Here is a 59,629-nt window from a genome sequence, read left to right as displayed (position 1 = left end):
GATGATCTAACGTTTTCGTAGACACAATAATGTTACTCGGTCTTCTTTCCTCCAACTCTCTAACTCTCTCTTCCAAAATTTTTAATTGCAAATCCAAACTGTGAACTTCTGCTGATACAACATTTCTAAAAAACTTGTGAGGAGCATGCATTTTACATATTAAAAATTAAATTTTAGATCATTTTTGCAAACTTAACAATTCTTTATTGTCCACCCATGAATTAAACGAGTCTGGATATCCCAACCATTTGACTAACGACTTGCTCTTGGTTTTGCGAATGATTTTTTCAATTCTGAATACGTCTTGTTGCGTCTTTTGCATCTCCTGCTCGTAAAAAGTGCCTTGAATTTCTTCACCGTTAGCGTCAGAGATTTTATACGTAGGCGGATTCGTATACTGAACTTTTGACACGTTAAAAACCTCTTCAGTCCATCTCGGCGTATACCCTTTTTCAAAATGAGACTTCTTTTTTGCAATCCGCACTTGATCACCCATTAAGAATTTCGGTTTTGCTGGTAATGTTTGATCCTTTCCATATAGATTCCACCATACCCTACCTTTATTCTTTTCATCGCTGGCCTCCAATGGAGTCATTTTGATGGAAGAGTGCTTTGTGTTGTTGTAATTTTCACCATCTCATCTAATACGTCAATATATTTATTGGTATTGTTGGCTGAAAAATATTTAAACATTCTCTCTTTCATCGTTCTGTTCCATCGCTCGACAACAGAACTTTTTTCCTCGTTTTCAGTGGAGTATAATTGCACACCCAACGCTCTCACGTGCTTGTTGTAAAACTCTTTTCCTTTATCTACCCACAATTTGACGCATTTTCTTTCACCAAAAATCTTTTTCAACGATTCTGCCACTTCAAGACCCGTTTTGCTTTTTAACGGAACGATCCATCCATACTTTGAAAACACGTCAATCACCATTAGCAAATATTTTACGCCCTTGTTGAATTTTGAAAACGATTGCATGTCCACCAAATCTGCGGCCCATATTTCATCAATGTCGTTTACAATCACCCTTCTTCTTTTAAAATGATGAATCACCGGTTTATGAAGCTCCTCTGCAAGCTGATCCGTCCATTTCAAATCACTCACACCTAATCCAAATTTAGCTTTGGCTTTGATGATGGGAGCGATAAGTTTTCTTTCGTTCATTTCTTTTTGAGTGGGATTGGGAATCGAATTCATTTCTTCAAGCATCATTCGATCTGCTAAATTTCTGTTTTGTCGGTCGTTAAAATATTTATAAGCTAAATCGTGGTGATATGCAGCATTGTCTACTCTATCCACCGGTTTGCTCCAATCTTGATACATGTCCGTGGAAGTGAGTCTTTTGTCTAAATTGGTTCCAGGTCCTGCAAAATTCATCCCTGGAACGTGCATTTCTCCTGGAAACTTTGCCCATGGAAGTTTTATTTTTTTTGAAAAATTGTTGATCGATTCCACCAAGTCTCCTCCATTGACCGCATGCGAAGATGATCCTTTGGGCGTATGAGAAGAAACAAACTTGCATTTTGTTATCCCACAAGAGTTACAAGTCCCTTTCAACATAGGTCTGTTGTTTTTTGTGATCTCGTTTTTCAAAAGAATGGTTTCAGTCTCTCTTCTACACTTAACGCAGTACATTTTAACATATATAAAAACTTTTTAAATATAAAAAATGGAAGTGATGAAATTGTCGTGTAAAATTGGGAAAACCAAAAGAAACAACAGCAAGCTTTTACCGAGAAGCATTCGAGGAATCATCGTTGGAAAGTCTGGATATGGAAAAACAACGTTGCTGCTCAATCTACTTCTCAGACCGGGATGGCTAGATTACAACCGATTGTATGTCTTTGGAAAATCCCTTTTTCAACCTGAATACAAAATACTCAAAAGATCCTTCGAAAATAAACTTCCTAAAAAGGATATTGTTGATTTGTTAACGGATGATGTACAAGACGAAATGGAAAAATTGAATTTAAACCCTGAAGATGTTATTAACAACCTTTCAAAAAAATATTCCAACAATGATGATATGGAGTGTCAATTTTTTGAAACAGCGGACGATGTGCCTGAACCTGAATCCTTAGACTCAACCAAAAACAATTTAATGATCTTTGACGATTTGCAATTAACCAATCAAAACAAGTGCGAAAAATATTACATCCGAGGAAGACATTCTAACGTCGACTGCTTTTACCTCGCTCAAAACTATTTTGAGATTCCAAGACATACCATCCGAGAAAACGCCAATTTTATCTGTCTGTTTCCACAAGACCAAAAAAGCGTTAATCACATTTATCAAGACCACGTTTCGTGCGATATGAAAATAGAAGATTTTAAAGCCTTTTGCAATCATTGCTGGAATGAACCTCACGGATTTGCCGTTATTGATCTCTCTTCTAAAAAGAACGAGGGAAAGTACCGAAGCGGGTTTGACAATTTTTTATTTTTCTAAAACAATTTAAAAAATAATTCTTATTTAAAAAAATGACAGGTATAATAATCGATGTAGATGGAAAATCAAGTGTTATCACCACTGATTTTTTGGATAAAATCGTTTTTGACGAAGGAAAAAGTTATGAAATGGCTTTTCTCGGTCTTGAGACTTACAACAGCATTCCAAATGTAAACAGTAAAAACAATTCTTTCAAATACAGCATGAACAATGGAGCTCATTGGGAAAACATTATCATTCCATCAGGAAGCTATGACATTAAAGACATCAATGAGTATTTGCAAAGGTCTATTTTAAGCACAATAAAATCAGCTCAACGTGGAAGTTATATTATTGCAAATAAAATTAATTACTCTCCAAACAACCTTCAAATTGGAATCAATCTTAATACTTTAAAATCAACCATTAAACTTGGCTTGTATTATTTGATTGACTTTAATGTGGAGAATAGCATCTCTTCAGTTTTAGGATTTACTAAAAGAAAATTAAATTCCAATTCCGAATACGAGTCGGATCATATCGTTAGAATTTCAAGCATTAACACCATCAGAATCGTTAACAACGTTATTGGATCATCCTATATTAATGGAACCCAACTCAATTGCATTTACTCGTTTTATCCAAATGTTAGTCCTGGCTATAAAATCATCGAGAGACCAATGCATTTGATTTATCTTCCTGTTAAACTGTTTGAAATTTCAACAATGGTTACTCGCATCATTGATCAGAATGGAGATTTGGTTGATTTTCGTGGAGAGGATATTACAATACGATATCATATTCGAGAAGTGAAATAAATAATTTTTAATACATAAAAAATGAGCAGTTATCAAAATATCAAAATTAATATCTCGCAGAGCCAATCTGATAAAATTAAAAAAGCCATTCAAGACAAAACCGATACTAGCATTAAGCTTTCTCATCAAGACTTGAACGGTAAACATGTTCTCGCTATCACTAATGCGCAATTGAACAAAATTAAAAAAGCGTATGAAGCTGGTAAAGGAGTCACTCTTAAATTGAGCAGAAAACAATTATCATACAACTCAACCATTGAAGGCGAATTCATCGGAGCTCTTTTACCGTTGTTAGGTATGATAGGTAGCACACTTGCAACAAGAGTAGTTCCTGCTCTAGCCACAGGATTGTTAGCAGGTGTAGGATCTTCTGCTGGCTCTGCTATGGTTGATAAAATTGCTGGAAGAGGTCTTTTTTACATGAGCAAAAATGGGAAAGGAATGAAGATAAAAACTTTAGGTGGAGAAGGATTGTTTATCACCCCATGGACTAAAAATGTTTACGGTGATGGACTCTTCATTAAAACTGGAAAAGGCTATCAATCTGCTGGAGCTGGATTATTACTCGGTCCAAACTCACCCTTCTCAAGCATTCCTTTTTTAGGTGCTATTCTATGAAAATCGCTTGTTAAAAAATTCGGATAAACTTTTTAAGAAATTTAAAAAAAATGATCAACTTTCAATGGATTGACGTAGAAGGAATTGTTTTACCTAATAAAGCTTTGACTAATTTTCAGTTGATAAAGGCTGCTAAACAGTTAAAATTAAAAAACTTTCAAGGCGTGTTTGTCAGGGATGAGTTACCAAAAAAGCCAAGAAAAAAAGAATGTGGTATTGTGAATACAGGAGATTCAAGCACTGGTGGGTTTCATTGGGTGTGCTGGTATAAAGACGCTGACAAAAAATACAGCTTTGACTCTTATGCTCAGCCTCCTCTTGTTGAACTGGTTGACTACTTGAAAAGTCCAGTCTTTTACAACAGTGAAAGAGTGCAATTTGGTAATACTTCTTATTGTGGTCACTTGTGTCTTTACGTCTTGAAAAAATTACAGGAAGGGGATGACTTTCAAGAAGTTATCAACACCTTGTGGTGACTGCTTAATGAACAAGACAGAAAAACTCACCACCATGAACGTCTTCCGATCACGTCATCACGATGTCTACACCGAAGAAATCAACAAAGTAGCACTCAGCGCTAACGACGACAAAAGGCACATCTTGGAAGATGGAATTCACACCTTGGCTATCGGACATTACAAAACAAGGCAATAAAGAAGAACAGGCATCTTGAAGAACTGGTATAGAAATAACATGATTATTTTTATACTTCTTCTTGATTTTTAAAGACGACTCTTAAGTATTGGTTTTGTCCAAGAACATGATATGAAGTGTTCACCATTTTTTATGCATCCTTAAGTATGGGAAGGGGTCGATGTCCTGGAACCGCCTTTTGACTATATTATATATATATATATATATATATATATATAGTCACACGTATATATTGCATTAATGAGAATGCTGTGTATACTTTGTATAGACTGCATATATCCTTTTTTATAAAATAGAGATTTAAAAACCAGCTTGGTCAAAAAATATAATTCCGAAAGTGTTTTCATAATTAGGGTTCGCTAAACGTCCTATTTTAAGGAGGGTAACGCAATACAAGAATTAATTTTAATCGAGATTCTTGATTAAATTTAATTCTGACTTCCTTTGCCTGGTCTCGGTTTTTCGATTTTGTTAAATTCGATTAAGAAATATTTTAGGCAGAAATTGTCCTAAGAACCAACTTTAATGACCTTACCAATAGAATCAACTCTGCTAGTGAGTAATTTTTGTAAACAGAAAAATACAAACCTGCAAAAGGTCAGCCAACGAGTAAGTCATCTCACTACCATCGAATTTATTAGGTGCAATCATTTGCACACTATGAAAAGTGTAACCTCATAAGTGTAGCTCCAATCTCTTGCTGAGTGCTTCGAATGTCAATACTTGGGCCACTGCGTTTTTAAAATTGTATTAATGAGCTCCAGATGGCGTCAAAAACTCTTTCAAGTTTTATGTTTGCAATTTATTCAAGTATGGCAAAGGTATAATACTAACTATACAACGAAAACTCACAATTAGAAAAATTTTCAATCTAGTTCCAAGAAACTCTCTATTGATGCAAACAGTTTTCACTGTGTGACCTACCTAATAAAAGATGGCAAATTTATGCTATTCTTCTAAAAAAAATGATTGAAAATACTGAAAATTGTAATGGTAAAGTCATTTAAACTGTCGTAAGATATTTAATCCCTTTGCACTCTTGGTTATGATATACCTGTAGCTCCAGCGTACTTGCTGCAATTTCAAGTAAAAATGGAAGATTTTAAATTTATTTAAAAATAAATAAAAAAATATCTCGCAAACGGATACTGAAATGATAAGATGTATGTATGAATTTATTTATTTATGCAAGATAACAACAATCTAGCAATTTATCATTAAGTTGTACTTTAGACGAAGTAGATGATTCCACTACTTCAAAAGCTTTTTCCACTACTTCAAAGACTTTTTAAAGAAACAGATTGTGGGTTAATATTAGTCTGCACGGTTCACTCCCCACATATATTTTGTGTAGCTTAATACCACGGGTGGTTTCTCTGTTACCAATTGGACGCCACCTTACTTTTTCCTACTCGGGAAACAATAGACGTCAAAGCATCAGCGGAATTACTGAGCATCGTTATTACCCATTTATTCTTCCAGGTTAAAAGAATCATTCCTCTTTTTCTTACAGCAAAAACTTAATTATTGGAAATTTTCGGTTTTTTGATGATAATTGGATTTTCTTTCTGGTTTGTTAGAATAGTCCCAGTTAGATGGTATTTCATTTTTAGGAGTTCCCCTACAAGCAGTAACCTTGTATACTACCTGTCCGCAGGCACTTAATATCCTTGAGCGTTTTTTCAAAAAAAATTTTATATCAATGGAGTTCTAGTACTCACAGATAAATCTGATCTTACTAGGCTCTTGGTAGTGTGAGGAGAGAGAACTAAATTAAAAACAACGATCGAAAAAAAAAACGTACATAAGATGACTCATCAACTCTTCACACAAATAAGTGATAAAGCGTAATAAGAGAAGTTAAATACAACTGGGAAAAGATGTAAACACGAAGACTCATAAACCTGCTACATAAATAAAAGATTAATAGGTATCGCAACCAAAAAATAACCAAAAACTATAAAAGCTCAAAAAAATAAAGTTAGACGTCTTTTTAGAAGGAAAGAAGAAGAAAAGAAGACGGAGTTTTAAAGAGAAAGTTTTAAGAAAGTTTTCAGAAGAATTTTAATAAGAGAGAGAATTTTGTGATTAAAAGAAAAATACTTTGAAGAACAAGCAGTTTTAAAAGCAGTTTAACAAGCAAGTTGAATAAAAGAGGAAAAGAAGAAGAAATATTGATTAAAGAAGAATAACCAGAAGTTTCAAATAAAGAAGAGATTTTTGTATATAAAAAAAAAAAGAAGAACAAAAAAAAAGAGGAGTAATTGATATAAACAGTATTGAACAAGACACTGCAAGAAGTGTAAGAGAATATTATTTGTATTACATAAGCATAATGAATCAAAGAGTGCTAACCATTACCCACAAATAGAACATTTATTGAGTTTTATAGTACATCAGAATTTACTGACGACGGCAAACACATCCTTAACTTTAATTAATGATTAAACCTTTCCCATTCCTAACCAAATTATCGCTCTTTCCTAACAAAGTACTTCCCAGACCCTCAACCTCGATCCCAATCTTCCATATATCCTTTCACATAAATCTAGAAACCAAACCATCCCTATATCCCTAAATCCTAAACCTTACTACATAGTATTAACAAACATAAATATTTTATAAGAAAAAAAAAAAAAAAAAACACCGTCGCCGTCTTCACAGTAGTAATACTGCCGAAATAGGGAAGAATGTTATACATATATGATGTCTCAGAGTCATTCGTATTCCATATTTGATTGGTTTGTTGAGATTATATATATATTACTATACAATCTCAACAAACCAGCGAAATATTGAATTAATATATTACATATATTCTCTTGAATTTTAATACAGATTCATTGACACTTAGGGTAGATTAAGGTAATTTGAGCACCTTGGTAATATGAGCATACCTAAAGATTTCGTAGATATAAGCATTGAAGTTAAAGTTGCTTTGTATTTTTTGAATCAACTTTATGTGGTGATAACAGGAATCAGTGCAATTAGCGTAAATTTATAAGCAGTAATTAGCGGGTATTATCTAATTAAAACGCTGTTAAATTTTTTTGCATTTTTAAAATAATATCGTCACTCATGAATGTATCTGTGGCGCAAAATTTTGGTGCAAAAATAATGAAATTAATTTTTTTATAAAGAAAAATATATTAGCTAAAAATCGGTTCGCTTTTGTTTGAAAAATAATTCATAGACACATTTAGTTTTGACTTTAATTAAAGATACTATTTTTGTGTAATATGAGCATGCTCAAATTACCCCATGTTTTTAATTGAAATTACCAAGTTTAAAGTCCTAAAATAGCAGTGGTTTTAATTACTATTTGAATAAAAACAAAAAATTGCAAAATATTTTATTATTTTAACAATACTAAATATTCTTCTGTAATTTAAATTCAAAAAGTTTTTATCGTTCAAATGTATGTTTTTTAAATGAGTTGATAAAATTGAAAAAATAATGAAATTTTTTTTTTTTTTTTTTGGGGGAAAACATAGTCGTATTGTTTTAATCCTTTATGGGCCCTTGTTGCCATATGGCAACAAAAGAAAAATGAAAGTGTACCTCAAAACCTGGTCGTTAATAATTCCTCATTTAAGACCAAAGCTGCCAAATGACAACAATTATTTTTAAGAAGTAATTGTTTTTAGGAAAAAAAAAAGTTTGAACTTTTTTTCTTAGACCCTTAAGTTTTCTGAAAATATTAACAAACTTTTTTTAAAAAGTATATCTTTTAATTTGGCCAATAAAAGGGTTAACAAAAAGTGGCTTAAATTTGATCTTTTAATGATAAGTTTTGTTGATAACGAATCATTATATTCCAAAAGTTAGTTCTAATTGTCAAGTTGATATTTTTTTACTTAATGTTATTTTTTTTGAGCTAAATTAAAGTGCTCATATTACCGAGTGGTATTGGTGATATGAGCACTTTTATGACTTTTTTAAAACCTTTGTGCTTTTTAAAAAAAAAAATTCGGGTGCCCAAATATCTAGGTAAGCTATGAGTAGGGATTCCTAAAAGTTGTTAACTCGCAAAAAGTTTGGATCCAGCATTACCATTTTTGAAAATATTCCAATTTTCGCTTAAGGTGCTCATATTACCCTGATCTACCCTATATTTTTGATTTTGTATGAAATACTGATCAATTTATCATTGATTTGATGCTAAAAATTACTGGTATTTTGTATACGTGTCTTTAAATTAGTGGGACCAGGATCCTGAGTTTTCAAACGTAACATCCAAAATATTTGATTAAATCAGGATTTTGAGAAAATATATTATATATATATATATATATATATATATATATATATATATATATATATATATATATATATATATATATATATATATATATATATATATATATATATATATATATATATATATATATAAACAGAACTCTGGAGCTGTGTTTAGTAGACCAATATTCTTGCATATTAGCAAGTGGAATTATTCCCTCTTAATTGTTCCCATATTCAAGATCACTCTTATAAAAGTCCAAACTCATCCTTTTGCACATCATGCCAAATGTTCCATATGGAGTTTTGAGACAATAAATTCGATTGAAGATTGATTCTGACGTGATTTTGAAAATGTCTTGAATGTTTTAAGATGAATCAATGGGAAAAAACCTGTTTGCTCTTGGATAAAATAACAAGGCAAAGTGTTGTAATTTTTTTTTGTTAAAAAAAGCATTTCTAGATTTTTTATTTTAAGACATTGATGGTTAGTATGAATAAAAGCATTTCAGAAATTTTTGTTGTTCTAAAGGCATAAACAGTTCCATTTTAAAAAACTTCAAATAATTCGATTTATTTTAAAAAACTGTACTTTATTTATTTTAAAAAATTTACTTTACTTATTATTTTTTATTAATAGAAAAACCAAACGCCTATCCTTAATATAGATTTTATAACTATATATTTAATTATAATATATATTGAAAATAAAATCATTTTCACTTAGTTTAAAATTTTTGAAATAAATTTTAAAAATTTGTTTCGCAGTTTTATATACATTTATTTTCATATAATTTCATAAATGCTTCCAAATCGTGGTAATGACCATGTTCGTGACAAATGAATTTATCACATCGACATAGTCGCACGCGAAGTGCAAAGTGTTAAAGTCTTGGCTTATTTATAGATAAGTAATAAACCGGTATAAGTATCGCCTAATTAGGTAAAAAGATATAAAAAATCATAGGTATGCGATAAAAGTCACGAAATGTTTAAAGTTAACCACAAATAAAACAAATCAATTATTGTTTTATCCAAAGTTAGTTGGCTATGGATTATGGTTTGGAGCAATACAAATAAAAGTAAATCAAAAATGATCGCAAACAGTAACGTATTGTGAAGCTTATGAATTAATAAAACAAAACAAAAAAAAAAGAGCATGCAAAACATTTTTTTAGAAGAATTTTGAGACCTTTTTTTGAAATCAGAGTATACGTTTAGTTTTTATGAGCTGAGTGTATATATTATCCTTTAACTGTACATAAAACTCATCAGTAACATTCTTATTTCCATGGTCTCAATAACCACTAATGTTATTGTAAAAGCATTATTCGCACAAATGGCTCCTTAATTGAACCGTAATCTGAAACTAAACTCGAACAATTTAAAATAACTTATTGAGGAATTCATATCTGAAATAATTGAAGCTAATAATAGAATTGTAACTTTTACCTGTTTCAGAAAGAACATTTTATCAAAAAGAAAATTTTAGTGCATTAAAATCAAATCACTGATTTCCTTTGAATTTTATCTTTATCATTTATTATCTTACTTTTACTTTTTCTGTTATATTTAAATAATAATAGATCTTGCTTAGCTCAAAGTGTTAGCTTAATTAGAACTTATCAATAGTATTAGCTTAATTAGAACTTATCAATAATATAAATATGTCTATAATATATTGAGATTGTTGATGATTGGACACCACTTTCTTCTGCAGGCTCCCTGTTTTCTTACATTACCATTTTTCTATTATCACTAAAACTTTCTATTGAGATGTATAAATTGTGAGTTTTTAAATTTATATAAAAATTGTCATTTGAATGTAAACGATTGATTACATCGTGAAATCATAAGATTGTGTTACTAAAAGGACAAAAAATAAAATAAATACAACTAAAATGTGCAGCGAACCTTTATCATTTCGCACTTATTCGCACATTAGCAATTATCTCTAACATTCGCAAATTACTCCCTAAACTTGCAATTGTTAGAGATTTTAAATTAGTCGAGATTTATTTTTGCTCTTTTTTATCATATTTACTGATTCGCAATTATTCCCAACATTATTGTGTCTTTTTGTTTAAATGTTGAGTGACCTGGGCTAAAAGCAAACACTAACGGTTTTGCTTCAAATTTATTTTTTTACAGAAAAGAAATATACATAGTTTTTTTAAATTCATCTCATAAACTAGTTAAATTTTGGTAATAAAGATGTTAAGAAAATCAAGTTAAATTTTAATTAAAAATAAAATGAAAACCAAACTTGTAAGAAATTAAACATGCAAAAAAAAAAAAAAAAAAAAACTATTTAATTAATCAATTAAATCTGAGTTGTTTCGTGGTCAGAAGAAGGTCCGCAGCAAATTTTCATAAAAATAATTTTTTACCATTTTTTTTTGGTAAACAAGATAAACCCTTTTTTGTGTGTATCAACATGGTAGCGCTGTAATACATTTTTAAATCTTGTCTTCGAGTCTTTCGGTGAAGTGTTGCAAATGCTTGTCAGTGTAAGTTGTTGGCGTTTTAGGAATGTAAGTACGAGTCGTTTTTGGTTTTAAAAATCATTTGATAGGCGGCAAAGGTTATCATATTTATTTATATTTTAATCATTAATTAACTTAGCCGCACTCATCTTAATACATAAGTGTGAACAATTAGTATGTTTACTCTTCTCCCGATAAACATTTTCTCGGTTTTTCGCTCAAAACTTTTTTCAGAACGCTGATCCTCTCAAAACTTTCTACAAAACTACCACTATTGTTTAGTAAAGTTTATTTTACTCGACAGTTTGAAATCGATTTTTTTGAAAAAGACTTTTTTACTAGAGTGGAAGTTTTAAAGATTACTAAAGTAAAAATAAAATTTTTAAAATATTTTTTCACAGCTTTAGATAAAGCAAAAAAACTCTCTAATAAATAGTAAATAAATACAAAAAGAAATTAAATTGTTAGGCTGTCACTTTTTTTTTTCGTTTACTGTGTAAAATGGGAATGTTCATCGTGAGTTCTATGAATCTAGAAATCGAATTTCTACTGATTTTTTGATTTTAAATATTTAAAACTGACCGTGATCAATTTATAAAAATGATATTTTCCTCTTAAGGTACGTATGATTGCCTCGATGGTTCTAATTGATCATATATGAAATATGAAAGTTTGTTGGTCGGTCACTAAGGTAAAATGGTGTCCGGTCAAATAATGATGCCCCAGTGTTGCCATCAGCCATTAACAAAAGCAGGGATTAAAAGTTAAAATGGATTTCAATATTGAAAATCAAAACCTATATTTGTTTATACTTCTTATATATATTTCTTACAGCAATCTTATCTATTTAAATAGTAACAAATATTTGTCTCGATTAGAAAATGACTGAATTCTCATTGGAGAGCTTTTAATTGGCTTTAATTAGTTAAGTGTGATTTGCAGAATTCAAAAGTTGCTTCATCGCAATGAGCCAGAGGATAAAAAATATTACATCGATAGGAAATAAAATCATTTTCGAATGTTTTTTTATCTGCAAATCCTAAAAGCATATGATTCAAAGACAAGAAATCTGAGCGCTTTAAATTGGTGATAGCGGGATAATTTAACTCGTTTTTTATGTAACAAGTTTGAGAAGAAAACCTGCGAGTGAAATCACAAGTTGTAGTTTCAGTTTTGAAATTATTTAAAGGAAATTCTAAAATTAAACTTGTACCAGTGAAAAATCTGTAAGTTGTGCATGCATTTATGCGTAGGGGAGAACCTTAATGAATGAGACGATTATTGAATGGGACAAACTCAGATTCTTATACAAGCATCGATGTAAGGATATTCAAACTCCTATAACAAAGAGTGATAGAAACAAGAACTCAACTGACTGACTCATCCATCCTATTGCTCTATGACCGTAATGGCAATGGATGTTATTGTGTTTTCGAATGTAAAAAGTAATTTTTAAAAATGATTTTGTTTTCCTGATTTTGCAGCAATTTTTGAAGTTATGGAAGATAAAATTCCATGCTTAAATAGATAGCAGTCTCTAGTACTACAGTGAGTAAAACATTCAAGCTTAATTAATGGTGTTTTTGGTGTTCCTGATCATTTTTGGATAAAGTGATGCGCATATTGAATGGGACAAAGTACTACCTATTGAATGAATTTAATAAACTATTATTTACAGCTCAGCAGAGGGATGCTGCAGTCCCTTACTTTTATCCCCATGGGTAATGGGTATTATTTACACACTTTTATACAGCAATATTTTACTTAAATAAGAATAACTAAATATAATATTCTAAAATGAGAAAGTTCTGCTTTGATTGAAATTTAATTAGAGTTAAAATGTTTAAAGTTAAAAATATTTTTTGTGTGGTCTTTATGTTTGTATCTATATATTTAACTACATTTACAATTAATAAACTCATTTGAAAAATGATTGAATTAAATACGTTTATTTTTAATTCTTTTATGTTTGTCTTATTCAATGAGACATACTTAATGAATGGGACAAATGTCATGCTCCAATAAAACTCTCTTTTTACCAATAGCCAAATGCAAATCCAAATTTTTTTGTTTTACTATATCATTGAGCAAGAGTCGGTGGTTATAAAACATATTTAAATATATATATATATATTAAATAATTTTATCTACGTTTAAAAAGCATTTTGCAAAAACTGTCCCATTCACTAAGGTTTTTCCCTACGCGTCGCACGGATATTTTACTTGCATAAATGTAAAAGTTGTCTCCAAATCTTTCTGTTAAAAATAAAGTCTCTTTTTTTTTAACTGTTGGTACATTCTGTTTTTGAGTTGCGAAGCAAAAGTATTTAAATTGATAAAGTATAATTTAATAATTCGAAGCCTTTCACTTGTGCTAACTTAAAATCGATAAGACTGCTATTCCTTGAGATTATAAAATGGATGACAAAATGGGTTGATTTTTATTTGTATTGATATAACATAGTTTTCTGAAAATTTTTTTCTTAATGTTGTCAGTAAATAATAACTAGTTTCAAGGGAATATAACTTAAATAATTAAGTTTTATGTGAGAGTTTGTGAAAATATTTCTGACCAGATGTCGCTTAAACCTTTTTTAGTCCATTAATTTTGTCGAATGAAAAATTAAAACAGAGCGCTTTATGGATTAGGCGGGCTAACTTGCTTAAGTTTGGCTCAAATCCCAACTCAGCCCGCTTCACCGCAGATCCGATTGCGGACCACTGAAGTACTCAGCCGATTACGGGCTATTAAAGTTTTCATCTGATTGCAGGTCTCAAACTTTCGTTAAAGCCTCAATCGCACTCTCTTACTTTTAACCGTTGTTAAAAGAATTTTAAATGCTTGTACAGTTCAGTGATTCCGTATTAAGAGTGGTTTAAGCTATTCACTCTCCTTCACAAGTTCATATCTGGCTCAATTGAGAAATTTTATGTTTAAATTCCTTACAATAAGCATTTGTGTTTAGTAAAGAATTATATCGAGAATAAAGGAAAAAAAAACCTTCTATATCAGTTATTTGAAATAAATCAAACATAAAGTAATTTATATATTTAGTCACACAAGATTCTTGAAAAAAAATCGCGATACCTCACAGAACTTATATAGTTTTGTTTCAACTGTTAAAGACGTTGCATAAAATTGATATTCATTTTAATTCATTAAAGTTGTTTTTTAAAAAATAACAATATAAATGTAAATATAAATTGGTCAGACCAAAAACGTCTGGTGTTTTACACGCATAAAAACTGTTTATAGAAGATCATACTTTATTCGTTATTATTCGTTATTAAACGGAAAAACCAAACGCTTTATTTAGTTTATTACAGTTTATTTACGAAGGAGTGTAATTATAAATGTAAAACCAAACATGAAGGCTTTTGTTTTTTGGTGACGTTTTTTGTTTAAATTTGTAAAGCAACAACAAAATAACACGTGATGGATTATTTATAGAATCGTATAAAGACTTTAGCGATCGTGAAACATTTGCGCAGAGAAAGACTTCTTGAAAGCAAGCTGTTCAGGTAAATCTTTCGCATATCAGACATTTTTAAATTTCGATTATTTATAATTTACTCTTTAATTTTTAGTTTGATGCAATGTATTTTTTATACTCAGTCCCATAAAATACTCAATCCTAAAAATCCTTTTTAACAGTTGTTGACGAAATTTAATTGTGCAAAAGTGTAAAAGAAATAGAAAAAGTGTTAAAAGAATGTTACCTGAAAACATAAGGCGCTACTCGACTTTCTCCCCCCCCCCTAATTTTATGATTGATTCTGATAGAGAATTTTATGCTGATTAAGAATCGTATAAAAACATGGGTCTCAAAATCAATGGAAAGTGCTCTAATTCGAAGTCAAAGTTGTAAAAAATCCCACTAAAAACCCTAATATTCGCCATTTTGAAAATACTAAGTTAATGATCTTTTAGCTGACAAAAGCAAAACATTAATAGCATGGTTTTTACGTTAAAAAATTCGTTAAAGTATGTTTATCTTGCGCAATTTTTTGTGGCTATGAAAATAGCCGTTTTTTGATTTATTAGAGAATAAACTATATTGCAAGTAATGTACTTTTGTAATAAATTTAAAAAAAAAATTCAACAGTTTTGTTTCCTAAAAGAAGAACTTATGAAACTTAGTACATAGTTGTTCTATCACATGTAAAATTTAGAAAATGTAACCTTCAAACCGTTTTTTTAATAAAAAAAACCAGCGTAGGATACAATAATAATTATTCATCAATTTTTCTACATTCTCACATTCTACGTTCAACCTTTATTTGAAATCTTCCATTAATTTCATTTCGTTATAACACTTTCGTTACAATACTTTAAAATAATAATGCTAAGGCTTATGGAAACCAGGTCTGTTTATTGCGCAATGTAACGGTAATTAATTTTCGTTAAAAATGAAAGCGTTTTGAAAAAAAATGGCGAATATTAGGGTTTTTAGTGGGATTTTTTACAACTTTGACTTCGAATTAGAGCACTTTCCATTGATTTTGAGACCCATGTTTTTATACGATTCTTAATCAGCATAAAATTCTCTATCAGAATCAATCATAAAATTAGGGGGGGGGGGGAGAAAGTCGAGTAGCGCCAAACATAACATCTTTAATGATAATAGTAATGTAGTTGCAGTTTTTAAGTTTATGTTTGGCTTTTTATTGTCAGGCAAAATAAAGATTGGAACAAAGTTAGAAAACGCCTCTTTTCTGTAGTAAAGAGTTCTTTTGTAATAGTTGTTTGTTTTTTTGTTGTTGTTGTTATTTTTCTATTTACTGATTACGAAACTTTAAAACGAAATATATTCTAGGCACACAAAAAATAAAAATTTTTTACGCATATTACAGTTTAGATGTTTTAAGTTTTCTATTTATTAATTGATCTAAAGATAAAGCAGACATCCTGAAACCATAGGACGGAGTTTCCTTTGTTTTAGGAATGCTCGGAAGACGATTGGATAAAATTTGAATTGCTAAAAACACGGAAAAAAAAAAAAGAAAAAAAAAAAAAAAAAAGAAAAAAAAAAATTCTTCATATCTATTAATGAAACCTGGATTCTTATTATGCGGAAAACTTTAATCTCGGGCCAAACATGGGAAAAATCTCTAAAATAGCAAACTTCTCAAATGTCCAGGAGAAAAAATGTTTTAGGACTAATCCAAACTGTTGCCTTATTGGTTGTCAATGATTATCTTAACCATATGATGCCACACACTTTAAAAAGTGTATCTCAGATTATTACTCAAATGTAGTTTCGATATTTATCAATGGCCTTGTTTGAGTGTGCAAAATTAGTGGTAAGACTGTTAGTGTGATAAATAATACCCTAAAATTTGATAAGATGGCTTCTTGCTAACTTATGGGATTATGAACAATCTCTTGCAAAGAATCTACATACTTTTTTTTTTTACCAAATTTATGCAGGTGTTATTTAATCACAGCCTGATAAAGTTTAGAAGTGTCATTATCATAGAGACAGAGAGGGTACTAAATATCTGCAATGCTATTTATCCTCTATATTAGAAAATTTATTTCTTTGTTGCTGGAATGTTACTTACAAAATAAAATTCTAAATTACCACTGCTAAAACTGTATTCATATTAATTCTTCTAAACTGATTTAATAGTTTTTAATATATTCAGCACAACCTCAATTTACAATAAAATTTGTGATAAGTTAGATCAAAACATTCTTTGATCTAAATAACAAAAAAGCCATTTTTCACAATTTATAACCTTCCTTTTATCTACAAAATTCAAACACTGGTACTTCTATCATGTGCTCTGTATGGAATCCAGAAATGGAAATCATTCATCTGAATGAGTAATTTTCAGAGTTTGGAATGAAAGCCTTTGATATAGGACAATAATATGCAGTTCAATTATGAACTTCAGTGATATTCTATCCTTGTTTCAATTGTTTGTACCTAACATAATTCGCAATTTTAAACTTCAACAGCTGGTCTTAAATCTCAAATTGATAATCTATTCACTCTTTGCTATGAAAGATTCATTAACAATCATAAAAATTAAGTTGAAGAATATCATATAATGTGTCAAATCATCCTAAAAACAATTTTTATGTCTTGCAACAGCACTATTTTAAAACATCCTTAAGAAAGTTTAAATTGCAATTAAATTATTTACTGTTTTAAAACAAATTAGTTATTCAAGAGATTACATGAAAGTTAACTGGCAATTTTTTAATGGATATAACTACCAAAAGTTTTAAAATGAGTTAAGCATGCATAAGTATACAAAATTAAATATTTCATATACCTTACAAAATCTCTGTTAGCCATAAATTATAATAAATGGCTAAAATTAAAAAAAACAAATTTTTGAAAATTTGAAACAGTGCTTATACTCCATAAAATTCGGTCAAAAATTATTATAAGTTAATCATCCTTATATTAAAGTATATTTGAAAAATGAGTGTTTACATTATCTTTGTTAAACTTCCATATATTAGCTCCATGACAGAAGATGCTAATTTGATTATGCATTAACCATTGTTATGGTAAGAAAATCAATCAATTTTCTATATTTTATGTTAATGCATATTAGTCAAAGAGACTCATAGCTGTTACATTTTTCTAAGAGTATGTTATAGAAAAAAAAACTTTTGTCCTGTCACTTTTGAGAATAACTAAACCAAGAGTATACCAAATTTAGTTTCAACAAATACATCTTTGCCAAAATTTTATTTCGAAAAGCTACCTAACTGTAAAATAGGTTGATGACTTTTGCCATGTATTCTCTAAAAAAATAACTCATTTAATATTTATGCTGAATATAACTTTTCTTAAAATAAACTAGAAAAAAAAGACTCATAAATAACCTTTTTGTTCTTCAAAATCTAGTCTCAAAAACTAAGTTCTTGAGATCTTTGAAAGACAATTTAACTGTAAAACTTAAAATTTTAAATTATTTACATTTTTATGCTTCAACATATCATGAGTATTAAGAGGTTTAATGCATGACTTAACTAGATTGTATCAGAACATTTATATTGATTTTTTCTTCATATTTATAATTGATTTTATAATCCTTAATGATGGTATTATTGAAACTTATTGTATATATAAAAGTATGTATATTGCTCTTTAAAATACCATAGATTAAGTATATCAATAAAAGGTGCGCTTTGAGTAGGAAGTTTAGTAGTTTTGTATTTGTTATAAAAAGTTTTAAAATTTGGAGGAATTTTTTGTATCAGCAATTTTTTATATTATGTTTATCAACTCTTTTCTTTTTATTTTCTTTTAGTGAAATAAAGTTGCCAGACTTTAAAGAACTCAAAAATGGTAAATTTACTGTAGCTTTAATAATTTTGTGAGTGTTTTATTAATTGAGAAAATATTTTAATAATTATATCTTGTTTTTTAGGTTGCCCATGGAACAATAAAGCCTTTTTCTTCATTTAATTCACGAGAAGATGCTGAAACTTTACGCAAAGCTATGAAGGGCATTGGTTGGTTTTCTAATAATTTCTTTACTTATCAATCTTTTTTTTTAACAATCTTCTGCTTATAAGAACTATCTCAAAAATATTTTTATAGGTACTGATGAAAAATCTATATCTCATGTGCTTGCTACTCGTTCCAATGCACAACGTCAGCAGATCAAAATTGATTACACTACACTCTTTGGAAAGGTTAGTAAGTTTCATTTCTTCAGCTTAATTTTGCAGTTTCAGTTTACTGGTAAAGTATAATCATGTGTTAGTTTTAATATTTTTTTTAGCATCTGGAAGATGAACTTAAGAGTGAACTAAGTGGTCACTATGAAGAAACTGCTTTGGCTTTATTAAAGAAACCTGACGAGTTTCTTGCTGAACAACTTCATATTGCCATGAAGGTTAGTTAACTAAGTTTTAGGAACTTTCTATTGTTATAGTACTTATATATTGGTGTTTATTAGTATTTTTGTACTTTAAGAATAAAATCCTTTTGTATTTCTGGAATATCTATGCCTTTTTTTTTGCAGGGAGCTGGAACTGATGAAAATGCTTTGATTGATGTCATTTGCACACAGAACAATGCACAAATAATTGCAATTAAAGCTGCATACAAACTATGTTAGTTAAATGCTTATTTTCTAGTTTTTCAGCTGGTTTCATTTTTTTAATTTAATTTTTTTAATTTTTTTTTAGTATACAAATCTGATCTGGAAGCTGACATTAAAAGTGAGACGTCTGGAAATTTTCAAAGATTACTTGTTTCCTTGCTTCAGGTATTTTTTTTTATATCATTTGTGAGTTTTGTTTTTTTAACTTTTTTTTAAACTACTATCCTATATTCTCTTCATGACAATAGGGAGGAAGAAAAGAAGATGAGCATGCTAATTCTCATGATGCTGCTGCAGATGCTGCGGTATATTAAAAAGATTTTCTTCTACATGGTGTCTAGAATTTGGTATCTGAAACCTTAGAGTTTCTTGAAAATAATAGAATTCTTATATTCTTGCAGGCAATTTATGAAGCTGGTGAGGGACAGTTAGGAACTGATGAATCCAGGTAAAAATATCTTCTGTATTAATAAATGCTAAAAAAATTGTGTTTTAAAGTCTTTTTTTTTTCTAAAAAAATTATAACTCATTATTACATTTTAAAGGATGTATTTTGTCAGACATTTATAAAACTAAATTACAAAATAAAGGTAATAATTATTACTAAATGGGGGAAAACCTCAATGAATGGGACAGTTTTTGCAAAATGTTTTTTAAACGTAGATAAAATTATTTAATATATATATTTAAATATGTTTGATAACCACCGACTCTTGCTCAATGATATAGTAAAACAAAAAAATTTGGATTTGCATTTGGCTATTGGTAAAAAGAGAGTTTTATTGGAGCATGACATTTGTCCCATTCATTAAGTATGTCTCATTGAATAAGACAAACATAAAAGAATTAAAAATAAACGTATTTAATTCAATCATTTTTCAAATGAGTTTATTAATTGTAAATGTAGTTAAATATATAGATACAAACATAAAGACCACACAAAAAATATTTTTAACTTTAAACATTTTAACTCTAATTAAATTTCAATCAAAGCAGAACTTTCTCATTTTAGAATATTATATTTAGTTATTCTTATTTAAGTAAAATATTGCTGTATAAAAGTGTGTAAATAATACCCATTACCCATGGGGATAAAAGTAAGGGACTGCAGCATCCCTCTGCTGAGCTGTAAATAATAGTTTATTAAATTCATTCAATAGGTAGTACTTTGTCCCATTCAATATGCGCATCACTTTATCCAAAAATGATCAGGAACACCAAAAACACCATTAATTAAGCTTGAATGTTTTACTCACTGTAGTACTAGAGACTGCTATCTATTTAAGCATGGAATTTTATCTTCCATAACTTCAAAAATTGCTGCAAAATCAGGAAAACAAAATCATTTTTAAAAATTACTTTTTACATTCGAAAACACAATAACATCCATTGCCATTACGGTCATAGAGCAATAGGATGGATGAGTCAGTCAGTTGAGTTCTTGTTTCTATCACTCTTTGTTATAGGAGTTTGAATATCCTTACATCGATGCTTGTATAAGAATCTGAGTTTGTCCCATTCAATAATTGTCCCATTCATTAAGGTTCTCCCCTATAAATTCATCATTGCTACTAATTATTGGTTACATTTTGATTTTAAGTTTCTTATATTTAAATTATATATGTTGAGTCATGGTATCACAAAATTTCTAAAATCATTTACTCTTCATTGGTTGTTTGGAACAATTAGTAAAAGTTTTTAGGTAGGAAGAATATGAGATTTTAATGGAGATACCAAGGTTTACAATAAGACAAAAAGATTGTGACAATTTTTTAACTAATGATTTAAGAAAATTAGAGAAGAAATCCATCAGCTGCTGTGTCTGGATTGTATCATTGCATTTAACAATTGTCCAAATATCACTACTTCTGCTACTTTACTACTATGAACTACTACTGCTTTATGATTGTTCAGTAACCTTAAATATCTAAAAATATGCATTAAAGCAATAATGAGTACACAACATTATTGGTATTCTTGACAATTCATAGGGCCTGATAGATTGACAAAGTTTTAATAGACTTCTATATAAGTTCGCTATTTGGATTTTGTTTTTTAACCTATAAAATAAACTCTGGTTGATGTCTTTATTTTAAAAAAAATATTTCAAACTAAAAAACTTAGTAGAAAAGCTTAGTTATAATTATGATAGTGCTAATTTTTTATCTGTCTTAATTACATGTGATAAACGAAACAAATATTGTATGTATATGTGTTTGAATTATCCCAAAGGGGATGCCAAATATGAGACAATCTCATAGAAATCCTGCCTAAACCATTTTACATAAATTGAGATTTGAACTTGAACTATCACATGAATTGAGATTTCCTGGAATCTCTTTTTTAGATTTAACGCTGTTCTTGCATCAAGAAGTTATGAACAACTTAATCTTATATTTCATGAGTATTCAAAGGTATGCATTTGTTTTTTTATGATTGTCTGTTTGATGCAGAACATGTCTGTATGATGCAGGTTTTTTATTTCCTTTTTATTTCCAGATTTCAAATAAGACTATTTTACAAGCCATTGAAAGTGAATTCTCTGGTGATGTTAAAAATGGACTGCTTGCAATTGGTTAGTTTAAGTATTCCTAATTTATATAACCCATTGTATTTCTTTAAAATAATATTTTGTTAAAAAGGTAATTGTATAAGAATTTTTTTGACTTCTTTTACGGTGGGGAATATTGGTATGCTTTTACATTGTTGCTAAAATCTTACTTTTGTTGAAACAAAATTCTTGCTGAATGATGCTTTATACAACACGTTATTATTTTAGTGAAGTCTGTTCAAAACAGATTTGCTTATTTTGCAGAAAGACTTCATAGTGCTATGAAGGTATGTGTTAGTTGCTCAAAAAACTTTATTTTACTTTTTTTTTTTTAATTAACAATCCATTAACTGTGTTGCATTCAAAAAAGACAAAGGGAAGCTAAAAATTTCAGCATTTTTAAAATTATAATCCTCAATAAAAGGACAGTAATTAGTATTAAAGAGTTTAAAAAGCAAGTTGCATTTAAAGTGCAAGTTTACAGTTTTATTTTGTAATTTATTTAGGGCTTGGGAACGAATGACAGAACTCTTATTAGAATTTTGGTTTCCCGATCTGAAATCGACTTAGCAAATATCAAAGAAACCTTTCAAGCTATGTACGGGAAAACTCTATATGAGTTTATTGCTGTAAGTTGATTGTTAAATCATCATTATCAGGATTTTAATTTTTGTAGTTCGCATATTTTTCTTAATGAAAACTTTTAAGGCTTTATATTTTGATGTATGTTTTCTCCTGCAGGATGATTGTTCAGGCGATTACAAAGAACTTCTTCTACTAATCTGTGGACATTAGATGAATGATTTGATTGGGGTCTTTTTTTATATATACCTATATATCTGGTGTTAAGCAATACACATTAATTTGTATTCTTTTTTTAATGTTTTTTTATTTATTTTCTTAAATCATTGTTATAGACCTCTTTATTTTATGCAAAGAGTTTGTCTTTTGTTAAAATTTGCTTAATAATTGCTTGGTAACTGCGGAGCTTTGTTGTTTTCTTTTTCAATTGTATGCATTAGTAATTGATTTCATAATAAACGGCTTGAATCAATATGAAGTGTAAATAAATCTGCAAATAAGAAACTTTAAAGCCATTGAGTGGTGCCGTCAGTATTTTAGAAATTTAAAAATAAATTATATTTGTTTTGATACGTAGATGTTTAAGTAAACACTGAACTAAGTTGTTAATGGCTTAAATGCTGGTGGACTTTAATATACAGAGTGTGCCAAAAGTTGTTATACAATAATTGCCAAAAGCTTTTATACTCAAAGAAGAAAAGTGAAACAAATTGTAATTATAGTGACAGGAAACATTTTTTGTCAACTATGTTAAAGGTTCAAAAGTGCTTAATATAATCGAGCTTCTAAACAAGCTAGCATTCTATTTCGTACGGTTCTGCAAGCTTTTAGACAGTTTTGGAGTTAAAGACGCAAACTCTTTAATAGTTGCTGCTTTTAATTCCATCAAGTTTGTGATTTGATGTTTGCAGACATTTATTTTAGGAATCTCCACAAGAAAAAAGCAGGATCAGATAAGTCGGGAGACCTTGAGGGCCACTCTCAATAAGAGCCTTGAAGTTCTATCCAGCGATCATTCAAATGTTCATTCAACCAGCTCCATCAAAGGAATAGGGACTGATGACATCTGAAATGTGAATTGTGGCCCAAACACAAAGTCCTATGTGCATCAATAACTAAGCATCTGCGTCTCGTTATTTTTTTATTCGAGACGAGACGATCCTAAAAGCTTTGTCCTGATCAGCGATAAATATCGAGACAATTTTCAACTTTCAGTCGAAATCCGGGACTATACCGAGACGAGATGTCCCGGACAAAATAGGAGCTTTACAATTTCCCGGAATTTTCATCTTTTTAACGAGACATAGCGAGACATACTAATTAATCCTAATAAATGTAAATTAATCCTAATAAATGTAAAAAATGTATACTAATAAATGTAAAATTTAAGTAATGAATTTTTGGGATAATTACCATCATTTATTTCAGCTGCTACTATTAATATTGTTATACCATCTATACAAACACAGCTTTAGCAATATTAATGGTAGTAGTTGAAATCAGAGAAAAAAAAACTATTTTTAGGATAGTGTTTAACTTTTTCCGCTAAAATATCGTACAAGAAGGGGATAAATATGTATCCAAGAGCTAAATTTCTGATCATTTGAAATTGTTTATCGCTGAGGTCAGCATTCACTTCTAATGCAAGAGTTTGTTTTACACTCATATTTAAAGGAAAGGTTTTATCCAGTGTCTTTAGCTTTTTTGATTTATAAAACATTTGACTTTTTTTAAAAAGTGTACTTCTTGCAGAGACTAAAAATGGAGCATGATGTTCACACCTAGTACATTTATTTTTTCTCTTTTGCTTTGCTCTCCAAAAACGAACCATTGCAAAAAAGTATGCTTATATTCTATATTATTTTAGAAAATTCTGCTAATTTTAACAATAAAAATCAGGATGCAATTTTTTTATCCAATTTATTTGAAATATATAAAGTTAAAAGATTATCTTAAAAGTAAATATAGACTTTAATTTAGATTAAAAGGTCTCCATTTTCACTAAAAAAAAATCTCTCGTTTTTTAGATTTCTTTGAAAATAATATTAAAATTTAACTTCTTTTAACCATAAATCGAAAAATATAAGTTTTATAAAAAAACTGTTTTTACTTTTTAAATAATCATTTTAATTTAATATAATTAAAAATTTGCACTATACTTACAAAAAAGTTGTGAGGGATTTATTTTTTTGTTATTTTGAGTCACTTGCGTCATTTTCTGGCTGGCAAAACAAACTTGGTTGGCAAAATATTTTCTTCACTGCGAAAGCGCGAGTAAGATATACACTTAATATAAATGATGAGTCTCGTAACGTTTCATAATTTTTCGGGACGCAATTTTTAAATTCCGAGACAAAATTTATTTCCCGATTTATAACTTTATTCTGGGACAACCTTTCCCTTTGTCTCGCTATTTTTTTTCCAGGAAATTTCTCGTCTCGTTACGCTTGTCCCGGTTCATTTCGAGAAAACGGTTCCGAGACGCAGACGCTTATCAATAACACTACCTGTTGTTTCCCACTTGTGGAATAAATCGTTGATAGTTCTTCTTGTTGGGGCAGGCAAATTTAAGTCTCTCTACCATTGGCGTTGTGTTGAAACTGGATGCTTCAATAAGTAATTGTGTTTTATTATCCAGATCTTTTGTTGCACATTGTAACGCATTTCACTCATTTTTCAAAACAAGAAATATATTGTAATAGACTTTGTTTATTACACAGTGACAAAATTTCATCGGTCAGTTTATTTCACCAATGATTTTTTTTACCAATTGATATCGAATAACAACTTTTGGCGCACTGTACATTAAATTATCAACTGTCTTAACTTTCACTATCTTTAAAAAATCAAGAATTCTTTCAATATACCTAGGTAAATATCTCTACAAACATAACAGCGAAGTTACAAAAAAAGGAAAAAAATGCAACTAAAAAAAAAACAATTTATCATACACGAAATTGGAAAAACAAAGCACAGATGAAAAGTTTTTACTTCGTGAAATATCCAATAATGAAGCGATAACTGTTCGCTATGGTGAAGAAAACTCAAACATGTGTGTAGCAAGTATGAAATTAGCAATCCAGCACTGTAACTTATGTCCATCCTTCTAAACCACAATATAAAATTGCAAAACTCATTTTAAAGTTCCATGATCCATTTGGTCTATTACAATATTTCGTTTTTCATCTTTTGGTTGAGCAAAAAAAAATTTTTATTATGTAGTAACATATTACGAACTTGAAAAGTAAGATTTAAAAATTGCAAGTGTTGTAAGATTTAAAAAATGCAACCAGTGTTGCAAAACAATTTTTATTTTGCTCATCTAGAAAAAGTTCATCTTGCAGGAATAACTGATGAATCTATCTATTTTTCAGTAAATACGTGGGAAATCATGCACGGTAGCGTGATTAAGCGGTAGCGTGATTAAGTAGTAGCGTGATTAAATGATAGCGTGATAAAGCGGTAGCGTGATTAAGTGGTAGCGTGCAAAAGCTCAGAAATAATATAATAAGTTTTTTCGGTTTTTAAAGTATTACTTTTTACAAAATTTTCTCAAATCAGCTGACATTTTACCAAATTTTCTTTATATAAATTCAACTCATGGTACAAACTAAAAATTGTTATACATTATAACGATTAATTAAAATGTAATCTTCATTTTAAAAAGGCTTCCACGCAAAATTCTAAGAAAAACTGAATTTTGCCAAAAAAATTATTTAAAAAAACATTTTTTCAAATCAACTTTTCAATAAGATTTAAGTTTCAATAAGACATGTTTTTAGGCATATCTATTTGTTTTAAAAACAGCATCACTGAGACGAGGCATTGAATCAGCTAAATTAATGAGAACATCTAAGAATATCTTCATTCAAAGCTAATAAATGGTGTTTGTTAGTTGGTTCTCTGATCATACTCCCAAAGATGCTCCTTAAGGTTGGGAACTTGACTCTGTGAGAGCCATTCAAGAACTTTGATTTTTTATGATTTAAAATAATCCTAAATCGTTCCGGCAAAAAATGCTACGGATTATAATTTTGTTGTTATTATATGTTATAATTCATTTGCGAGACATTTTATCCTTTGCATGTGACTGCATAAAATTCTTCAAAATGTCTAATAAACTCCCTGGTCCATAATACCTTCTATGCAATTAATGGGGCCTATATTAACACGAGTAAAGCATCTCCAAGCCATAGTATTTCCTCCGTCATGTTTAAAAATAACTGATATTTTGGATTGAGTCTGTCTCCTACTGGACATCTGATATACCTAATTCCCCTTACAACTAAAGTAGCATAAACTCTAGTTCGTCAAAGAAAGGGACTTTTGATTAGTCATCAACTATCCAACTAATATGATCTGTTAGAAATTTTATTCTGGTTTTCAAGTTTCTTGTAGATATCAGGGGTTTCTTAACTGAACGGTGGCCAAAGAGAAAGCTCTCTGTTAGACATAATTTTTTTCCAAAGCTTTTATAATTAATTTCTTTATTTCATTTTAAACTTCCTAAGCCTTTACCATGCTTTTGAAATATCACAAAGTAACTGAATCATTAAATTTTGCAAATATTTCGGGCTTTAACAATGCTTTTGTTTACAAAAACTTGATTTAATTGCGGGGTGTGATACTGTTTGTAATTTTTTGCACGGAAGCCTTTTCAAAAAAATTAAATTTTAATTAATCGTTATAGTTTATAAACTTTTATGGTTTGTATTATGAACTGAACTAATCTAAAAAACATTCGCTATTGTAATAGATACAATTCGGTCTCAGTCAAACAGTAATGAACGAGTCAGAAACAGAATTTTTAGAAAAGGATAGTTGCACTAAAACCTGTGAGAGGAAGTTTGAAGATTGTTGCATCAGAGCCAAATGACGAAAAATCCAACATTTGATATCTTCTTCTAGTGTAGAGTTTCATTTGCGTGGCAGACGAGTTTAAGAAAAACCGGAAAAAGTGCGGAAGCTAAAATACTTCCAACTTTTACAGGCAGACAAAAATGCAAAAAATTATTTCTGCTCTTAAACAAAAACCTTTACATCGAAAAAAACCATTTGGCTTGATAATAAACACAAAAATACACGAAATCGAAAAACTCTACGTATCTGAGATATAAATGACCACTTTGGTGTTGCAAAAAGACAATTTGAGAAGAATAACATATATTGTCACTCAAAAATTTGTGAGAGTGGAGAATTACAAATTTGGATTATCAAGCTTCCATTCTTAGATATGGTTGAGCGTTATTTACATTTGGACTACGAATTAGACATAAATTGGCAAGCAAGGAAAAAAAAAAAAAAGTAATTGGAGTTATGAAAAGCAGAGATTCTGAAGGGTTTTTTGAAGGAACTTGGAATATTGTTAGACCAACTAAAACCTGAATATGTCCACAAACAATGGAAACACTGTACAATTTTTTTCTCTGAAACTTGAAAATATCTGCAGAGATAACTGGGATGGATACAAATTTGTTAATAAAGTTTCTCATAACCCTGCAAAAAATCTTCCTGTGATTATGATGTTAACTGCAACAAATTTAAAAAATAAATGTTGAAAAACAAATTAATAAAAAATAATGAACAAAAATAATATAAAAAATTATATACCAACCAGCACCCAAAAGGTGCAGAAATAACAAAACATACTTCTTTCTAAGTTGACAACTCAGCAAGTAAACCCAAGGATTTGCTTCTTCGGGTTCCTCGAATCAAAACTTTCATTTGTAAGAAAACTCAGAAACAGGAAGGAAAAGTAGAAATATAAGAATGAAGCATTGTTCCATTTGTTTTTATCTTCTGATACTTACATTTCACCAACAAAAAATCGTCTTCAGAAAGTGAAAAGTTTAGATTTTATATTTACTTATGTATTAATATGTATATATTGTTGTAAAGTTAACTACCAGCTAAATGTTTTTGCTATACATCTAACTCAATGATTCTTTATTTCTGTAAAGTTGGGGAAATATTCTTCTAAAGTTTTAAATAAGTTCAATGTTGAATTTTTTTTTATTTCTATTATTTTTTTTTTTTTTGGGGGGTGGGGGTTGGGGTGGATCTTAAAGATTCTGTTCTTCCTCTAAATTGAAAAAGGTGTATTTGGATCAATATTATGATTGATCTTCAAAAAAAATCTTGCTGAGCCACATTAAAAGCTTACAAAACTATAACCGTTCATAGTAAGAATCTAAAATTATTAAAATCTCATAGGTTTACGTCTTCATTTGCTAAAAATGTCCAAGTTTTAAAGAACCCCATCTTTCGGCATAATGTCTGGAACGCCTTAAAAGTCAAGAAATCAGCTAAATACATTTCGCCAATTTTTTAAACTCAACTTAAACATATTATTCAAAAACAAAATTTAAAAATTTCGACGAAGAATAATTTTACAAGTGCAAAAAACCTGTTACATCAGCTAATCTCCTTTAAATATTCCACAAAATTGTTGAAACCGAACATAAACACGTTCCGTTAAATATTCAAAAACAAATTTAAAAAACAACAATTTCTTCACTTTAAACCAGCATTTAAAAATGGCCGTGAAACAGACTCCTCTGACCTGTCCCGGCCACACAAGACCAGTGGTAGATTTAGCTTTTTCTGAAGTTACAGATCATGGCTATTATCTGATAAGTGCTTGTAAAGGTCAGACTTCTTCTAACCATTCTATATATATGTGTGTGTATGTGTATGTGTGTGTGTGTGTGTGTGTGTGTGTGTGTGTGTGTGTGTGTGTGTGTGTGTGTGTGTGTGTGTGTGTGTGTGTGTGTGTGTGTGTGTGTGTGTGTGTGTGTGTGTGTGTGTGTGTGTGTGTGTGTGTGTGTGTGTGTGTGTGTGTGTGTGTGTGTGTGTGTATTCTTTCTTGCACGGTATTGAGAGTATAAACAAGCTCTAGCTAGATTTGTAAGATTTTCTAGTTTTCAATATTCTAATTGAAATTTCATTAAGTTTGATTTTAAATATTGTAAATTAACTGAAAAATAAAGACTTGATATAAATACAAGCTCTGATAAAACAGCATCCTTTGTTTATAATTTTACAAAGTACAAAAATCACACCAAGAATGTGAATTTAAAAAGTACATATTTTAGACGGCAAACCAATGTTGCGTCATGGCCATACTGGTGATTGGATAGGCACATTTGATGGTCATAAAGGAGCTGTTTGGGGTGCAACCCTCAATAGAAAAGCAACAATTGCAGCAACAGCAGCAGCTGACTATACAGCGTATGTATATTTTTCTATTTTTTTTATCAATAATGAAAATAAAAGTAATATAAAAAAGGTTTTTATATTGTTTTTATTTTCAAATTTTTTGGCGTATAAGTTAAAACAGTTAGTTAAAATAGATTAAAAACAAGAAGTGTACTATGATGCTTATCTTTAACTGTACATGAAGTTTTACTCCAAAAATGTATATAAAAGGGTTTATTTCTCCTTATGAGAATCTATTATTGTTTTCATAAACCATTGACAAATAAAAGATTACGTTATGATAATATTTTTTGCATGTAATTCTTAGTAATTGACATTTTCATCAAAAGTTTTATTTGAAGCTAGTTTGATAACATTTAAAAAAAATTCTCCAGAACCTTTTTTAGTTTTAGAAGCTGTGTATTAAACTTTAAATAATTTTCATATTTGATAGGAAAGTTTGGGATGCTTTAAAAGGAGTAGAGTTGATTACATATACACACAACCATATTGTAAAGACAGTTGACTTTTCAAATGTAAATTTTATTATTATTATTTTTACCTGTTTAGCTATTAAAGTTTTATTCTTTTTAATTTTGTTAACATGAATATTTTTTTTGCTAAGTTGATTTTATAGGATGAAGGTAAACTGTTAACAGGAAGCAATAACAAGACCATGAGGGTTTTTGACCTTGTTTGTCCTGAAAAAGGTATAGTATGTTTTAACTCTATATAAATTTATTATTATTAACTATTTTTTCTAAGAACTTTTGTCCTCATTTTTTATATTAATTTAAAAGTAATTTGCCCAAAGTATCAATATAGTTACATCCTTAGAAAATATTGTTAAATATAGTGATGTAAATCATCAAAATATTTTTTTGTCTTTTTGTTCTGCATAGTTTAAACTTCTAACAATAAAGCTTCACCTGTTATCCCATTCCAATACAAATATGCATTCACTTATTTTTGTTTAGAGGCTGATATTATAGATGGCCTGGGAGGCAACCCAAAGTCATGCATATGGTTAAATAATGATACAAGTATATTATCAGGATGTGATGAAAAAACTGTGAGGTAAATGTACTAGCAAAAGTAATTCATAGTTTTAGTTTGTTACTTTAATTATGCAATATAAAAATTTTTTCCCAATATCAGTTTTAAAAAAAGAGAAAGCAATACAATGAGTCATTTCCTAGTTTTCACAACAATAGTAATACCCATGGATATGAGAAAAAAAGAAAAGTAATATTTCAAGTCTAGTAGTTAGGCCAGAGCTAAATATGATTATTTGGAAAGGAAGGTGATTTAGTGGTTCTGTCTTTGTTAAAGCCACAGTAAATGGTTATATAAAATATTTGAATTATTTTATAAGTTTAAAAGATCAACAAAAAATATGTTTTAGAGAATAATGTGACAGCATTATAAAGTAAAATGTTGTTATGCTTAGTACATTATTATAATAAGATGGGAATAAGTAAGTATTTCTCCCAAAGTCAAATCTTTCCATTTTAATCCTTTCAGTTTTTAAAACATTAAAATTGTTGAGTTAAATTTCCTAAAAATACAATCATAGGTTTTGATCTTTTATTTAATATGGAAAGTTTTAAAGAAAATTTAGAAATAGTAAATTGTAAATTAAAAATGATTTTGTCTTTTAAATCATTATTCATTTAATACAAAAGCTACATCATTACTGTTACTAGTTAATTATTACAGCTACCATTGTTGGTCTACCACATTATTGTACTAATTATTAAATTATTTTTTTCTAATACATAAATATATTGTTAAACTTAATCAGATAATTTTTACTATAAGACTTTGGGATGTTCGCACGTTAAAGCAAGTAAATACCATTGTGCTCGATAGACCCCTTACTGGTTTAGAATTATCTCAAGACCAATCAATACTCTCTATTGCTTGTGGAAATCAAGCACTTTTTTATGACTCGATGAGGTATTCCTTTTTTGACTTATATTTGCCCCAACTACATGTATTTTGTGCAATGTTGCTATAGATAATGCAAGCTGTGTTTGATTAATCTACAAATCTTTATGCAGAAAACATGTGTTCTTTACAACCTATGTTTATTGATTATATATTTGTTAAGATTTATCCTTAGTTTTAAAAAATAAAGATTAAAGTGGGAGTTGATTTTTAAAAAATGTTTGTTGGTTGGACCAATTTTTGGTCTCTTTATATATGTTAATACTTAGTTAAAACTCATTTTTTTAAAACAGTTTATCATTGTTGAAAAGCTCTGAATTAAAGACTGTCACTAATTCTATCTCATTGAGTCCAGATAAAAGTGTTTTTGTGACTGGAGGAGAAGATTTTTTGCTTTATAAATTTGATTATGCCACTGGGAAACAACTAGGTATTATTATTAAGACTAATTTGCAATTTAAGAAAAATTTATCATAAAAAAGCATCATGTTTAAATCTGTATTTGTTCTTGTTGTTACTATCATCATCATCATCATCATCATCATCATCATCATCATCATCATCATCATCATCATCATCATCATCATCATCATCATCATCATCATCATCATCATCATCATCATCATTTATTATTATCATTATTGTTATTATTATTATTATTATTATTATTATTATTATTATTATTATTATTATTATTATTATTATTATTATTATTATTATTATTTTTATTATCATTGTCATTATTATTATTATTATTATTATTATTATTATTATTATTATTATTATTATTATTATTATTATTATTATTATTATTATTATTATTATTATTATTATTGTTATTATTATTATTAATTTTATTATTAATATTTTTTATACTGCTACACTATTGCTGCTATTTCATATTTTCAATTTAGAATCATATCATGGCCATTTTGGCCCTGTTCACTGTGTTAGATTTTCTCCTGATGGAGAAGTATATGCCTCAGGTTCTGAAGATGGAACTCTTAGGTTATGGCAAACAACTGTGGGAAAAACATATGGCTTATGGAAAGCACAGGGTGATGAAGAAGAAACAAAACTAAGTATCAATGAACAGAATACATGCAATGAAGTTGCAGTTGAATCATAACTCATATATTGTTATTTTTACAATTGAAAATTATTGAAACAGGAAGACATACAAATATAGTAATATGATGGAAATTGTTTCTAATGAAGGGAATGTTCGGCATGTTATACATTCTTATTTTTAGAAAAAATTAAATGGTGGTTATTTATATATAACATGAAAAAAGGTTTAAAAGGCAAAAATGTTGTTAAGTATTTTTATTTAGCCTGACATGGCTTTAAGATGACATTTTAAAAATAGGACAAATTTTTACAATATATTGTTAAAATAAGATAAATTTTTGGCAAGTTTATTATAACAATATATTTAAATTGTAGTAATAAATTTTAGTTTCTAAAATGTTCATAATGATTGTTTTTTTACCCCTTCAATAATTTGCTACAAAATGAGTTTCCTTTTTTAAAGTTTTCATGAATTTATTTCAATTTATTTAACAGTATACCAACTAAGTAATTTGCATCACCATGAGTTATCCTCCACCTGGTGGTTATGGGTATCCTCCACAGGCAAATTATATTCCTCCACAGCCAGTATACTGCCCTAGTGTACCTCAAAATGATACTTTTGTTGGATACCCTCCTCAACCTGTGGTATTAAATTAGAATAAATAAATATACAGCTTGTTGACATTTACAAAATTATTCACTGGTGTGTGTGTGTTTTTTTTTTAAGTTTGGGAACCCATCTGGACCATACAATACTTCGCCAGCAGCTATGCCCTATACTCAAACAGGTATAAAAAATTTGACAGATCTGAATGCTTTAAAGATGTTTCCTTCCGTAGTAAACATTTTCTGTTTTTATCTTTAATAGTATTTTCTTTTTTAATGAAATGTATGAAACAAATGTTTGTTAAATAGTTTTTTTTTTAGGCATGCCAATGGCAGGTGGACCTCAATATGATCAGCCATTTTCATTTGCAGTTAGTAATCTCTCAAAGTGTTTTACAAATTAATATTATGAAAATTTTTATGATATTAAATAATTCTAAACTTTTTCTGTTCATAGTTTTTTTATAATTTAAAATTTAAAAAGTAGGACTGAAAACTTTGAAAAATTTTTGCAGGGCACTGCATATGCTGCATCTGCTGCATTAAACTTTCGGCAAAATTATCCACCTCAGGCTCAAACTTATCTTCCTCAGGCTCAACCTTATCCACAACCAACAGATTACTCTGCACCACAATCTCCTTATCCACAGCAATACTCTGCACCACAATCTACTTACCCTCAGCAATATAATTATCTTGAGCAATCTAATAATGCTCAGCCTTTATATCCACAGCAACCTACTTTAACCCAACAACAACCTAGTTATCAGCAACAACAGCAGCCTTATACTCAACAAACAAACAGTGTCCAACAGCCACAACAGACTCATTTTCAAACAGTTCCACAGACACAGGTGTGAATGTTTGTGTGTGTCTATATATATATATATATATATATATATATATATATATATATATATATATATATATATGATTTAGAAATTTTTCTTGAGCTTGAGCTTTTAAAAATAAATATTTTTATGCAGTTCCAAAGTGAGATCTTGTTTTTTCCAAATTTTTTCTGTTTAGGCTTCTTCAGCAGAAATTCCAAAAGAACCAGCTACTCAAGGCACAGTAAAAGAATTTCCTTGCTTTAAACCACAACAAGATGCAGAAGATTTACGAAAAGCGATGAAGGGTTTTGGTAAAGTCTTTGTTATTTCATTACTAAACTTTTGTTAGTAAATAAATTTTTATTACTAATTTGTTACTCCATGTTGAAAAGAAGATTAAAAGGTATTTATCATAAGTTTAAGTTATTTTAAGGCACTGATGAAAAAGCTGTGATTCAAATAATTGGTACACGTTCAAATACTCAGCGTCAAAAAATTAAACTTGAGTTTGCAACAATGTTTGGAAAGGTATATCAGTTTGATTTTTTTTAAGTACTAAAGCAATTTATAACTCTTTGCTCTATAAACATTTACTACCAGTTGACCAGAAATGGGAACTTTAGATTAATTGTAAATATAAATTAGTTTATGTTTAGAGTACTGTTAATACTTTTTGAACCAAAATTAAGAGGAAAAAAATTTTTCTATTTTGATTTAAATAAAAAATGAATAGCTTACAGTTTTTCATGTCTTTCTTTAGGATCTCATTAAAGAGCTGATAAGTGAATTGAGTGGAAATTTTCAAAAAACTGTCTTAGCCTTACTTGCACCACCTGATGAGTTTGATGCTTCAGAACTCTACACTTCCATGAAGGTCAATTTTTTTTTTTTAAATGTATCTGATAATGGTTTTCAGGTTCATTAAATATTAAAAATTGTAATTCAAAATTTAAAATCATATTTTTTTAAAAATTTTGTTTTGGGCTAAAACATTTTGAGATTCAATCAGAAGTAAATATCAAGTTGAAGTACTGAAATCAAAATATTTTCTTCATATTTTTGATTAATTGTAACTAGCTGCAATTTTCAAGAATAAAAGTTTGCTTTATTGGTATGGGTTGTATTACATGATAAACCCATAAGAGTAGGTTACAAAAATGGAAATTAACTGACATTAATGATCAATATTTCATCTTGTTCTCATTAAAAGTAGTCTGAGAAAAGTTGCTTTGATTTTGTTGGTGGATAGCTTATGAAATTGTGTGAAAATCGTTTTAAATAAGTATTATTAACAAATTGATATCTGAAATATATCACAATAAATGAGAGTTTGGTTTTAATATCAGTTTTAATATTTCTTATTGCTTGTTTTCTGGATTTGAACCAATAAAAACACCTATAACCACTTTTATACCAGGGGGTTGGAACAGACGAAAAGGCATTGATTGAAATCTTGTGTACAAGAACTAATGCGCAAATAAGAGCAGCTTCAAATGCTTTTAAAAGATGTGAGCCATTTTCTTTTTGCTTTCTTATTTTTTCTTTTTTGCTGAATAAATTTATTCTATATATAGTTTGAGACTGAAAATCTTTTTTTATATAAATAGTATATAAAGAAGATTTAGAGAAGTGGATTCTATCAGAAACATCAGGACATTTCCGAAGACTTTTGGTGTCTCTTGTACAAGTAAAACTGAAGTTTTCATAACTAATAATAATTTTTTTTTCCATATCAGCACAAGTTATCTAATTTTTAAAATATATTATGAGTTTATCACAGCTTTGTTTTAGGGATCACGAAATGAGAATGATCCTCTGAACCACCAAAAAGCTGTGGAAGATGCTCAGGTATTTAATTTAAGTGCAAGTTTTTGATTTCTCTTTGGATTTTAAATTTCGGAAAGCAAATTAAGATTTCAAATAAATTACTAAATGCAACCCCTCAAGTTTTATTTTCAATCAACATTTTGTTTGCTCTAACAATAGTAACATAATAGAGGAAAAAGTTACTCATTGTTTGTCACAAATGTAATCATAGTGACAATTTTTTGTGACTATTTATCTATGATACTATTGAAATGGGGACTGAGTCCCAATTCAATAGTATCATTTCTTTTTAATAATTTTTTTAAAAATTCTTTTTTTTTTAAATTTTTTTATTTAATAATTTTTCTTAACTTTTAGCAAGTTCATCCTCCACAATCAGTTCATGTAATTTTAGGTTTTATGATATATAACATGCTATGTAAAAATTGATTTTAGGCATTGTATAAAGCTGGAGAAGCTAGATGGGGTACTGATGAGTCAAGGTTTGTTTGTACACAGTATTGTTTTTGAGAGGGTTCTCTAATTATTTTTTTTACTTTTTCTTTACTTTGATGAAGGATCATTGTCCCTGACATTAATACAGCAAAACTTTTGCAGGTTCAATGTGATATTAGCTTCCAGAAGTTTTCCACAACTCCGCCTAGTTTTTGATGAGTACCAAAAGGTATAGTTTATTATATAATTAAGTTTTTTTTGTCTGATTCAGTTCATAAAAAGAAAAATTTTTTCATAAATGTGTTTGTGTTTTTTATTTGGTTGCTTTTTATTTGTTTTCTAGATCTCAAAAAAAACACTAGAAATAGCTATTCAAAAAGAAATGTCTGGAGATTTAAAAGACGGAATGTTAGCTATTGGTAACATAATATGAGTTTCTAGCATCTAAAATAAATTGCTTAAGATTCTTAAGTTTGTTTTTAAATCTTTATATCTTTTTAGTTTTACAATTTTAAAAATAAAATTCCTTTAAATAAAAATGTGTTTTTTCAGCTAGACAACATCTATTTTCAAGCAAAACTTAACATTTAAAAATTTTTCGTTTTTATTTTCAACAACTTTTGTTTTCTTTTTATTAGTCAAATGTGCACAAAACAAACCTAAATACTTTGCTGAACGACTTTATCATTCCATGAAGGTTAGCTTTTTTTTTTTTTTCTTTTTAAATTACCATCCCATGATGTCTACTCTGATGGAAATGATAAAAATGACAATTAATTATAATTATATATATAAATTAATGATAATTTAATTTTTGTGGTGATAATTTAATTTAGGGCTTAGGTACAGATGATAAAACTCTAATTCGAATTATGGTGTCTCGTTCTGAGATTGATATGGTTCAAATAAAGGCAGCATTTAAATCTATGTATGGAAAAACCTTAGCAAGCTTTATATCTGTAAGTTTTCATATTAATAATTAATTTTTTTGTTATTTTAATGAGTTTATAATTTGGAAATGGTATAAGCCTTTGAAAAATAAGCTTTATCTTATTTGTTGAAGAAATTTAATGATTTCAAAATTTAAATAGCAACTATCAATCCACTTGACTATGGTTAGGGAATTTGATATTTGTTTTTTTATTTATGTTTACACTTTTAAATTAGGAAATTTTATAATGGTCTTAGTTGAGAAATGTGACAAGATAAAACTTTCATTCTCGTTTCATTCCGATATGGAACGAGATACTTTCATTTGAAATTTATTTCCGAGACGAGTCGAGACAAATTTTAACCAGAATATGTTATGAGCCGAGATAAGTTGAAAGGTGCATTGAATAAATTTTTATGTTTTTAGGACGATTGCTCTGGAGACTACAAAAAGTTGCTCATACAAATTTGTGGCCAGTGATAAAGTATTATATGAAGTTGTTGTGCTCCTATTTTTGGTTTTTTTGTGTTCACTCTAAAAAATTAATATTGTTTTTAAAAATATATTTTTGTGTTCACTTTAAAAAATTAATATTGTTTTTAAAAATATATTTTAGGCCTTGAACTCTGAATTTTATTTTTTTTACTTGTATTTTTTTTTTTTTTTGCATTTTTTGTGTAAGTTTCAATTTTTTCTTATTTTTAAAAAATATTCTCCTATTTATTCCAATTTATCTTTATGTTACGATTTTAAAATGGTTTTGAATGAATATAAACAAATACGCAATCAATAGATGTTTTGTTTAGTAGCCAATATGCAACGCTAACCCTTGTGTACCGAACGTATTGTAACATATATGGTGTTTTTTCTTTGATAAATTAAGCTTCAACTTATAAAAGATAATTTCACTTACTCGATTGATGGCTGTAATTTTTCAGTTATGTTAGAAAAACATTGAGTTTATTTTGTATTGGGGATATTCTCAAGTAAATCTCAAAAGAAATTAAGTTCATATTATGCTAGTAAAAGAAATTTAAATGAGCTGAAAAATTCAAAATGCTGATCGTTTGTTGTGGAAGTCTTCATTTGGGTATACACCCGGCGAAAACCCACCGGTTTTTTTTATTTTTTATTCTAGACTAAAAGATAGAAAAAAGTTAGACTAAAAGAATAAATTCTATTAAGTTATATTAGTTCAAGTTTAGGGTGTATACTATCATGTTCGGAATCGCTACCCATCAATATGCTGTGTTCCTTTTTGCAATTCTTACTTCTATCTTCTTTTTGAACGCTTCCTTACCTTAGATATGCTGTTTTTAAAGATGTTTTTTGAATATTAAATTATATTACCGACTGCTGTTTATTGATGATAGTAGTTACCTTCAACTCCGTTTTTTTTATTACCTTTACTGGTATTTAAACTATCAAGCTCGTCGTAGTAGAAAACAATCGTGCTATAACCGTTTTTTTTTTAATCAACAAAAAATTAAAACTTTTGCAAAGTTGAAAAATGTTCATTAAAACATTTTTTTTAAAAACTACAAACATCACAAAAAAAATATAAGACTATTTTCACCCGCTGTTTCTTGCATGAATGTCACACATTGTGTTCTGTTAAGCAATTTTGATCAGAAAATAAGTTTTTTCCACTTTTAAAATTAATCAGCAGTTTATAAGGAATCCCATTTTGCAGCTTTTAACCAAAACCATGCTACTAATTTTTGTTCTCCAAAATTGTTCAAATGTTTATGTAATTTTCACCCGCTGTTTCTTGTATGAATGTCACACAGTGTTCTGTTAAGCAATTTGAAAACTTTACTCGAATTCGCAAAACGACATCGATCGAAGTCTATGTCATTTAAAAAAATATTCTGTGAAGTAAAAATTGATGGCAAAGCTCATGCGTGTCGTCCACCGTAGCAACAGTTGAATCCCAAATGCACGATGAAGATCGAAATAGAGAGGTGGCAACAATACAAGATGGTGTGTGTATGTGTGTGTGTGCGCGCGCGATGGTGATCAAATAATAATATCAATTATGTATCATTTAAATATTTCTAAAGATATTACCGTTTTACTTTTACATGTTGTGGATTTTTTCTTTTTTTTTATTTACAAACTCTTCAAACTAAAAATGATAAGGCCTTAAGATTAAACTAAAGGCTGTTGCTAATAGCTTCATAAGTTCATAACATTTTCATGATAGCAAACACAAGTAAAACTCAAGTTTTGTTGAAATCTCTTCTAATTCTCGCCCTCTTTGACGGATTCTAGTCCATCAAATATTTAACTTTAAAGTTCGGAAGGTTTTGATATCGGTTGTACAAATTCCTTTGCATCAACTTTATCTTTATAAACACTTACGTTTTTCTAGGTGTATGTGGAGAAATTACCAACATGCTGTCATATTTCTTATATTTCTTCTTCTAATTTTTTTTGAACTTTTCGTAACCTTTTTTTTTCTTCGCCGTATCACTATAACCTCATTCATCTGTGTGAATGTTATAGCGTCACGAATAAGTGAAATTTTTGCTCTGTTACTTGACTTACCAATGCAGCTGTTCAACATCCATCTATTGACATGCTCCTTGGCGTCTGCTTAGTCATTATTCATATTCTCAATTTCTTCATTGAGATTTTTATCGTGTTTTTTATTGTTTAGGAGCTCGTGATTGTTTCACATTTTGAAAAATACCTCAATAGCTTTTGTGTCTTAGCTTTTTACTTAAAACGTTTGTTTCTTCTTTACATGGAAGTTCATCCTTACCAAGTTATTAAACGAGCTGATGTCTCGTTCAAGTGAATGAAAATCTTAAAACAAGTTTTTTCTATGTTAACTTTGGTACTTCAGTTTGAACAGCTGTTTGATCTTCAATAATTTGTAGGTAGATTTTTTAATAAATTTTTTATATTTTCTTCCTATCGGCATTTTTCCTACGAAGAAACATGGACCTATAAGAGATGGACGTGCAACCTATTGTTTTACATCAAAAAGGCCGCAAAAATCAGCGAACCGTGCGAGTTTCCGACCAACTCTAAATTTTCACCTGTCAACAAAAAAATCTATTAAAATGGCTGCCCATAGTTTTAAAACAGAAACTCTGATCACGTGGTATTAGTTTAACCTTTTATAGCATTTGTTTAAAAAGACTGTTCAGGATAAAGTAACTACTTTACGCATTGACAAATTACTAAACAAATTACACCAAGGTAAAGGAAATTAGTTTTCGGCACAAACATATTTTCATCATTTTTTCAAGATAAACATTTGTAAATTTGGGAACTTTTTTCGTGTAAACAAATTTCCGTCAATAATAAAATAGATCTGTAAGGATATTTTTAAAATGACTAAAAAAAGTATAGCGAAATATAGAAAAGCTTAGATAAAATTGTCAGTCAAGATCTGGTTTCATTCAACTCCTTAGTCCTTCATTCACCAGGCTTCATTTTGTGTATTTTTGAGTATTTTTTCCGATATGTCGCCATTTTTTGCCTCGACTACTCTATAAGCTCCAAAATATACATTCCGCTATGAATTTTTTTTTTATTACGTGTATTTTCTAATGGGATTTTTTATAATTCATTTGATAATGCAAAACGTTGTAAAAAGTTATTCAAATTTATAATTATCTTGCAAAATGCGACCAGATAATTCATGTTTTCGTTTTTCATATTTCATATATTATTTCATCTGTCATAAAAAGCACATAAAAACCCAGTTGTTTTTGTCTAATAAAAATTAGTTTATATATAGCTGGTAAATCATGCTATGTTAAAATTAAATACTTAGTTATTCTTACGGTTTGCCATAAATTGGCTTCGCTAAATTCTTTAAAACTTTGACAAATTACTTTTTTCTTTATCGTATTTACATTCATTTTATGTATAAGTTATTTTTACTTAACTGTATATACTTCTGTTTGTTAAACATAAAAGTAGAAAATTCTATGATATTCATAAACTAGAAGTCTACAGCAATATAGCAGATGGAGTAGTTCCCTGGACATGAAACCATTGTGCTCCAGGTAGCTAAAAAACTAGTTGATATTTTGTATTATTTATTATATCTCTAGTAATACATGTACTAAAGCAGTTAAGTAAATGATTTTAATTTCTATTTCATCATCAGCGTTATTCTTAAAGTATTAAGAATATCTAGCTATATAAAATTAAGCTTAAAACTTGGTTCTATTGCTGTTATCTTGAATTAATAAAAGGAAGTTGATGTGACTGGTTAGACGAGACTAAAAACTTTCGACAAATCCGACAGACTTTAATATAATTTAATTTCTATTGTTTAAAACAAAAGATTTGTAACAATACGCAACGAGCATGGTTCGCAAAAAAAAAAAACAATAGGTTGCACATCCATCTCTTATAGGTCCATGGAAGAAACAACCCTCTGCTACATAGCGGCATTTTACTAGCATGGTGCTGAACCAGTTACAAAAATTGATGCTAGAATGATAACAATATTTTCGAAAATCACCATTTGCAGATGAAAACATGTTATTAAAATGGACATTAATGTTAAAATGGTTGTTATCGTGAGATAACGACCCTAAGCATTCTTCACGTTTAGCGAAAAAGTGGATTGATGATCATTCTATCGACCTTTTGAAGTAACCTGCCCGAATTTTCCCGATACTAATCTTATTAAAACATTAGGAATGACGTTGAAAAGAATTCGTAAAGTAAGAAACTTAAAAACCTAAATGAATTGCGGGAAACATACATCTTGGTGCTCGGCATCGAGATGCATGTAAATTCATATAGAGGATCTACAATTTTTTACTAACATGCATAATTTGGGGCTAATATTTGAATTCGGATAAAAAAAATTTGAAGATTGACCACCAAAAGCTTTTTTTTCTGGTGAAAAAGGAATCTTTATATGGTATTAAGTTCATGAGGAATTAAAAAATTTTTCCTTCATTTTTCTGTGTAAGAATGAACACCGAAAAATAAGGAAATAATTACAAAATAATACTTGGAAATCTTGTTAAGTTGATTGTGACTAATGAGTGCTGATTCCTTGTCCACAACTGTTTATTTTAGGTATTTTCTTGTTAATGCAGGCAAATTGAAAAAAAAAAAAAAAAACATTTTATACAGAAAATGCAAAAAAGTTATAAAAAGGTTTTAAAGTTATAAAAGTTTTAAAGTTATAAAAAGGTTTGCCTTCGAATGTCTTTAAAGATTTTAATGCGCTGTATGCAAAATTCTTTTTATAACTTTAAGTGACGAGTTAGAGATAAATAAAGAATTTCCACCTGGTATGACGATTCAAAATTAGACAATTACCGCCTGAGATGACGAGCATGATAAGCGATTTCTCTTCTTACATCTGATCGATCAAAAACAAGTAATCCAGTAGTTTTATATGTTAAAATTCACCTCTTTGTCTCAAGTTTTTGAAAAGCACTATCATTGCAATAACCTTAGAGACTCTTGTATTGAAAAGAACTCATCCGTTTTAATCTAAAAGCATACAACGTGGCTTTACATAATTGCTTTGCACGAAATTGATAAGTTTCCAATCCACAAAACTAATGAGCTAACAATAGTTTAAACTCAATGGTTTAGATTTTATTGGTAATTGTTTTGAGAACAATTCAACGAAACTTATTTGAAAGTATAATAACGTGCAATAAATTTTGGGTTTCTCTTCAATAATAGAAAAAGAATGCGTAGTAAAAGTAATCAAGAAAAATCTAACGTATCTTTATCAATTCCTTTTAGCGTGATACAATATCACTCCACGAATACTATTCAACATCTTCCTTAAATTGTAATTATGTATTCTAACCTGTTCAAAAACTGAGGTTTCCCCGAAACCTAGGGTATTTTCAACGCATGCGTATTTTTATTAATTTTCGTCAATAATGGCTAATCAGAAAAATAACTTGCGATATAGAAATTGGGCATGTTCTTCTAAATTAAACTAAAAGATGTAGTGAAAATCAATGAGTTGAAATATAGTTAGAATACCCTCATTTCTAAAATACTGAAATCTTCATTTATCTTAACTGCTTTAATGGAACTACCAACAATCAAAATCCATTACCAAAAATTTATCTTGTGTAGAAATTGTACTTTATTTTCAAAAAATGTTTACACATATACCTATCAATTTATCTCTGTTATAAATATGCTAAAACATTATTAAGTTTGATTGTAGTGGATTTGTATCTTACTAATATTAAGTACACCTTGCAAAAAGTATCATGGTGATCAGCCATTGTAATATGCTAGCTGTCTTGCTATATTTTAATTAGATACCGCTAATTAGCTTTACATTGCTGACTTTTTAATTATGGATGTCTCTTTTTCTTGCTGATAGTAATAAGTGCTTGGCTTAAAAATTGTTATGATGTTGTGCTTACAGAATATATATACTGTTTAATCTTAATTAAAATATATGGCCATAGGTATTTTTTATTTAAGTTTATAAATGACCTCAGTCAATATGCTAAGAAAATATCTAATGTCATATTATATAGATCATTGAATTTTGATTAACTATCTTAACTTGGTTCAGACTTTGAGTAGCAATTTACATTTGAAATTTACAGGTTTATACTTGAAATGAATTTACATTAGTTAAATTATCTAGCTTGCGAATATTATCATGATTTTAACTATTTTGATGATTGTTGATAAATATTGGATTTATAATATGTCAGTGTTTTAATCAGACCAGCAGAGAAAAAGAACTATATTTCAAATCTGTTTTTATGCATTAGAATAGTAAAACTACAAAAGAAGTGAAAACATTATTTCTTAATAGACATGGCTTTAAGCCGCGGGAGTTTTGAAACTCAATTTGGTGGAATAAACTCGTGAGTAAATATTTTTCAAAAAAATTATATATAAAACATGTAGAAGTTTTTACATCTAATGAAATGAAAGTACTCTTTGTTTTTGCATTATTACTTAATTGAATATTTTTAAAAATAAGTTATTAGTTATGTTATAATGTTTTTATATTCATTTTAGTTATTCAAATATTGGAAGAAAACCTTCAGATCTGTCGCCACGTAAGTTCAAGATTAATGATGACTTTTTATTTTACTTTTTTATAATCCTGAGGTAAATTTATACAATTATTGATCTAAAATATTAAATGTATATTTTAGCGGGTGGTGCTAACAGCTTTACATCAAATTTCATGAGTAGCAATAATAAGATGGGTTTTTTCAAAAAAGACGAAAATGAAGGGAGTGATAGTGATTCCTTTTATGGCAAAAATTTTTTACAAAGAAACAATAGCTCCAGTGATTCAGTAAGTCTACTAAATTAAACTATATTTTTCATAATCATAATAAATTTTATAAAAGATATTTTATTCCTAGGTTAGTAATAAAAGTTATTGCCATAAAAAATATATAGTCCACCAGAACAATCTAAAACAAGCATGAAATGTTTCTGTTCATACCAAAAGTACAGTAAGGAAAATTACTAATAGATAAAAATATTGTTAAAACAGATGATAATCAATATGCAACCTATGAATTTTTTCAAGTCAGCATTTGTTGGAGAAGGCAGAACTTATATACAGTTATTTCCCCCCCCCCCCCCCCAAAAAAAAAAAAAAACATAAAGTACATTTATATGTGCTAAAGAATTTTTCACAAATTTTATGTTAACCATTATTTGTATTTAATCAATTGCTAAAAATGATACATTAGCAATTTTATGGTTGAATGAGATGATATGACAGTTTTTAAAAAGATCCAAAGAAATTATAAGCATTAATCAGGCAAATGATTAACTTAAATGATTAAAAGATGATTAACTAAATTAATAAACTTTGACATGTAAAAAAAAATATATATATATTCAAAATCAATCTCAAAAATTATTTGAATATATGTTTATAGAAAATGAACCAACAGTGATGCAGTCAATAAATCAAACAATAATTTACATTTAATTAAATAGGTACAAAACTAGATTGCACAAAATAAGCCTTTCTACATTTGAAAGTTGAAGATCAATGGTGAGATCATATAAATGTAAATTTTATAAATAATTTAGATTGTTTGGTATAATCTTCCAATATTTGTAGAAAATAGAGCTTGCAATTCTAGGATTTCAGTATTGAAAATTTTGGATTATGAAATAATAAAACTAGCTAGAATAATAAAAGGCATTTTTTAAGCAATTACAAAAATCTATTTATAAAATGAAAAGCAAATAAATGCTGTAAGGATGATGTAAAAAGTTCATTTTAGAAAGAAATATTTTTGCTGTGTTTTGAAGTATGATTTCAGGAAGTACAAAGTGTCCAAGTTTCATTGCCGAAACAGTTTTGAATTTATAATCTGAGTAGTCTGGTGGAAAAAAATGCCTGCTCAGACTTACACTTGTCAATTTCACAGTCATTTAAAATGAATATGCTTTTTTAAAATAATCATCCAATGTACCCCCATATTGAAATTTCTTTTTATATTTTTGATGATAAAGTCTTGTATCTAACTGGCTGCATTGGGGACTGCCCTACTTTAATAAAATAATTGATTTCCATTTCAATACTCAAAAGATTATTTTCAAACTCAAATACTGTTTCAAACAGTTATTCTGTGTTAGATACATGTGATACTTGTACTACAGTAAAATTGGATGCTTTAGTCTTTCAAGCAGTTCTGTCAAAGTTTTTAATACTTAGATGAAGAAGACACTGTAATTATTTCTCCCTCAACATAAACATAGCTTTGACCATTATGAAACATAGTTTTAACCATTATGAAAGTATTGCAGAAGTCCATATATATCAGTTTAGGGTTTTGCAAACAAAGCATTAAAACTACATACAATTTCTGTCTGTCTTTAGTTGGTTTAAAATTTTTAGGTGTCTAAACAAATGTATCACTTTTTATACCTTTTTGATGACTGGCCCTTAATGAATTTCAATTAGATCATATTAAAGTCTTGTATTTTTATCCTTGCAGTCCAGCAAATCTTCCTAAATTTACTATTTCTTGAATGAAATCATGTTTATATTCTAATTCTGGTTGATTTGTAACTAATTCCTTTTGATAAAACCCTCCATTACTGGAAGTTGTATACCAAAATAAAGATTAACAAAAACCTACAATTAACTCTGTTCCTTTTTTTCTATTTTTTTTTTTTTTGCTGTACTCTACCACATGATTAGAAATTGTATTTACTGACATTAACAGATTTCTGAATTCAATGACAGTTAGGAGAGCCCTTAACTTTTTTTTAAAAAAATTTCATTAAATGAAAGCCCATTAAACACTGTTAGGCATGCAAGTGTAGCAGGGAATAATTTTTCTTTGGTTTCCAAAATTGAAAAGTATTCTGTTCATGGTTAGATTTTTCAATTTTAGTTCATCTCATGTGCTTGCTGTGTTGGAATAGGCAGAGTTGCACTTCCAACTTTAATGTTATGCTTTAGCAACAAATGTATATGGAGACCTATTATTGAACCACCACTTTTTAAATAGTTTTTATGGTCTAGCAATTTACACATTGGCCTTTCTCGTCATAGCAAATGTTTCTTGACATCGGAATAACTTTTGATTGGAAAAAAAAGGCGCGATTATTTAGTTTTTAATTTAATATATTATCTAATATTAAACCAAAAAATTTTATATAAATTTGCATGTTTTCACAGTTTAACAGTACAATGCAAAATTTATCCAAACAAAACATCCAAAAATAATAAAGTTAGACTGAGAAAGCTAAGCTAACCAGCCTGACATTGAGTAAATTTTCAAGCAACTTTTTTGACAGTATTTCTTTTAATAGCAAAAATCATGTAGTAGTTAACTAAAAAATCACGTAGTAGCAAAAATCACATATTAGTTTAACTAAAAATTTGCTACTTAGAGATTTCTGTAAACATTCAAGTTTTCAGAGAATTATATAAAAAAATGCATAACTGAGAATCCTGGGGTTGATACAAACATTCCTGGAACCCTGGAAATACAAGCAGTAATAGAAAAATTAATCACAAGAAGATACAAAAAAAAAAATTAGTGTTTATGTTATAAATAGATAAAGGAGTTGATATATTTGCAACCTAAAAAACATTCAATATTTAATGTGTTCATATATAAAATTAAGTTTTATAAACAAACTCATAAATGAAATTGAGTTAGGCAAAAGTGAGAACATTATACATAAAATAGCAGATAAATGATGCATTCTGTTTAGAATTCTTTACAAATTTTCTGAAGCTTTCTATTAGTTTGGTGTTATGACTGCTATGGTGGCTTTATGCTAAAAAATCAGTTGAAAGTTTTTGAAATTTATTTTTTTTAGTTATCAAGTCAAATGTCTGGTATGAACTTATATGGTAATCCTATGTCACTTTCTTCTTCAGGTAATGTGTTATGAGTTTTAAACTTTAACTATTGTTTATTATGAGATTTTTTTTTATATCCCAATTAAAATCAATCAATTTAAAAATGTACCTATTAAACATTTATTCAAAAAAAATGTTATCAATAATGTGTAACTGATTTATATTCTTCATGTGTTATGTTTAGCATTTAAGTCTAAAGAACAGACAGAAAGATCTAATTCACCTAGCTGGGGTTCAGGATGGGGACAAACAGGTATTTTCATTGTATTAAACAATGAAGCCTTCTTTTTTTTCTTTTAAGTTATATATTTTTTAAATGTTGGATTAGAGTGTTCAGCTGTTTCTTTATTTAAAATATAATTTTATTTTTACCTTTTTGTTGCATACCCTGAATTAATATTATTTTTATGTTGCTAATTTCTATTTAATCATAATTTTAAGTGTTTAATTAAAATTTCAAAGAACTTATTTTAGAAACGCAAAATGTTTTTTAAAAACTTTACTTGAAGTAATCCTTGAAGTGCAAAATTATCTGTTTGTAGGGTCACTTTACAACTAAAAAAAGGTCTCATTGGACCATAACATTAAAGTTATAACTTTTTTACACTTTAATTTTAAGAGTTTCTAGGGTCTTGTTTGTCACATGCTAATAAAAGCAGGAATGGCCCTTAAATTCCCAAATCGATCATTATTATCCCTCCTATTTACTGTTTCAGATGTTAAGTATATAAAAATATATTAAACTTTAGATAAGTGGAGCTTCACTTATTTCAATTTATTCCTGGTAATGATGTGGAAAAGCAATTGACTGAGGAAGTTTTTTTAATTTTATTTTACCTGCACAATGATTGCAATATTGCAATATAAAACATACCTTCTGTAAGCAAGATAAGTGCAGGTTCCTAACACATAGTAAATTAAGCTAAACATGTCATAAAAGTAGACAAACACTTTGTAGCGAGAAGAGTGACAGGATTGTCTTAGAACCACTCTTAGAACTACTACATAAAGGTCTTTAGAACATTATTTGATGATTAATTCAAGTTGAGAAAATTTTAAGCGTCATAACCATCATAGTATTTAAAATTACTTTTAAAAAGAACTAACTTACATTAATAATTAAAATTCAATATATTTAGTAATAAGATAGTGTTCCACATAAATGTAAATTCAACAATCTTTTATTGTTATTGTTTGGTTTGAAAGTTTGGATAATGTTAATCACAACTCTTGTAATGATCCAATAATTCTAAATCAGAGGTTATCCAGAATATTGAACCATGTTCAAAGTATGCTTTTTGATTAGTTTAATAATTATTAGCTTTTTAAAAATAGCATTAAATTTACTAATCATATTTTAGCTCACACTCACATCAACATTTTTTTCAGTTACTTGTTCAGGATGTAAATGATGCTTAAAGTCTAAATGCTTTCTTTGAGTACCATTTTAGATTTTTAATTTTTAGATCCTAATACAGATTTATGGAATAGATCAACACTGGGTAGCTCTACTAGTTTGAATAATAAAGGTAAACATTTGAATTGTGTGAATAATTTTTTTTGTGAATACTAAATGCAATTTTTAAAACATTTTGACGCAATATGAGACTGCTTCCAGCATTTAAAGCCTTTATTATGCTTGTTAAGCAATAGATTAATACTATTAAACTCTGTGTTAGATCAATCATTTACTTGGCTTTTTTAATATAGTTTCAGGAAATAATGGTTTTTCACAAGGGTTTAGCAGCACTGGTTTTTCAAATCTTCCAACATCTTCACGAGCTAACACCATTAGCAGTAATTCATTATTACAACTTCAAGTAAGTTTATACTTATCACATAATGGTTGCACAAGGTTTTAAAAAAATCCACATTAATTTAATTTAGAATGTCAATTACCAGAATGTTAATGATGTTAAAAATTGACATAAAAGAAATTGTTATCAACACAGCATGCATTTGTAAATATTTACTAACTCTGGCAATATTATTTTAAATGTTCTGAATAGACATTATATAGTTTGATATTTTCTTAGATTTCTGTAGCATATATGTGAGCAAATGATAAATCTTTTTCATCTTGAGTGCCAAAAAAAAGGTATAATTGACTTTTAATTCTAAGTAATTACGTGAAAGGGTATTGCAACAAGACTAGATATTGGTTTATATTAAAACAAGGCCTTATGAGCAAAATGACAAAGAAGGCTTTTCAAGTCTAGTTTGATGAAAATGATCTAAAGGCCAAGGCTAAGGTAAAATCCAAGAGTCACCTCCTCACTGATGCTGTTAAAATCAAGAATGTAGAAATAATTAATTTTTATTTATCATGAAGAATTTTCTTCCAATTATTCTGACCTATGATGAGAAAATTTTCATTTTAAATTCTATGTTTAAAAGTAGGACTGATTGCTATATGAGTGAACCCTGAGAATATTCCTAAAGCTGTCAAGATTGTGCTCAGAATAAAGCACCTGGCTTTTGTGACAATACAAAAAGACAAAAGTAGTTTAGAAAAGATATATCAGATTTCTGGCAAAAAATCCTTTTGGCCTCCCAGTTTTAAATCTGATTAATTACTTAATCTGTGCACCCTAAGTCAAAGGCCTGTGTGTCTCCTTACATCATTGTCACTGCCCTGAAGGCCTCCTTCATCAAGCAATCAAATACCTTACCCAACAAATGTCAAGAAGGTCTTCAAAAAGTTTACCACCAAGATCAAGGTGTGACTATTTGCAATGGGTCTCATTATAAGTATTGTATTTTAAATTCTATGAAATCAATTATCTTTATTAAAGTATATGGTCGTTTTAAAATTTCACTTTTTTCTTTTCTCACTAGAGTTAATGTGAATTTTACTGTCCCATACTATATCTTTAAATTATTTGAAAATAGTTTTCTCTAAAGTAAATCAAGGTTTGGTTGAGCTCTTTACCTTCAAATGTAAAAGTGCACAAGCTATTTTACTCTGATGTATGTTTTCACAATTGGTACTAGTTACTTTTTAAGTCTATTTCTTATCTGTCTTTGAAAAATGGAAAATTCAATTAAATACAAAACCATAATGGAAAATAACATGTTTGTTTCCATTATGTTTTTATATTTAACTGAGTTCCAAGATAATTATGTTCTAATATTTTTTCCTTCCAAACCAGAAGGAAAAAATATTAGAACATAATTATCTAACTAAAGCATAGGATTTTTTCTATTTTTCTCTTGCTTTGCTTTAAAAAATATTTCATTTTAAACAATATTTGATATAAAACAAGAAGAAAGTTAAAAAGTGTCGTTATGTTTTGTTACTGTGAGGCAAAATCAATATTGATAACATTGTTTAGTGTTTAATTTTTAACCACTTTCTTATTTTCTAGTTTCCAAGAAGTCTTTCATCACAATCAAACAATATTTTCTCATCAAGCACCCAATCATCTTCTGATCTGCAAAATAGCCATCAGCAAAATCTCAAACTTCTTTCTGGTCAATCATCACCGTAAGTTTTATCCTTTTTTATCTTGTGAAGTATTCTTATTGTTATTCTCTTTTTTTTTTTTACTATTTTTGTTATTATTATTTTTATCATTTTTTAAATTTTTTTTACTTATTTTTTGTTATTATTACTATTTTTTTTCTTATTATTTTTATTATTGTTATTCTCTTTTCTGTGTTTTTTTTTTTTAAGTTGATTTTTCATATTTTATTTAGAAGAAGCGGCTTACTTTCACTTGGACACCAACAACAACAATTACAAAACTCTCAGCAACAACAACAACAACAGCAGCAGCAGCAACAGCGTGGCGTTATTGGACAAATACCAATGCAAGGTCATTCTTCCCCAAGTAATTCTCCAGGGCTTATCATAGGAAATAAAATTGGCATGAGTCAAACATCTAGGACAATTGGCTTGCCCCCATCTTCAATGGGTTTAGGTAGCTCAACTCCTCCTCTATCAAATGGTAACTTTCCTGGCTTTATTGGAGGGCAAATCAATAGGAATGGCCTATCTAGTAATAGCTCTTTTGGTCAGGTAATCTTTTAGCTTGACAAGTTATTAATACAATATTCATTAACCTACAAGTTTACATTGCATATTAACTCTGCATGAAGTGTGTATGTAACAGGAACATTTTTCAGAACTCTTTTAATTTTGATGAAAGGTTTTAGCAATCAAAATCACAGGAGCTTCTTACTCCAGTAAAACTATCCTTTTTTTCCATTGAGTTTTTTTCATATGGTCTTTAAACTATATTTGAAAACAATCATTTAGTAGCAATTCTCTTTTTTTTCTTCTAGAATATTTAGTTGCTGGGATGTTTCTTCATTATTGCTTTAAATTTTTCCTAATGGTACAACTAAATTAAAAGAAAGAATTGCTTATTGCTTTTTCTAAATATCATTGTTTAAAATATTTCTATTACATAAAATTTACATCATATATGTTAGTATGTGTAAATATTTTATTAGCTCACATTTTTTGTATAAAGTTCTTGAAAATTTTAAGTTATACATTTCAGCGTAATACTACACAGCTTTAAAATATGACAAAATATTCAAAAAACATATCTTTAAAGCAATTTTGATGTGGTTATGAGCTAAATTTACTAATTAAAATAAATTTCTTCAAATTTTGCTAAAGCTAGTTAACCTTTTTTTATATATATGGTACATATGCTTAAGAATGGGGCAACTGTTGTACCAGCAGATAAAAATTCACATGGTAAATAGATTTAGTGACTAAACATTTCAGCAACCTAAAACCCCAGCTGCAAAAGGACAGCACCTTAAGTTCCTGCTCACTTTCAGTAATAGTTTTATATAATGCTGCTAAGTCATTCAAAATATTCCATATAAATGTTATATATGTACTGCATTTATATGTTAATTTAATATGTAAAGAAAAATGTTAAATGCATCACAATACTTTGGTTTTCAATAAATTTTTATTTATCAGGGTATATTAAGTTCTGCCATCCCTTCTGCCAATTCATCTTCAAGTAGGGAGTCAAATCCAAACAGTCATGGCAATATTGGTCCTCCTAATTCAGGTGGAGCTGGTGCCACAGTTTTTGACAATGAGTTTCCTGCATTGGCAAACAGGCTTGGAAATTCATCTTCTTCTCGAACTGGTTTGTTAATACAATTATGAAAAAAAAAAAAATGTGTTTTAAAATTAGATAAAACATCTAATATTGCTTTAATTATTTGCTTATTGTATACAACTTTTTTTTTTTCATTTAATATGATTTGACTTTTTGAACATTTAAGCTAACAATATTTTTATTCCATTCATTTGTTGATATAAAGAACCTTTGCTATATAAAGAAAGACCTGACCACTAATTTTCCTTCTTTACATGTGTGTTCACTCACGTATTTACATGTGTGTTCACATATTTTTAAAAAAAGAATTGAAAACAAAAATTAACACAAAATTTTTTGAACATTTTTAAAATTTTGTTTCTTAAGTTAGCTGGTATTACTAAGCTGCTTAAAAGTTTGTTCAGCAGTTTCTTGTGCCTAAAGTATTATGTACAGGACTCTGTTGTGTTATACCATAGGTTCAAACAGTGTCTACAAATTTAAATTAGGCATTTAGATTTAAAAAAAGTTGTTTTTAATATTGTTAAAAAAAAAAAAAAAATCATAAAACTTCTTTTTTCCTTTAGGGCAAAGCTCTTTTTCATTTGTCATTTGTCAAATTTTCATTTGTCATTTGTCAAACAGTGTCTACAAATTTAAATTAGGCATTTAGATTTAAAAAAAGTTGTTTTTAATATTGTTAAAATAAAAAAAGCATGAAACTTCTTTTTTCCTTTAGGGCAAAGCTCTTTTTCATTTGTCATGTCGACAGGAAACAAGTCTTTAGATGGTAACCAAGAATTCCAAATTCAAAATGAAGATTTCCCTGCATTACCTGGTGCAACACAACAACAGATGCAATCAGATGGTAGTGCACTTGGTGGTGGCTTGCAAGGAATCACACAATCTACATCTTCAACAACAACTCATACTATTCAACATCAGGATAGTAAAGAAAATTTAGCAACGGAACCTTATGGTAGCCATATTCTGTCAAATGTTTTCAATATGCATAGCTTCATTAAATTTTAGTACCTTCAAAAAGTTTTTTTAAAAATCAGTGATATAAGGTTTAACTTTTATTTTGTCTTTAAGGTTTAGGTTCTTCTTATGAGCAAATACTCAAAGATGGCAGGTACCTTTTGATTTTTTTTTTTTTTTATAAGAGGAAAGGTGGATGGGGATAATTTCTAAATTTAGTGTAATAAAAAAATTATATCCAATACTTTTACCCTTGTTAACAATTAATTTTTTACTTGTGAAGGTTGATTGAAAAGAAAGCCAGGACACCTATCTCTGGCATCCAGACAAACTCCTCTGGTATTGTTTCATTTTACTATTATACAATTATACCATATCCCTGGTTTATAAGACTTATTTTTGAACTGAAAAATACAAATTATTAATTTATTATCATTATTTAAGTCAAAGAGTATTTTTCCTCAGGTCTTTATTCTAGGTTACTCTCTCCATCCTGTTTCAAATTTTCTTTCTTAGTGACTAAATTTGTGTAATTTTAATCATCAAAATATTTAATCATATTGTAATCTTCTGAATACTTAAACAATTTGAGTTAACTAATTAACATAAGGTAATCTTTTTCTTGCATATATTTTTTGCAATTGAGTGCTGGCTAGTTTTTCATTTATTTAATTTCACTCCAGTGTTGCATTAAATAATATTCTTAGTTAAAATGCATTTTTCTATTTATGACTAGCTTTAGTTTTACATTAAATTGCAGTTGTTCATGGTTAGGAACAGTTTTTATAAATCAGTACACATACATGAATGGCAGATTTTCATGGTAAAAAGGTCTTTTTAATCATTATAATGGGTCACATGATATACACATAGCTTAAAGACTTTCCATTGGCAAATAATGATAAATATTTCTCTAAGGTTGCCAGACAGAGTAACATAATTTAAATATTAGTTTTACTAAGTGTGCTATTTTATTATATATATTATTATACATATTACTATATTATCATAAGTCTATTTGGCCTCTTTTTCTTTGATGATATTAACTTCATCAGCTTTGAAAAGCCATAACAAAACTTGACTTTCCATTTCCTTGTTGATATATTCTAATTTTTTATATGTTTTGCAAATGATTTCAAAATAAAGCCCATTCTCCATATTAGGTGAAAAATCCAGAATAGATAATCAAGCCTAATCAAGCTGGAAAGCCAATAGTATCAGTATGATAAATCAAATAACCTTATATCTTTTTGACTTCATATCAAAAAAGATCAGAGCAGAAAGTTGAGGAAAAAACTGTTACTGTTTCACTTGCATGGGAAAATTTTACAAATGTATAAGAGGGCCTGATTGAATAATACAAAAATAACAATCAACCATCATGTTTAAGATGCTACAAATGTTTCAGTCCTTTAGGTAAAGCTTTGCCTCACTACTGCAATGAATCCACTTATTGGAAAAACTTAAAAGATTTGATTGCAAAAGATTCTAAAGCTTTCTAGCTGGTGTCATCTCAGAGCCAGCCTCACCAAAAAGAACAGAAAACCTTGTCTATCAAATAAACATCCAATGAATTATACAGGTCCCATTGACATAAGGGCAAAGTCAATCAAACATTTATTTTCAATAAAAGGTTTCATCAATGCTTAGCTCAGCTCAGGTTTGTCTAACCTCAGAATAAAGATATTGGTCAGAACATCAAGTGCAAAATTAATTCCACCTGATTTCCAAGCAAGTTTTAAAACTTATTCTAAAAATGAAATCGCTTTCTGCCAATAGTGAGTCCAAGATATATAGTTTGGAGAAGATTGATCAGTTCAAAGCATCTTACAATGCAAAATGGAAGTGTAAAGCCTATGCTGTCTTCACTTGAAGGATATTATTTACCACAAAAACATGCCTTTAGGGCTCTTTAGTGAACAAGCAGCTGAAGCAGTACATTAGAATTTTCATCACGGATCAGATACAAAAAGTCAATCAAAGACATTCAAGAGTATGCCCCAATATTGCTCAGCAGTATTGTAGACTACAAAAGCAGCATCTTTAGAAATTGAAAACAAAGTCAACTATCTTTTTGATGCAATTGAAAAGTAAGAACCTGTTATCAAATTTGAGAAGAAAGACTATTTTTTGAATTTCGAAAAATAATCTTTTAGGAACAAAAAAATTAAAAACGTTTTTTTTTTTTTGCTGAAAAATGTTTTGCTGAAAAATAAAGCTAAAAAAATATTTTTTATTCTCAAGAATTGGATAAATGTTTTTGTGAAAATAAACATTTTTTTCATAATTATTAAAGTTTATGAAGTTCATAAATACTTAGAAAGCTACTATCTCTGGAAAGCTGCAATCTAACCCCTACTACAATTTTTATTTAATAAACCATTAAGCATTTTTTCATTTGACTGAATACAATGTGTCTCTATAAGAAATTCTTTTTTAAAGTGTGTTCAAGCAACCTTGATATAGAAAATTTATTTATTTTAAATGTAGCTTTCCTTTAACAAGACAAAAAGTAACATTAGAATATCAATAGAATAACAATCAGGCAAAAAAATTTGCAAGAAATTTTATCTGTTTATAAACATGAGTAACTTCAACATTTTCAAAGACAAACTTTCACATGTAAGTGGCACTTTCACATGTAAGTGGCACTTTTGGGTCTGCTCAAAAGGCACTGTATCCCTATTTTTGCAATAGTGAGTACTGGATAACCTGTCTCAAAGTACTTGGGTCTGTCATTGATAAATCATATGGACCACCATTATACTTTTTCTCACTTTTTTTGTCATGTAGTATGTGTACTTAATACTTTTGCTATTTCCGTTTTTAATATTTATGATTTTTTTTGAAGTTTTTATATTTACTGTTTTATTTTAAATTTACATTTGTGGAAATGAGAAATATAAGAATAATACAATACTTTGATCAAATTAGTACAAAAAGTAAAATTAATCTACTTCAGCTATTGTAAGTAAATATCATTATTAATAATCAAATAAATAAAATGTTGTTGTTAAAATATTACACATTTACTTTAAATATGTAATTTTTAACACCAACTTAAACTTATATAATACAATTAAGTGATGGTTTTTAACATTTCATTGACTCCTTATGACATTTTGTTTTTGTCATTAAATTGACTACTTTCTTTTTTATAATACATTTACTTACAGATTTTTGATAGAATTCATTGCCCTCTGTCAGAACATATTGTGGTTTATATATTTAGTAATTTAAATATATCAAAATTAAATAAAATATATTAAAATAAATAATATTTAGTAATTTGAATAATATATTAAAATTTCTACTGTCCCTATAGGTGTCATAACTAACATTCCATCTGGCATGGTGACAGACCAGTTTGGTATGATAGGATTACTTACTTTTATTCGAGCTGCTGAAACAGAGCCCAATCTTGTTACTCTTGCACTTGGCAGGTAACTTGAAAGAGACTGCTAATTTAATAATTGATTTTTGTAAGATAGCTGCAAATCATAAAAATCTAAACATTTGTAAAGCAATTCCTAAAAATCTTTATATCTTTCATTTGTTTTAGTGACCTGACAACCCTTGGACTGAATCTCAACTCCACTGAGTTAGTAGAATCTTTTATAATAGCATTTCAATTATATATTTAAGTGGATCTTCAACTTAGGAATTTTTTTAATATGTTTCTTTGTTTTTTTACAGCTAACTTTTTTGTTCCAGGAGTCTTTATCACACGTTTGGCTCTCCCTTCTCTGACTCTACATGCAAACCGCATGAAATAGGTAAAAGTTTATTTTGGTTTAAAGTTTTTTCTTTACATCTAAGTAATTTTATGCATTTACGTTGTAGTTGACACAAGAAATTTAAATTTAGATTTCTATGCTCCTCAAGAATACCTCATAAGTTCTTATATTAGAGATAAACTGGCTCCAATTAAACTTGGCCGTTATGGCGAAGATCTTCTCTTTTATCTATACTATACAAATTGTGGAGATATTCTTCAATTGGCCTCAGCTGCTGAACTGTAAATTTTATGCTATTTTCTGTTATATGACTTTATACTGCTCCTGATAGTACATTAAAGTTTTTCACTTATTTACAACATCATGTTCCATAAGTTCAGTATTTGTCTTAATAAAGAAACTGTGCAACTCACCCTAGAAAAAAATTATTTTTTGCATTAATAACTTTATATTTAATATGCGTATTACATGTTACAAAGAAGCATATATCTTCAGAATCTTTCATAACACTCCTAAATCTACGTTATTCTTTTTTCTTTCTCTAATTTTTTTGTTATCTGCAATTTATGTATGCATGTATCAACAGGGTGCAGAAAAAAGTTCCCTAAAAAAATAAACAGCAAAACAAATTACACTGTTAAAGAAAAAAATATACTAAAATTTTCAAAAATACTAAAAGAATACAAAATGCATATGTATATGTATGTATGCATGTATATATGTATGTATGTATGTATGTATGTATGTATGTATGTATGTATGTATGTATGTATGTATGTATGTATGTATGTATGTATGTATGTATGTATGTTATGTATGTTATGTATGTTATGTATGTTATGTATGTTAGGTATGTTAGGTATGTTATGTATGTAATATATCGTCTATTGACAAGCAAAACTCATTAAGTGACACTGCAGCTAATTGCACTTAATGAGTTTTACTTGTCAATAGACGGTATGAAGTCTCGTTTTTTGTTAATTGATTTAGCTGAGAAAATAGTGTTATAAAGGTTTTTCAGTTATTAAAATCTTTTAAAATCTAAATGTTTACTTAAAAATAGATACGCTCGAGATTGGAGGTATCATAAAGACGAACGTGTTTGGATTACCAGATTTCCAGGCATGGAGCCTCAAATTAAAACAGCCTCGTATGAGAAAGGAACATATTATTATTTTGACCCACAAGGCTGGAGAAAGGTTGCGAAGGAGTTTTACGTCGAGTACGACAAGCTGGAAGAAAAACCCACTGCTCAAGCTCTACAGCAACAGCAAGCTCAACAGCAGACGCAGCAGGTGGCTTAAAACCATTGTCTTCGTTTAAAATTATTCTCGTAAGCATGAGCAATGCATTGCATGGAATTGATCTGATTGTGACTTAGAAACGATAAAAAATCTTTATCGTACTGCGAACGTTTTGAAGTTCGAACCTAGGTCGTCCTGGTTTGTAAGAATGAATATTGAATATATGAATCCATAATTACTTTGTCTTTAAATAAAAGTAATGATCTTGCGCACTGGATTTATGTCGGAATAAATTATTTTTTTAACTAGCTGAAATTAGTTGATGATTTCTTTTTTAACAAAAGTTATACAATGACCTAAAGGAAAATCGAAACTCATTTTGTGCCAAGTATAAGTTAAAAACAAGTCCTAGTTTTTGGTAAAATTTATGCATTTCAAATAAAATGGTGAATTTTCTTCAGGTACAACGCCCGAATATCAACGTTAAAAAGATAATTCACATTTATACAACAAAATACAACAATTTAAAAAACATCCGTTAAATAAAAAATATTTTTTCCCCTTTGTTAACTTGACCCTTTATCTTGTCACTTACATATCCTATCAGTGTTCCAAAAATAAGATTTGTTGCATTTCCTGTTGTAATCATTTACAATTGGTCAAATGACTAAATTGAGTCCTCGTGGAGAAGTGCTATTAACAACATGTGGAGGTGTCATTTGGCGTGGTGAATAAAAATGAGCAACTGCTTTTACTCAGTATTTGGTCAGCTTTACGTGAATAAAAACTTCTGCAGTTTTCTTCATATTTTTATTCGCGTAAAGGTAAGCAATTTACTTAGTAATTGCTCAATTTTTCGTGAATAAAAACTAAAGAAAAGTTGTTAATGTTCTTATTCACGTAAAGCTGACCAATTACTGAGTATAAGCAATTGCTCATTTTTATTCACCC

General features: G+C 28.7%; 4 protein-coding genes and 1 long non-coding RNA gene across 10 annotated transcripts; 4 read left to right on the top strand and 1 right to left on the bottom strand.

Moving 5' to 3' along the window:
• The first annotated feature begins 14,658 nt into the window (after positions 1–14,658).
• On the top strand, positions 14,659–22,860 carry LOC145196830 (annexin-B12). Of its 2 annotated transcripts, none has more exons than XM_090077795.1 (14): positions 14,659–14,768; positions 18,522–18,559; positions 18,642–18,726; positions 18,815–18,909; positions 18,999–19,112; positions 19,242–19,332; positions 19,408–19,487; positions 19,571–19,627; positions 19,724–19,770; positions 21,670–21,736; positions 21,822–21,897; positions 22,102–22,160; positions 22,380–22,502; positions 22,615–22,860. In XM_090077795.1, the coding sequence occupies exons 2-14, from the start codon at positions 18,557–18,559 to the stop codon at positions 22,666–22,668; spliced, it is 951 nt and encodes a 316-aa protein (XP_089933921.1). In that variant the 5' UTR covers positions 14,659–14,768; positions 18,522–18,556; the 3' UTR covers positions 22,669–22,860. The 2 variants fall into 2 exon arrangements, with proteins under 2 accessions (XP_089933921.1, XP_089933922.1); XM_090077796.1 differs by lacking the exon at positions 14,659–14,768 and adding an exon at positions 15,927–15,982.
• On the bottom strand, positions 14,730–17,877 carry LOC149892339 (uncharacterized). The gene is made up of 2 exons (XR_016449621.1): positions 15,858–17,877; positions 14,730–14,982 (listed from the first exon to the last, which is right to left on the bottom strand). It is a non-coding gene; the product is annotated as an uncharacterized LOC149892339 (long non-coding RNA).
• Positions 22,861–28,934: 6,074 nt separating the features above from the next.
• LOC145195136 (serine-threonine kinase receptor-associated protein-like) lies at positions 28,935–33,073 on the top strand. The gene is made up of 8 exons (XM_080072924.2): positions 28,935–29,103; positions 29,550–29,685; positions 30,107–30,188; positions 30,290–30,362; positions 30,630–30,729; positions 31,474–31,611; positions 31,896–32,032; positions 32,517–33,073. The coding sequence occupies exons 1-8, from the start codon at positions 28,992–28,994 to the stop codon at positions 32,729–32,731; spliced, it is 993 nt and encodes a 330-aa protein (XP_079929050.2). The 5' UTR covers positions 28,935–28,991; the 3' UTR covers positions 32,732–33,073.
• On the top strand, positions 33,063–38,098 carry LOC149892338 (annexin-B12-like). 2 transcript variants are annotated; one of them, XM_090077794.1, is made up of 17 exons: positions 33,063–33,321; positions 33,404–33,464; positions 33,604–33,653; positions 33,798–34,136; positions 34,312–34,426; positions 34,549–34,643; positions 34,876–34,989; positions 35,533–35,623; positions 35,723–35,802; positions 35,907–35,963; positions 36,378–36,424; positions 36,540–36,606; positions 36,721–36,796; positions 37,016–37,074; positions 37,214–37,336; positions 37,735–37,832; positions 37,879–37,945. In XM_090077794.1, the coding sequence occupies exons 1-16, from the start codon at positions 33,196–33,198 to the stop codon at positions 37,786–37,788; spliced, it is 1,554 nt and encodes a 517-aa protein (XP_089933920.1). In that variant the 5' UTR covers positions 33,063–33,195; the 3' UTR covers positions 37,789–37,832; positions 37,879–37,945. The 2 variants fall into 2 exon arrangements, with proteins under 2 accessions (XP_089933920.1, XP_089933919.1); XM_090077793.1 differs by having other exon boundaries at positions 37,735–38,098.
• A 5,105-nt stretch (positions 38,099–43,203) lies between these two features.
• On the top strand, positions 43,204–58,916 carry LOC145185020 (uncharacterized). Of its 4 annotated transcripts, none has more exons than XM_090078202.1 (18): positions 43,204–44,150; positions 44,308–44,348; positions 44,448–44,593; positions 47,602–47,662; positions 47,829–47,897; positions 49,111–49,173; positions 49,361–49,464; positions 51,013–51,131; positions 51,347–51,665; positions 52,590–52,764; positions 53,456–53,695; positions 53,812–53,851; positions 53,981–54,036; positions 57,023–57,140; positions 57,260–57,298; positions 57,412–57,473; positions 57,565–57,715; positions 58,498–58,916. In XM_090078202.1, the coding sequence occupies exons 1-18, from the start codon at positions 44,101–44,103 to the stop codon at positions 58,736–58,738; spliced, it is 2,094 nt and encodes a 697-aa protein (XP_089934328.1). In that variant the 5' UTR covers positions 43,204–44,100; the 3' UTR covers positions 58,739–58,916. The 4 variants fall into 4 exon arrangements, with proteins under 4 accessions (XP_089934328.1, XP_089934327.1, XP_089934326.1 ...); XM_090078201.1 differs by having other exon boundaries at positions 51,344–51,665; XM_090078200.1 differs by having other exon boundaries at positions 49,355–49,464.
• The last annotated feature ends 713 nt before the right edge of the window (positions 58,917–59,629 follow it).

Source organism: Hydra viridissima, unplaced genomic scaffold (genome assembly GCF_058129835.1).
Source record: "Hydra viridissima isolate aposymbiotic clone 2 unplaced genomic scaffold, HvirCarnegie_v1 scaffold_2, whole genome shotgun sequence".
Lineage (NCBI taxonomy): Eukaryota > Metazoa > Cnidaria > Hydrozoa > Anthoathecata > Hydridae > Hydra > Hydra viridissima.
This window is presented reverse-complemented; position numbering and strand designations above follow the sequence as displayed.

What these genes read in the sequence shown, in the direction of transcription:
- LOC149892338 (XM_090077793.1), top strand. Translation starts at nt 33,196, where the DNA reads ATGAGTTATCCTCCACCTGGTGGTTATGGGTATCCTCCACAGGCAAAT. An exon ending in ATCAGCCATTTTCATTTGCA is followed by an intron (nt 33,654 to 33,797) that starts GTTAGTAATCTC and finishes AAATTTTTGCAG; the next exon opens with GGCACTGCATATGCTGCATC. An exon ending in AGACGGAATGTTAGCTATTG is followed by an intron (nt 36,797 to 37,015) that starts GTAACATAATAT and finishes TCTTTTTATTAG; the next exon opens with TCAAATGTGCACAAAACAAA.
- LOC145185020 (XM_090078199.1), top strand. Translation starts at nt 44,101, where the DNA reads ATGGCTTTAAGCCGCGGGAGTTTTGAAACTCAATTTGGTGGAATAAAC. An exon ending in ACCTTCAGATCTGTCGCCAC is followed by an intron (nt 44,349 to 44,447) that starts GTAAGTTCAAGA and finishes TGTATATTTTAG; the next exon opens with CGGGTGGTGCTAACAGCTTT. An exon ending in ATGCAAACCGCATGAAATAG is followed by an intron (nt 57,474 to 57,564) that starts GTAAAAGTTTAT and finishes ATTTAAATTTAG; the next exon opens with ATTTCTATGCTCCTCAAGAA.
- LOC145196830 (XM_090077795.1), top strand. An exon ending in CAAAGCTATGAAGGGCATTG is followed by an intron (nt 18,727 to 18,814) that starts GTTGGTTTTCTA and finishes ATATTTTTATAG; the next exon opens with GTACTGATGAAAAATCTATA. An exon ending in TATTTCATGAGTATTCAAAG is followed by an intron (nt 21,737 to 21,821) that starts GTATGCATTTGT and finishes TTTTATTTCCAG; the next exon opens with ATTTCAAATAAGACTATTTT.
- LOC145195136 (XM_080072924.2), top strand. Translation starts at nt 28,992, where the DNA reads ATGGCCGTGAAACAGACTCCTCTGACCTGTCCCGGCCACACAAGACCA. An exon ending in CCTTGTTTGTCCTGAAAAAG is followed by an intron (nt 30,363 to 30,629) that starts GTATAGTATGTT and finishes ATTTTTGTTTAG; the next exon opens with AGGCTGATATTATAGATGGC. An exon ending in TGCCACTGGGAAACAACTAG is followed by an intron (nt 32,033 to 32,516) that starts GTATTATTATTA and finishes TTTTCAATTTAG; the next exon opens with AATCATATCATGGCCATTTT.